The 60,948-nt window shown below is 42.3% G+C and overlaps 3 protein-coding genes across 22 annotated transcripts; 2 read left to right on the forward strand and 1 right to left on the reverse strand.

The window, feature by feature from the left end:
* Positions 1–13,347: 13,347 nt before the first annotated feature.
* LOC109895763 (phosphatidylinositol 4-phosphate 5-kinase-like protein 1) lies at positions 13,348–50,023 on the forward strand. Of its 15 annotated transcripts, none has more exons than XM_031830227.1 (21): positions 13,562–13,666; positions 29,318–29,545; positions 29,730–29,780; positions 29,910–30,064; positions 30,182–30,306; positions 30,826–30,860; positions 30,946–30,998; positions 31,082–31,194; positions 31,338–31,500; positions 31,706–32,217; positions 33,559–33,700; positions 34,473–34,601; positions 38,606–38,739; positions 38,869–38,957; positions 42,041–42,103; positions 43,401–43,424; positions 47,352–47,441; positions 47,630–47,730; positions 47,837–47,902; positions 48,041–48,263; positions 48,440–50,023. In XM_031830227.1, the coding sequence occupies exons 2-10, from the start codon at positions 29,318–29,320 to the stop codon at positions 32,142–32,144; spliced, it is 1,362 nt and encodes a 453-aa protein (XP_031686087.1). In that variant the 5' UTR covers positions 13,562–13,666; the 3' UTR covers positions 32,145–32,217; positions 33,559–33,700; positions 34,473–34,601; positions 38,606–38,739; positions 38,869–38,957; positions 42,041–42,103; positions 43,401–43,424; positions 47,352–47,441; positions 47,630–47,730; positions 47,837–47,902; positions 48,041–48,263; positions 48,440–50,023. The 15 variants fall into 15 exon arrangements, with proteins under 15 accessions (XP_031686084.1, XP_031686083.1, XP_031686087.1 ...); XM_020489723.2 differs by lacking the exon at positions 47,837–47,902 and adding an exon at positions 28,699–28,764 and having other exon boundaries at positions 13,634–13,666; positions 30,943–30,998; positions 38,865–38,957; XM_031830223.1 differs by adding an exon at positions 28,716–28,764 and having other exon boundaries at positions 13,415–13,666; positions 30,943–30,998; positions 31,706–32,634; positions 47,630–48,263.
* LOC109895765 (endophilin-B2-like) lies at positions 32,108–50,028 on the forward strand. Of its 6 annotated transcripts, none has more exons than XM_020489730.2 (13): positions 32,494–32,634; positions 33,559–33,700; positions 34,473–34,601; positions 38,606–38,739; positions 38,865–38,957; positions 39,080–39,091; positions 42,041–42,103; positions 43,401–43,424; positions 47,352–47,441; positions 47,630–47,730; positions 47,837–47,902; positions 48,041–48,263; positions 48,440–50,028. In XM_020489730.2, the coding sequence occupies exons 1-13, from the start codon at positions 32,572–32,574 to the stop codon at positions 48,545–48,547; spliced, it is 1,248 nt and encodes a 415-aa protein (XP_020345319.1). In that variant the 5' UTR covers positions 32,494–32,571; the 3' UTR covers positions 48,548–50,028. The 6 variants fall into 6 exon arrangements, with proteins under 6 accessions (XP_031686091.1, XP_020345326.1, XP_020345319.1 ...); XM_020489735.2 differs by having other exon boundaries at positions 47,888–47,902; XM_020489736.2 differs by lacking the exon at positions 47,837–47,902 and adding an exon at positions 33,915–33,926 and having other exon boundaries at positions 32,521–32,634.
* Positions 50,029–53,357: 3,329 nt separating this feature from the next.
* Positions 53,358–57,054, reverse strand: prrt1b (proline rich transmembrane protein 1B). The gene is made up of 4 exons (XM_020488731.2): positions 56,896–57,054; positions 54,550–55,067; positions 54,048–54,176; positions 53,358–53,729 (listed from the first exon to the last, which is right to left on the reverse strand). Exons 1-4 carry the CDS (start codon positions 56,903–56,905, stop codon positions 53,583–53,585), a joined length of 804 nt encoding a protein of 267 aa, XP_020344320.1. The 5' UTR covers positions 56,906–57,054; the 3' UTR covers positions 53,358–53,582.
* Between the last annotated feature and the right edge of the window lie 3,894 nt (positions 57,055–60,948).

Genomic DNA, 60,948 nt, shown 5'->3' on the forward strand with positions numbered 1-60,948 from the left:
AACTGAGTCAGACTAGTAGGCCTCTGTTCTCACACACGCTTTTTCAGTTCTGCCACAAATTTTCAATGGGTTTGAGGTCAGGGCTTTGTGATGGCCACTCCAATACCTTGAATTTGTTGTCCTTAAGCCATTTTGCCACAACTTTGGAAGTATGCTTGGGGTCATTGTCCATTTGGAAGACACATTTGTGACCAAGCTTTAACTGATGTCTTGAGATGTTGCTTCAATATATCCACATAATTTTCCTCCCCCATGAAGCCATCTATTTTGTGAAGTGCACCAGGCCCTCCTGCAGCAAAGCAACCCCACAACATGATGCTGCTACCCCTGTGCTTCACGGCTGGGATGGTGTTCTTCGGCTTGCAAGCGTCCCCCTTTTCCCTCCAAACATAACGATGGTCATTATGGCCAAACGGTTCTATTTTTGGTTCATCATGACAGATTACATTTCTCCTAAAGGTACGATCTTTGTCCCCAAGTGCAGTTGCAAACCAGAGTTTTGGAGCAGTGGCTTCTTCCTTGCTGAGCAGCCTTTCAGGTTATGTTGATATAGGACTCGTTTTACTGTGAATATAGATACATTTGTACCTGTTTCCTCCAGCATCTTCACAAGGTCCTTTGCTGTTGTTCTGGGATTGATTTGCATCCCTGACTCCTCCATCAATGCCTCTGGTCCCAAGAGCTACCTTAAACAAGCTCCCACCAACGTTATGTATGTATTTTATAATTTGGGCACATTGAATATTACTCTCAAAATAAAGTGAATATCCAACGGAAATGGATAATAAATATAATATTGTTAGTGTAGACTAAAATACAAACAATGCCTTCCAATAAGGGGAAAGTGGCATCCCAGTGAACAGAAGTTATCATATTTGTTTTGCAGAACATTGTTTGAGAGTGATCCGTGTGTATTAGTAGTAGTGATTGAGAGGGTTTTCCTATTGGCAAGAGTAGAAGGGTCCTAGTTGAAGGAAACATACATGGAGACTAATGAAAGTAAAGACAATGATAATGGAAAGATTCATGGTACTCATGGTCTATCAAATGTAATGAGTGTTGACAGTATGGTGAATGGTAATATGTTATTAGTAGCTTTCAGATAGCACTCCATTAATGCAATATTTTAGTAATTTGAAGAGCTAAGGTTTCACTACAAGGTCACATGAAAAATATGAGTGTGAACAGCATTTGGTTGCCATTGCGAACAGAGGGATTGAGCCTTAGGACTGATATTGAATTAGAGGCTGCCATCTGGTGTTTGGGATAAACATAAGCTTCCTGTGGCCGATAGATAAGCAGCCAGTAACAGTGAGTGAACTCGAACAGGATGTAAGGGACACAGTGGAAAAATTTGGAACAGAGGTATGAATAATAGAATAGGATACATTATTTCTCAATTCGATAGTTTGAATAAATAAGTAAGAAGGAAACGTCATCTAAAAACAATCTGTATTACGTGGAACACTGTCCAAAATTGAAGTGAGTAGATACAAATACATGTTTTAGTATGAAAGAGCTGATAAACCAGCACCAACTTTTTGAAGGCCCTAGCAGATTTGTTAAACAACAGGTTTCATATTTTGACTAGTTGATGTCCCAGGGACAGAAAGTACAGAACACAAGCCATACGTCAATTCAACCGGTCTAGACGATAAGATTACAAGAAAGGGGCTCTGAGATTGTTTACTTTAGAAGGTGCCTATTTGGCTTAATGGGACCCTGTATCATCTGGGTCTCCAGTATGATTATATGTATGCATGTTTTTATCGAGGCTTCCTCGCCAAAATGCAGTGAGCTCGATTGAAAATGAGAGGGAGGTAGATGGGCATAGTAGTACCAAAAATAGCATTTTTAGGATTGATTAAGATGTAGAATAGTGAAAATGAATTACATGTTTATTTTCTCTTTCTGGACTGATGGAATGTCCACTACCAAGTTTTCTGATGAGTTTAAAAATGATTCTGTATTTCTTCCTTTGAAGTGTTTCCTGAGGCAGGTGCCTTGGGAAAGTAGTTGGTGAAATTCTGCAGTACTATAAAGTATAAAGGTACCTGGATCTGGCTGTTAAGGGAGCTCCCAAATTAAATAAGGCCTGGCCATTTGTTTGTTTTTGCCCTATGTTCTACCGCACACACACACCTGCATACACACACAACCCAACCGTCTATACTTATGAATATTTGTTAGTGCTGTTAATACTGTGTCTGATTTATTGTGTGGGGTTTTCTATTTGGTTTTAGTAGGTTCTTCACGGGTTAGAAAAGATGCACCTTTCTAACCCGATATGCAAAACATGTACTTAGTCATTCTATATTATGTTTTGTGTGGACCCCAGGAAGAGTAGCTGCTGCTTTTGCAACAGCTAATGGGGATCCTAATAAAATACCAAAATACCTTAAAGGGCACACAAATGACATTTTCTGAAGTATCTAATGTCTGAATTTTGGTTGCACACTTAAGTTGAGAAATGTACTGAAACACCCAATGTAAACCTGGTATAGATCATATTTAGCATGTTTTAAAACAAGTCTGAAGTACAGGGAAAGAAAAGGGAAAGAACAGACTCACTTTAAGGTTTTGAATGACCTCTGTTCTGACGAGGTGTTATCACCCTCCCTAGAAAGATCAGTGACATTGGTTTATATTTAAATATAATATGTAAATGCTGATAGGTATGACAAAGTGTATTGTTGTTGAAACAAATCACCTTTTTTCCCTTTACCATTTATAATTCATTGATAGTTCTGATTTGGACGAGCGAGAAGGAGAGAGACAGAGCGCTGCCCCTGAACTGTGCAGAAGGCACACAGGGAGGGGGCGGGTGAGCTACTCACACACAAGTACACAGTGTGAGTCAAGTGTCCAAAGGGGCAATGATGGTGGCTGTAGAAAAGAATGTGTCCAATGTTTAATTTGTCAAGATCACAACGCAGGAAAGGAAGCACCAACCTATTTGTCAAGACTACCAGTCCCCAGGGGCCCTTTGGTAAATATGCAAATTGATTTTGTTCACTAGCCTGCCTTTAAAATAAAAAAAGAGATATTGGTAATGGTTGACAGCCACTTAAAATAGATTGCAGCCTTCCCCACATCTAATGAGGAAGCAAAGACTGTGGCTAAATGCCTGTTACATATTGTTGTACAAATTGGTGTACAATAAAGTTTAGATAGCGATTGGGGGTAACATTTCAAGTCGAAGATAAAGAAAGAACTGTGAGACCTGACGCAAGTTAAGATATTTTTATGGACTGTTTCACCCGGAAAGTTCTGGACTTGTGGAAGGGTAATATGGTGTTCTGAAAAATAAACTGGCAAAAATATGTGCCCAAACAGGACTTACCTGTGTGAATGCCCTACTCATAGTTTTCAATGCGTTCCACCCCAGTCAGGAAAGGTTTCTGATGGCCCGTCCCATGAAAACCCCTGTGTCACCACCAGCTGCAGTCCCAGATCTGCATCTGTTGGATGACACTATGATGAAGTACTGTATAACTGACTAACTGTATTCGAGCTGTTCACTCACAGGTCTCTGCTGCCCAACTCCCCAAGACGACCGTCCCCATCACAATCTCCAACATGGAGATTGGGTAATGGTCAGGAGAAACAACAGAGGTAAAGAACCATTGAAAGCTAGGTGGAAAAGACCACATCGGATCACCCTCACCACCCCAACGGCAGTAAAAAAGCTTATGGAAACACCTGGATCCACGCCTCCCACTGTAAGCATGTAGCAAAGCCGGAAGAAGATGTTACTCCTACAACCCAGTAGGGGCACTCTGCTTACCCTGGGACCTCCTACAACCCAGTAGGGGCACTCTGCTTACCCTGGGACCTCGTACAACCCAGTAGGGGCACTCTGCTTACCCTGGGAGCTCCTACAACCCAGTAGGGGCACTCTGCTTACCCTGGGACTCGCAGCCATTGTGGCTGTTGGCATCCTCTCAGTGGTAGCAGATTTTGAGCCAGAGGCGGGTTAACTTCCTTTAACCTCTCCGCTCCAAAGAGGCCCGGCTTCCACAGGGTTAAACCCAGAAGAAGATGACCCTGCTGACTTGGACCTGGACTCTGATGACCCTGCAGACCTGAAGAGAAGAAAAAGAGGACATGAACATTTTGGGGTTTCCCCCGGGTCAAACACTTTCTTACAATTAGCTAGTAATGTCTCTGTACTACAGAATGTATCAGATTGTTGTGGATGGTTACCAGACAGTGCTGAGACTATGCCATTACTAGCTATACCCCTCGGTGTTTATTAAATATTAATGTGGACCAAAGCAGTTACCTTACATACCGAGAGCTTGATTCGGTGGAGGATAAGGTGTTTTACATGAGAAGGTTTTAATAATCCCACCTCTGCCCAAACAACCCATCACCCTGTCCTACTCTTCCCCAGGTTATTTGTGTTATATAGCAACTGGAACCGGTCTCCAGTTGGGGGAAAGTATAACCTTTCTGTCTACAATAACATAATCCTGCCCTTACTGTTGAGAAATGGATCGGAGCCCTAACATGTCATTGGGAACGCTAAACCTACTTCCTCAGTAAGTGGAACTACTGTATGTGTGTGTGTGGGGGGAAAGCCTACTATTATCTGCCTACAAACTGGTCAGGATCCTGCTATGCTGCCTATGTTGTTCCTGTTGTGTGTGCTATCCCAGTATCCCCAAATCACCCTTTTCTCTGCATTAATTCCCAATTATGGCATGACAACCGTGCTTGATTCCTTTAGAGAACTAGCAAATGTAGAAAGAATGGGTAATGCTACTGCTATTGAATAATTAACTGTTGAACTTGTATAAGGGAGGGGTTGGTGGGTCAAGAATGCTGAGTCAGTTGCCACTATCAGACGTGGTGGTTTCTATTGCAAACAAGCAAGATAAGTTGGGTTGGGATATGTTTGCACGGGTGAAAACTAGCCTGTGGAATTTTTGTTGCAATGTCTCCTGGTACTAGTTGGAGTCCTTTTTGCTATCTTTTCTCAAGCCGGATGACCTTGGTGAGGAGATTGTGTGAAACAGCAGTATCTCCTCCCCACCAGATCGTCATGACCACAGAAGTTAACGTAAATGACTTGACAGACCTCATCACCGTTTCACACTTCGTTAGTTATCCAGATGGCCCTATTGGGGACAATAAAGCCTACTGTCATTGAAATGACCCCGATCCCTATGAACCTTCCTTTCCACCAGATTATTATTATTATTTAGTTACCGTTCAAGAGTTCCATTCAGACCACCCCTTTCCGTGTAAAATACCAATTTCCCAGAAACCAGAAGGATTTTAAGTAATGTCTGACAACAGCTCAGGTATATAATGTTGGGTGATGCTTATGTTTCCCGTAGCATCAAAGGGGGAATTGTTGTGGCAGAATTGGGGTGAGATCTGTTCTGTGTTGGACTTTGTTGCTATGCATTTCATAGACTCCTGTTATGTCTGCACCCTAACACAAGGCCATAGTGTTCTGGAACTGTTGTTTCTATAAAATAACTGTTGTGTAACAATAATATGATTGTTTTATCACCTCTCACTATATAAGGGCATGTAACTATCTACTCTTCCAGCTCCTTCCCTGACTGAGATCAGAGGGGAATCTACCTATCAGCTGCTTGTATTAAAGATTCACCATTATAGAACTAAATTAGTCTCTAATCTTTGGATCAAATCAACCACAACCATTTGAACAGAAAGTGAGATTAAGTGGCATTCACAAAGGTAAAAATCTGTCACGTATTAACAGATCAGCAGCGGTCCTGGCTTGTAGCTTACATTGAACTAGACTGTGCCTCCCTCCCGTAGCCTCAATGTGCTTGACTACAGTATCCTGCTGGCCCATCAACCCTTGCACCAAGACATGCTGGACAGGAAGCACTCAGACTGTCAAATGAATAATCAAATGGCATTTTGTTCTATTTGTGTCAGTGAACATACTGTCTGTATAATTACTTTATAAAACGCCTACATTCGCTGTAAAACAAGATTGATTAAGAACAGTAGGTGGCATCACATATAGCTTCTGCTGCAGTGGTAGCCTATAGATATTTACTGTACATACACTTTTTGTCATTTAACTGTTATTCCATTTGTTCACAACATGGCATTTTATGTGTTTTATGATTTAATAAATATTCTCAGGAATTTGACTGAAGAGACATTTAACCTGAAAATAATCTGGCATAGTTCTCAAAAAAATAAATCACGCATGAATGCTTTTTTGAGGGGGAATAACTTGTTATTAGAGAATCCATAATAAAACCAATCACAGAGTGAGTGTGGTGGGTATTGAAAACACAGCTGGGACAGGGACTGGGTAGAGAAAGTATTCAACACACTGGAAATAGATTATGAAAATAATAGTGCAAAAGACGGACTTCTTTGTTCATCTTTAGTTGTGTAGTTTAGGTTCATAAATCCTGTAAGAGATCAATGGCAAACAGTATAATTTTAGTCTGTATACAAATCAATTTGTCAGTGTCATGAAGGAGGAACCTTCTATTGATGTTTTATATTGCCAGAAAGATTACATTCTCAACTTTCAGCAAAAAATATGAATTTCTGTCTGTGTATCGATAAACTTTTCAGTGTATTCTGACACACATACAAAAACACACACATGACACACACCCACTGATTGGCAGGGTTGTTAACTGATATCTGCATCGGGAGTGTTAGCTAGCTGAGAGTCTGAAGGTTTGGAGCCGCTCTGATTGCTCCCTCCGTAATCTATGGAAGAGTATTAGGGCCAAGTGAAGAGAAAAAAATGCAACAGGTGGTGGTACTTTGAACGTTGAGCATGTTTGGGATGCTCTGGATTAACATGTACAACAGCATGATCCAGTTTCTGCCAATATCCAGCAATTTCGTACCGCCATTGATGAGGAGTGAGACAACATTCCACAGGCCACAATCAACAACCTGATCAACTGAAAAGGGATAAGTCAAGTTGCATGAGGCAAATAGAGGTCACACCAGATACTGACTGGTTTTCTGATCCAAGGCTCTACCTTATTTTTTTAAAAGGTATCTGTGACCAACAGATGCATATCTGTATTCCCAGTCATGTGAAATTGGTCCCCCTTTGAGGCTAAAACAGCCTCCACTCTTCTGGGAAGGCTTTCCACTAGATGTTGGAACATTGCTGCGGGGACTTGCTTCAATTCAGCCACAAAAACATTAGTGAGGTCGGGCACTGATGTTGGGCAATTAGGCCTGGCTCGCAGTCGGCGTTCCAATTCATCCCTAAGGTGATCGATGGGGTTAAAACCAGGGCTCTGTGCAGACCAGTCAAGTTCCTCCACACCGATCTCGACAAACCATTTCTGTATGGACCTCGCTTTGCTGAAACAAAAAAGGGCCTTCCCCGAACAGTTGCCAGAAAGTTGGAAGTCATTGCATGCTGTAGTGTTAAGATTTCCCTTCACTGGAACTAAGGGACCTAGCCCGAACCATGAAAAACAGCCCCACATCATTATTCCTCCTCCACCAAACTTTATAGTTGGCACTATGCATTCAGGTAGGTAGCGTTCTCCTGACATCCTCCAAACCCAGATTAGTCCGTCGGACTGCCAGATGGTGAAGCGTGATTCATCACTCTAGAGAACACGTTTCCACTGCTCCAGAGTCCAATGGCGTCGATCTTTACACCACTCTAGCCAACGTTTGGCATTGCTCATGGTGATCTTAGGCTTGTGGGCGGCTGCTCAGCCATGGAAACCCATTTCATGAAACTCCAGACTAACAGTTATTGTGCTGACGTTGTTTCTAGAGGCAGTTTGGAACTTGGTACTGAGTGTTGCAACCGATGCTTCAGCCCTTGGTGGTCCTGTTCTGTGAGCTTGTGTGGTCTACCACTTCGCGGCTGAGCAATTGTTGCTCCTAGAGGTTTCCACTTTACAATAACAGCACTTACAATTGACCGGGGTAGCTCCCACAGGGCAGAAATTTGATGAATTGACTTGTTGGAAAAAGAGGCATCTTATGAAGGTGCAACATTGAACGTCACTGAGCTCTTCAAATGTATTTATATAGCCCTTCGTACATCAGCTGATATCTCAAAGTGCTGTACAGAAACCCAGCCTAAAACCACAAACAGCAAGCAATGCAGATGTTGATGTACGTTGGCTAGGAAAAACTCACTAGAAAGGCCAAAACCTAGGAAGAAACCTAGAGAGGAACCAGGCTATGAGGGGTGGCCAGTCCTCTTCTGGCTGTGCCGGGTGGAGATTATAACAGAACAAGGCCAAGATGTTCAAATGTTCATAAATGACCAGCATGGTCAAATAATAGGTCTGGGACAGGTATCACGTCCGGTGAACAGGTCAGGATTCCATAGCCGCAGGCAGAACAGTTGAAACTGGAGCAGCAACACGGCCAGGTGGACTGGGGACAGCAAGGAGTCATCATGCCAGGTAGTCCTGAGTCATGGTCCTACGGCTCAGGTCAACCGAGAGAGAGAGAGAGAGAGAGAGAAAGAAAGAGAGAATTAGAGAGAGCATACTTAAATTCACACAGGACACCGGATAAGACAGGAGAAGTACTCCAGATAAAGCAAACTGACCATAGCCCCCCGACACAAACTACTGCAGCATAAATACTGGAGGCTGAGACAGGAGGGGTCAGGAGACACTGTGGCCCCATCCGATGATACCCCCGGACAGGGCCAAACAGGAAGGATATAACCCCACCCACTTTGCCAAAGCACAGCCCCCACACCACTAGAGGGATATCTTCAACCACCAACTTACCATCCTGAGACAAGGCCGAGTATAGCCCACAAAGATCTCCGCCACGGCACAACCCAAGGGGGAGGCGCCAACCCAGACAGGAAGATCACATCAGTGACTCAACCCACTCAAGTGACACACCCCTCGTAGGGACGGCATGAAAGAGCACCCGTAAGCCAGTGACTCAGCCCCTGTAATAGGGTTAGAGGCAGAGAATCCCAGTGGAAAGAGGGGAAACGGCCGGGCAGTGACAGCAAGGGCGGTTCGTTGCTCCAGAGCCTTTCCATTCACCTTCACACTCCTGGGCCAGACTACACTCAATCATATGACCCACTGAAGAGATGAGTCTTCAGTAAAGACTTAAAGGTTGAGACCGAGTTTGCGTCTCTCACATGGGTAGGCAGACCATTCCATAAAAATAGAGCTCTATAGGAGAAAGCCCTGCCTCCAGCTGTTTGCTTAGAAATTCTAGGGACAATTAGGAGGCCTGCGTCTTGTGACCGTAGCGTGCGTGTAGGTATGTACAGCAGGACAAAATCAGAAAGATAGGTAGGAGCAAGCCCATGTAATGCTTTGTAGGTTAGCAGTAAAACCTTGAAATCAGCCCTTGCCTTGACAGGAAGCCAGTGTATGGAGGCTAGCACCGGAGTAATATGATCAAATCTTTTGGTTCTAGTCAGGATTCTAGCAGCCGTATTTAGCACTAACTAATGTTTATTTAGTGCTTTATCCGGGTAGCCGGAAAGTAGAGCAGTGCAGTAGTCTAATCTAGAAGTAACAAAAGCATGGATTAATTTTTCTGCATCCTTTTTGGACAGAAAGTTTCAGATTTTTGCAATGTTATGTAGATGGAAAAAAGCTGTACTGGTTAAGGGCGCTGTACTGCAGCGCAGGCTGTGCCATCAGAGTCCCTGGTTTCGCGCCCAGGCTCTGTTGTAACCGGCCGCGACCGGGAGGTCCGTGGGGCGACGCACAATTGGCCTAGCGTTGTCCGGGTTAGGGAGGGATTGGTCGGTAGGGATGTCCTTGTCTCATCACGCACCAGCGACTTGGCCAGGCGCAGTGCGCGCTAACCAAGGTTGCCAGGTGCACGGTGTTTCCTCCGACACATTGGTGCGGCTGGCTTCCGGGTTGGATGCACGCTGTGTTAAGAAGCAGTGCGGCTTGGTTGGGTTGTGTATCGGAGGACGCATGACTTTCAACTTTCGTCTCTCCCGAGCCCGTATGGGAGTTGTAGCGATGAGACAAGATAGTAGCTACTACAACAATTGGATACCACAAAATTGGGGAGAAAAAAAAATAAAAAATAAAAAGAGAGATCAGGGTCCAGAGTAACGCCGAGGTCCTTCAGTTTTATTTGAGATGTCCTCCGTACAACCATTAAGATTAATTGTCAGATTCAACAGAAGATCTCTTTGTTTTTTGGGACCTAGAACAAGCATCTCTGTTTTGTCCGAGTTTAAAAGTAGAAAGTTTGTAGCCATCCACTTCCTTATGTCTGAAACACAGGCTTCTAGCAAGGGCAATTTTGGGGCTTCACCGTGTTTCATTGAAATGTACAGCTGTGTGTCATCTGCATAGCAGTGAAAGTTAACATTATGTTTTCGAATGACATCCCCAAGAGGTACAATATATAGTGAAAACAATAGTGGTCCTAAAACAGAACCTTGAGGAACCGAAATTTACAGTTGATTTGTCAGAGGACAAACTATTCACAGAGACAAACTGATATCTTTCCGACAGATAAGATCTAAACCAGGCCAGAACTTGGACGTGTAGACCAATTTGGGTTTCCAATCTCTCCAAAAGAATGTGGTGATCGATGGTATCAAAAGCAGCACTAAGGTCTAGGAGCACGAGGACAGATGCAGAGCCTCGGTCTGATGCCATTAAAAGGACATTTACCACCTTCACAAGTGCAGTCTCAGTGCTATGATGGGGTCTAAAACCAGACTGAAGTATATCAGTTCTTCTACTGCCAATGTTAGTCTATGGAGATTGTATGGCTGTGTACTCGATTTTATACACCTATCAGCAACGGGGGTAGCTGAAATAGCTGAATCCACTATTTTTAAGGCGTGTCCACATACGTTTGTATATATAGTGTATATTGACTATTGGTTGAGACGCAGGGCCCGTTCTAGCTTTCTCGTGTGGGAAATTGGAAATGTGAACTGGGCCAAGTTGGGGGTAATGATGCATTTAGGTTAAAGTTTATTGAGATGCATGAATATACCACACTAAAAGCTTGATTTTATGGCTGTTTTAAAATAAATTTCCATCAATTCTACATAGTAATGATTTATGTTCACTACTTGGTCAATTGATTTGATGATTAAATCTATGCAAATAAATTTGGCTGTATAAATTGATAGTTCACCCCTCTGTTTTATTTTATTCTATAGGGTATATTGTAACCATGTGTTCAAGCCAATCAAATCAAAGTTTATTCAGGGCTGTCCTTTTAGAACTACGAAAGGCGCTCCAATTGTTTAAAAGAACACATCAAGATCTGTTGCCTATGCCCAGTGGCAACCCGTCATTCAGGGCAGTTCAGAGCCCCACCTGTTTAGCAAAAAAAAAAAAAAAACATTTGTTTTTTTGTTGCCTGTTTTGCATGTTATTTTGACATTAATACGTGTCACAAATCAGTTTGCAAACAATGTAATAAAAAAAACATGTTTTATTGAGTTAATAAAGCCGCATACAAACATGGTCTCTTTTTTGCTTTCTTGAGTAAGGCAGCTCCAAAATGCAGGTGTTTCAGCCTTTCTGTGGTGGTGGGGCAGCCAATGGAAAATACGGAGCATAGGGGTTTGTGTTCGGTCACTCATGTGGACACTACTACACCACAAAATATACAGGGAGAGCTCAAAAATTCAAGCCCTTTGGGTGCTGCCAGAGAGTTACATTAGAAGTGCCAATCCAAGAAGGTTCATGGTCATTGGCCACAGATAAAGTTACATCAAATCACGTTATATCTACCTTAGCTTTGATTGGACTGAGCACATCAACATCATACTTTCAAAATCTTAGCTAGCAAGCTAGCAGTCATCATCATGCATCATGTCGACAATCTACCTTCAAATCATTTTCCATCCTTGTCATATGAAGAGAAATTACAGATGAAATGTATTGGTGCTCATCAGCCATTGGTCATAAACACTACGCAACAAGTTGGAAGTCGCAAATTGACCAATGAGGGGTTTGGAAGTGATCAGTGGCTAACTGTAAGCTTTGCAAAGCAATCACTAGCCTGCTATTCAGTGGGTGTGGGGTCCAAGTCTGGGTTTAAGGGTCTGTTTTCCCAGCATAAAAGGATAAACATTCAACACCATGGGCCAGAAAAGGTTGAATACATTGGCCATGCTGTCAATCCAGCATAACTTCTGCATCGTTCAAAACAACTGGAAATCTCCAACTTCAGTGAGTTCAAGACAACTGGGAACTCTGAAGAAAACAAGCTCAGACTGGAAAAATACATTTTGACTGGTCATCCAACTCGGAATTCCAAGTCGGGAACTCAGGCCTCTTTTTGGAGCTCCGACCTGAAGATCACTGATGTCATGATTCAACCTTGTTTTTCCCGAGTTCCCAGTTGTCTTGAAAGCACCATAAATCCAGAGAATGCCAGACTTTGATGACAAAGTTGGATGAAATCATTTGCCCACTGTCACGTTCGTCGAATGGAGGAGACCAAGGCGCAGCGTGATATGAATACATGTTCTATATTTAATGAAGAAAGAATACTAAAACAAACTTACAAAACAGCAAACGACTGTGACGCTATACTACAAACAGTGCATACACAGGCAACTAAACATAGACAATAACCTACGAAATACCCAAAGAAGATGGCTGCCTAAATATGGTTCCCAATCAGAGACAACGATAAACAGCTGCCTCTAATTGAGAACCAATCTAGGCAACCACAGACATAAATAAACACCTAGATGGGCCTAGATACTTATTTTCCACCATAATTTGCAAATAAATTCATTAAAAAATCCTACAATGTGATTTTCCTGATTTTTTTCTAATTTTGTCTGTCATAGTTGAAGTGTACCTATGAAAATTACAGGCCTCTCATCTTTTTAAGTGGGAGAACTTGCACAATTGGTGGCTGACTAAATACTTTTTTCCCCACTGTATATAGCCTTGTTATTGTTATTTTATTGTTGCACTTTTATTTTTTTTACTTTAGTTATTTAGTAAATATTTTCTTAACTCTTATTTTTCTTAACTGCATTGTCGGTTAAGGGCTTGGAAGTAAGCATTTCACAGTTGTATTCAGTGCAAGTGACAAATACATTTTTATTTGATTTGATATGCCCCCTTTGTTTATCTTACGATTCTGACTTGGTGTACAACGGTGTTGGCTCCTCTGAGGAGGAAGGGGAGGACTATCCTTCAGTGGATTTCAGTATTTTTTTTTTATTGTAAAACATTTAGAAAGATATACTTTTAGATAAAACTACACTAAATATAATCATGTCACCAAATAACTGATTAAAACACACTATTATGCAAAGAAGGTCAACAGCAATGTAGGGTAGCATTATGGTGTAGCCTATCAGAGCTCATGCAGCATGAACTGACATTTTGTCCACCCAATCAAAGGATCAGAAAATTAATCTAGTACTGAAAGCATAAACTACAGCTATCTTCTAGCACTGCAGTGTATAAAATGTGGTCAGTAATTGACTCAGAGAGAGAAAGAATAGTTTAACAGTTTTGAACAAATTCATTTCTTCCAAAATGAAGGAGAAGCAAGAGACAAATAGAGAGAGAGACAAAAAAAATTGTCACTTTCAGTTTCACTTACTTAGCTAGCAAATGCAACTAGCTAGTTTAGCCTACTGAAACACCCTGCTCAAACAGAGGGATGCTATTTTTGCTAGCTATGACTTTCCAACACAACACTGGAACTCTTCCAAGTCAAGGTAAGCTTTTGGTATTACTAATTTATTGCCACCGGGACCCACCGGTGTAACTGCTTACTGACTATGCACTGATGTTACTGCATGATTGTAGCGGTTTACTGAAGTGTTAACGTTAGTTCTATTAGTTACTCTGACTATGAAGTTACTTTAGCTAAAATGGTGACAATGCTGTAGGCTGTGTGTGGCAGTTTGGTTTGGAAAGGTTATTTCGCCTGGTCACATACAGCTGATGTGTTGAGCATTGAAGACCACAATCGAAGGGAAGAGTTGAGAGGAGGAGAGTTTATGGATGCGAGAAGGAATACAATGTGGCTGCTATGAAAGTGAGCTGTGTTTACGCGTGATCAGGGGTGCGATTCTGTTGAAATAGTTTCTTAAAAGGAAGCCAACGGGAACAAAACGTGGATAAACATACCTGAATTTGTCCAATAGAAACTCCTGTTTGCAACTGTTGGACTAATGATTCCCCCCTATATCTGCTAGATGCAGGCAAGAGTGTGCAAGGCCATACTGAATGTCGTTGTCTTTCACCTCAAATTTGTCTCTCGACCTGTGTGCACTTATGTTGTAAACTTTCATTCAGAGGCTAGGTTGTAGCCTAAACCTATCGCTGTTACATTGAATTGGGTGAATGGAATAAGAATAAGAGTCATCCAACATGCTGTAATAGAAATAGGGCCATGATCATGATGATATACCGGTATTGAAGCAGGGACCGGTTTGCGTTTTTACTTTACCATCTATACCGGTATTTGAATGTTTGGTTTGTTACATGTGATATGACATGTGTAATGTCAATTTTTTAAGTTGACTTCGCTACTTGAGTCATGTCTCTCCGCGCCACTTGCCACATAGATCTAGCCACGCCCCCTGTCACCCAAGGAGCGCATTTGATGTTCCTCAACCATGAGACCCTTTCGTTCGGTCTCCATGGTCAATGCAGCACATGGAACAATGTTGATAACAATGCTGTTTTCACTTTGCTTCTTAATATATATCCACTAACGTTCTATAATGACACTATTAGTTTGTGTTTCTTACATCAGCAAACAGCTAGTTTGTGTTTTCTTAGCAAGTTGCCCTAAATCTTGTGAGATGCTAATTGTTAGCCGCTAATACTAGCTAGCTAATGAATGTACTGGGTACGCGCAAACGTTGCTAGCTAATGCAGCCTGATAATACCAGTGATGGTGTAGACCTAAATCAGCATCTTGTTTGTGCAACAGTATCTTTCAAAGAGGAAAATACAAAGCAAGAATATGTTAGCTATGAAGTAGCCAAAGCTTATAGGGTCCCCTAGGAAACACTTATCAATACTTCAGTTCCTATCCTGTCACAATAACTCCTCCCTGGCATTTTAATTCGTTGTCATCTCAAACAACACTGTATTCAAAGTGCTCACTATTATAGATCTGGATGACTCTAAATACAAATGCTTTGTTTGTAAATTATGTCTGAGTGTTGGAGTGGAGTGTGCCCCTGGCTATCCGTAAATAAACAAGAAAATGGTGCCATCTGGTTTGCTTAATATTCACAATTTGAAATTATTTACTTTTGATACTTAAGTACATTTTATCAATTACATTTACTTTGATACTTAAGTATACTTAAAAACAAATATTTTTTGACTTTTACTCAAGTAGTATTTTACTGGGTGACATATAAAGTCCAAAGAAGAATCCTGAAGGAGGAGACATTACTAGAAACAAACTCAGTTTACCCTTTTATCTGTGGATTAATTGTTGGAGTAGTGAACCTTGTGCATTTCAGGTAAAATAACAACCCAAAGTTTATAACCCAGGACAAATTAGCTTGCAATAGCAAGCCAGCTAGCTAAAAAAAAAAAAAAAAAAAAATATATATATATATATATTCTGGTTTTCGCATTCAAAATCACACTTTCTTAACATCAACAAGTCCACAACAATACTTAAACACATCAAGAGACCCTTTTGAGGTCTGGGAAAAATCTAAGAAATTTAGATTTTGAGTGTAGTTACCCTTTAATTCAACTGTGCAGGCACTGTTGATTGGTCAGCTGTGTTTCTGCAGTGCACATGAGGTGGAGTTTGCAAAACAATTGGCCACTGGATAGATGCAAATAATCATGATATCTGTCTTCCAGGTAGGCGTAGGCTACTTTGTATCATTACCATTTAATTGAGAAAGGCTTTCTAAAAAAAAACCTACCAGAAGATGGTTAGGGCTATTAGTATCGCTATATTTTTCCTGTTGCTTAATTGTTTGAAACCATACAATGAAGCATGTCTAAGCTTGCTTCAAAGCACCCTATAGCCAAAATACCACCGTAGAAATGTGGAGGCAATTATTTTATAAAGACTCATATAGCCCTCCTGTTCTATTGGTTTTCAAATCAACTTTATTTCATTGTCTAAATGATAATGGGATTGGGGTAGGTGAGAGAGAAAAAACATGGGATATTTAAATGCAGTGCCTTCGGAAATTATTCAAACCCCTTAACCTTTTCCACATTTTGTTAGGTTAAAGCCTTATTCTAAAATTGATAAAAGAACCCTCCCCCCCCCCCCATCAATATACACACACTACCCCATAATGACAAAGCAAAAACTTGATTTGACATTTTTGCTCAGTTTAGCCCGGATCGCCAGCTCTAGGAAGAGTCTTGGTGGTTCCAAACATCTTCCATTAAAAAATTCTGGAAGCCACTGTGTTCTTGGGGACTTTCAATGCTGCAGAAATACTTGAGTACCCTTCCCCAGATCTGTGCCTCGACACAATCCTGTCTCAGAGCTTTACGAACAATTCCTTCGACCTCATGGCTTCGTTTTTGCTCTGACATGCACTATCACTTGTGGGACCTTATATAGACAGGTGTGTGCCTTTCCAAATCATGTCCAATTAATTGAATTGACCACAAGTGGACTCCAAGTTCTAGAAACATCTCAAGGATGATCAATGGAAACACCAGTGTCAGCAAAGGGTCTGAATACTTATGTAAAAATGGTATTTCTGTTTTTTGGTTTTTAATACATTTGCAAAAATGTCTAAACTTGCTTTTTTTCTTTGTCATTTTGGGGTATTGTGTGTATATTGTTGAGGAAATTGTTTTATTTAATCCATTTTAGAATAAGGCTAACGTAGCAAAATGTGGAAAAAGTCAAGGGGTTTGAATACTTTCCGAAGGCACTGTATGGTCCCAATTCTGCATTCAAGTCGGGTCTCTCGCTCTCTCTCTCCCTCCTCTCTTCTCTCCCCCTTGTGGTGGAGATCAAGTGATCTGGATTAATAATTTTCCACTTATATTATCTGTTAGTTTACCATTCTAAACTTGGCGAAAAGAGAATGGGAACAATATCAAATAAGGATCATGGCATTCTCTCGCCCTTGGTTCGAAGACCTGCTCCTGCCCATGTCAAACACGTAGGCGTACTAACCTACTAGTCTACGCCGCCCAGCGAGTGGCGCTTTCCACCCACTAGTGAACGATGGATCGCATAGCTGTCCATTTGTGCTCAGTTTTAATAGATACAATCTTAGTTACAACACCACTTTATCTCTCTCTCTCTGACAGACACACCCTTTGTGATTATGCAGTACAAATAAATGTTCACTCTGTTCACAACGCTCTATTCCTAGGCAGCGAGCGAGTTTCAAGTTTGTGAGTTTCAAGTTGGGAGAAGCTTACAATTTATCCAACCATTTAACTACCGATCTGCGTGCCAGTTTTGATTTTCACGTGCACATTTTCGTGGAACAGTTTAAATTCAATAAAAACATTTTAATTTCTTAGAATTATTGTCATGTGGTCATATAACACAATTTGGATTTTAAAATGATAATAGTCTAAAAGTCAAAATTCCACTAATGCGAGAGGAACAGCCATTTCCGCATGGACACATTGATTCACTGTAAGCCATTGGCGGCTAAATACATAAAGCCGACAAATATATATATATATATATCCTGATGAAAATGCTGGTTCTTTCAATTGCATTCATCTCTACTCCATCTGCCTGCCTCCCTTTCTATTTGTCTCGACTTGAGCTATCTCTAGTGAAGTGCAACATTGTATCAAATCAATCAACTCTGTCCACCCAATGACTGTATATATGAAGGTCTGGCCGGAAGCTTTTGCTAGCAAACTTACCACATTGTATCAACTAGCCTATTCCGGGCCCCCAGAGTTTCCTGCACCTGTGAGCTCGGGACAGACACAGCTGTTTTTGTGCAAAGGGAAATGTGTTCAGGTATTTTATGACGTTTCCACTGGATATATAGTATCCCAAGAGCATGACAGTTTGCTCTTTCACATCGAGGCCTGGTGATAATCAGGATTTTTCAAATAATATGAGGAACTATTATCATCCACAATGGATGTCATAAAAAAAGACTTGACTTACTGTGTGAGGTATAAAAAATGAATGAGAAGCTCCGCTGATTAGTGGTGGTGAGTTAATTAAGACAATCAGAAATCAGACATCCCCAAATGGGCACTTTCCTACTTTTGCGCACAGCAGGCCAGTTGGTCTACTTCTGTGCCTGCTCAGGTGCGCGAGCTCCCTTCGGGTTAAGAGGACAGAGAAACCAGACACATGCTCATTGCTCACGTGGAGCGCTCCAAACAAAATACAATGTCAAAATTGAAAAAGCTCGTAAATGATGGTATGAAATAAATCACTAACTGTTTCCCACAAGAACGAGTAGCAGGTTGTGAACTCTGCAAACAATGTTTCCACTCTGAGAATAAGAACGGTAAATGACCTAATTAATCCATGCATTAACAGAAATGAATGTAACCAAATTAATGGTACATGTTTTACTAGTGACATATGCAATTGGGAAATGATCAAAATAAACAGAGGACAAACAACACAATAAAACAATGCATGCGCAAGAATTGGTGTGAGACAGTTTAGCGCATTCTGGAGAGAGACACGGTAATATCTTCGCCACTGTCTTGCCCGACTCAAGCCTCTCCTTGAGATTAATGAGCTAGCGTAAATTATTCCTGCTTCATGTTTATTACCAACGGGTGTTGGCGTTCCAGCCCAGTCCTGATCCTAGAGACCTGCTGATACCAACCGCGGCACCGGCTTCCAACTCGGCTGCCGACGGCTGGGGTGGTAGTAACCTTTATTAAAAACCACTCAGCGACACGTCTAGATCAGGGGTTAGGTGACCCATAGTTCATCAGGCTCTCCTAGGAATATAATACCAGGAGAATTCGAGTGGTGAGTATACTTTCTCAGCTCGGCAATTTACATTAAATAAATATTAGTTTTACACCCACGGGTGGCGTCACAAACCCTTCACTTGTGGACCTGGAGTTACTCACCGTAAGAGGTATAGTCACCAATACGAAGAGGTATAGCCATTTCTATACACACACACCAAGCATGGACCCCATCAGTAGCAAGAAAGAGGAGACTCAGGTCTATTTCGGGTCAGTGGCCCCAGTCTTTCCATTAAAGGAAAGCCCTTTCCAATTACTCTAATTATCCCCAAAAATATCATGTCTCTCATTTATTTTACATGACCTAAAACATTAACCTATTAAAAACAGTACTGTAGTAATGAAGTTTGTGTAGTAGGCTATAGGCCCAAAACATTATCACAGCATATTGACTTTGCTTGAATTGCCCTCCCAATGCATTGTTGTTCTTCTCAGACCATAAAAAAATTATCAGGATTTGAGGTAGGCTATATGATCACACTGGCAATAGATCAGTTGTTGTATTACTTGTGAGGCACAGCTGAGTGAGAATATATTTGAAAAATTTGTTTTTTGTTTTTTTACTTTACTGGGCTGGTGGAGCCTGCATCTGATGGTCAGTCTCAGCGGAGGGAGAGGGCAGCAGACTGGTTCCACCTCTCTCTCTCTCTCTGCTCTCCCTTCCCTCCGCTGACACTGACCAAAAAGGGACACCGGCCTCCAGCTGCTGGCGAAACTCGAGTTGCACTGCATTAGTTCTACCTCATGCACAAATTCATGTTACGCCTATGACCAGAGAAAGTGAAATATTCCTAGATATTAAAAAAAATACTCAAGCCGCTAATAATACCAACACAAGCCTATGGATACACTTTCCTACTCATTCATTGCAGCTGCAGTGCTGATTGTAGCGTGTGTGGAAGTAGGGAGAACGCTCATTTTGAATAGAAAGTGTTGACAGTGCTGAGTAAAAACTTAAACATGAACTCACTCATAAAAACAGCAGCTCTTTGCTGTTTTCAATGACAATCTCTGGTTTTAAAACCTCACAATGTCAACTTTGCTGAAGGTTTCTTTTACGCCTGCTGCGTTACTGCAGACGCGGTAATATGAGTCATCTGATAGGTCAGTGGTAGGCCTATAGTGCACTTGATTTGCTCCTGCCGGGAAGGCAGTTGTACCTTCAGACATATGAAATGGTTGAAAATGGGAACACGGCGCCTACCCCGTGCGCAAAGCATTTGAATCGGGTGCACCTACCTCCAACAGAGCGAGACTCATTTAAAAAAATAGGTATGCAAGGTTTATCATTGTTTTTTTGCAGAAATGTTTGGCAATCGACTAGGAATGCCTTGGCGATTGACCGGTTGGTGAATACTGCCTTAAACCATGACTGACATACTGTCATATTCTCCTGACACAACTCCTCCTTCAAAACTGGTTACATCAGATTCATTACAATACTATAATTTCCCCTTATTCAATCACTCCCTTAAAACCGGTTACATCTGGTCCATACTGGACTCCTCCTCCCCAAACTCCCAGCCCTTGTTACTTGTCATCTACCAGAAGGACGTCAAAGAAGGGGTTTGTGGAAGTTCATGTTTCATCACACTTCCCTCTGCCTCTCGTTCTGGTAATTCCCCCGGCTCTACCTTTGGCTCGGCTGATGCTGGCCTAATTGGCAAAGTTGCTGATGACGACAGTAAGCATGCTGACTCGGCCTTGCCCTTCCTGTTGTGAACTTGTTGTGAAAAGAAGAACGTCTTTTTAGCCTCCTGTTCCCTCCGACCCCAAATGAGCTGTATTGAAGGCAGGAGGGAGACCTACATCCAACCCCCAGGTCACGACACCCGCTCCATGGATTAACTCTCTCTTCTGGTAGAAAACCTTTCCATCTGCCAAGTGAATGGTACGGATTCTGCCTCCATCTGGCCTTTACCATCCCCTCATGAATATATCCCAACCTTACCCCTCGAGCTCCCTCAGGGACCGGGAGGTAGGCTCCTCTCCACAGCACATTCCATCCTTGCGTGACGTTCCTACTATGCCCTGTTGCTGCACATTATTGTTGCCCATATTCACACACACACCAACAAGTATAGTCCTAAGTGCACCCCTACCCCCGCAGGAGGTCTTTTGCCTTTTGGTAGGCTGTCATTGTAAATAAGAATTTGTTCTTAACTGACTTTTCCTAGTTAGATAAAGTTTCACAGGTAGCATTAGTGTAAATCCTGTTAGAAACAACCCAGTCCAGCCTTTCCAGCACCCTACCGTCACATAGTTCCTGTCTCCACTGGTGAACTCTGTGGCCATGGAGCAGGGGGTTTGCAACGTGTAAAGCCGGGTGATTATACCTCCATTTTTGCCTAACCTCCCAGACCCAGCTATTCAGCCACTCATTCATCCATTCCTGTGTGAACGTCTGACCAGTCAGACCTCCACTCACATAGTGGTGGCTGAAAGTTTCCTTATTACCATTCAAACCCTACCTCCACCGGCTAATCTCTTCCACCTGGTTTCCTCGGGTGCCTTTTTTTGTTGCTTTTGTTTTTGTGTCTCCTGTTGAATAAACCATGGCCAGATACTGGTATCTATCCAGTAATTGTTTTTCCAATCCAATTTAATCAGGCATGGTTTCACATAGATCAGCACCTCCCTGGTTTGCAGACCGCACCATATGCAAGCCTTATCAATGGCAAACACCTGGGTATACGATTTCAGCACACCGTGCCCGATCCTCGTTGCCTTGTGCAATTATATCGCCATAATCCCTTCTCCCAGGCTGCACCTGGTGTAAAGAGCACCTAGACGTTCCCCAGGACTTCCTGTCTCCATCCAAGGTGAAGTCCTTGCCTTACTCACACACTTATCCAGTTCTGCAAAGTGAGTTCGGTTCACCCCCTCCAAATCCCCGGAGGTAGGTTGGGACTGTACGCACATTTCTATTCCCACCTCTCCAGGGGGTCGCTCACACCTAATGTGTACAGTGTAACAGGCCTCTTCCATACCCAAGGCAAGGTTTCATTAATCTCTCTATCGACCCCTACCTCAGTTATACTGCAGCAGGGACATTTTACACATGAGCCACTACCCGAGTCATAACTTTGGACATGACCTCCCATCCACGCATGAGCCTGGGTCCATGTCCAGTATCTACGTCACACACTGTTCATAGTATCTATAGAGCCTGAGGTATTTACTAACCTGCCTATGGGCCTGTGATCTTGGGTCTCCCTCAGGCCTTACAGCCGAGGTGGCCTCTCTTGACCCGGGGCATGTCGACTCTAGTTCTCCCCAGAACCGGCTATCTTGGTGTATGCTCACAATGCATTCCGACCTCCACCCTGATCCACTGTTTCCACACACTCTTTCCCAGAGCGGTGTGTCGGGATCTCCCCTGGGGTTCTTAATACACCAGTCAGCATACTGACGAGGTGGTCCTCCCATTTCTCTAATCCAGTTCACCCGAATAGATCTGTCCTCCAGTTCGGACCATGACACGTGACCAAATACAAATATCTACGGTCCCAGTTCACATCCAAAATTCGGAAGCCAGTCTTATGATTCAGGTTGCCATCAGTGACCTAATTATCCAGCCCTGGGTACAGTTGTCAACCGTTCTGTTCAACTCCTTCCCCACTACTTTGTTGAACCCACTCCACTTTTTGCTCACATTCCAGTGTCTGAATAAACAGCTACCATCTCCGGGGCCCCGGCCTTGTCCCCACCCACATACTGTGTCATTGGTAGTGTGTATGTTTCAAACACAAGTTTATACTCCGTTCCATTAAATAGTCTACAGTAGCTGGCCTTATTCCTCCCCTAAAATGTGTGCATTCCCAACCATGCGCCCCTATGATGTACAGGGTTACCATGAGCAGAGCCCTGAACAGCATGATCATGCTCATTTTGTACTCTCATTTACACCACTTCCTGCTTGGCTTTCCTCCAGATGGTAGGGAAGCTCCATCTTCCCTTTACCTCCATTCTTGCCATTTCTGAGTGTCCACCCGGCGGCGTCCTTTTTTACCAGATCACTTCCAGCTCCTGGCCCTACCAATCTCACTTCTATCAAAAGAGAGCAGAGACTCGTTAACGCCACATAGACCATCCTAAGCTTCTCCCATAGCTGCGCAGGCTCTTTTTCTGCCAGTGGACCAGGCGCTCTGTCCGCCTGACTCCCAGGGACCTGCAGCACACCCTGTCTTGTTTCCTTGGCGACTGCCGTCAGAATCGCTTCCTTGCACCTTATTCGGGTTTCTCTACTCCCTCAACCATCTAATTTGGTAAGGACTTAGCGCAGCCTACTACTATTTTTCCCTTCCTCATCCGGAATTTGAATTCCCGTTTCCTTGGCGACTGCCGTCAGAATCGCTTCCTTGCACCTTATTCGGGTTTCTCTACTCCCTCAACCATCTAATTTGGTAAGGACTTAGCGCAGCCTACTACTATTTTTCCCTTCCTCATCCGGAATTTGAATTCCCGTTTCCTCCCACGAGATTCGAGAGTCCTTCATTATTTAATTTATCAGCTGGTTCCAATGGTATAATTTCTATAGGACTGTCCAACCCTTAGCCATATCCTTATTAGCCACGGGGAGCAGGCTAAACTCCTCCAAAGCACCTTCCGGCGGATACACGCTGAACTGGGTCTCGGGCCTTTCCCAACCCAAGAGGACCTGGTTTACGTTGAACACATTTCTCACTGCTGGCCAGTAGCCATCGATGGCCTCTATCCAGTCGGTTAATTGTGTGACCCATATTTAGGTGTCCCCTCCCTGGGCACAGGGGTTCAGGCACTCCGTTCTGACGAGGCCAGGCCCACTGAGATACACCTCTCATTGAATCACCCCCAAGCCTCCTCCTGTGCTCGGTAGGAGTCTGGTAAATTTCCTAATCTGGTAACCATCAGCCAACTCGGCTGACATTAGCAGGCCTGCCCCTTTTTAGATCACTGCATTCCTCACATCTCCCCAGCTGGGCCTCATCCCACTGACAGGAGCAGTCCTGGGGTCCTTTCTCCATTTCCACCCCGTCCTACCCACTGGGTGTACAACCTAAGCCGTAGAAGAAACTGGAGGCGGCAATAATGACAATATATGATCCATCACCTTTACCGGGCCTCATAAATTCCCGTCTAGATCATCAAATCAAATGTTATTTGTCACATGCGCCGAATACAACAGGTGTAGACCTTAACGTCAAATATTACTTACAAGCCCTTAATTAACCAACAATGCAGTTTTAAGAAAATAGAGTTAAGAAAATATTTACTAAATAAACTAAAGTGAAAAAATATACAGTACCAGTCAAAAGTTTGGCCACACCTACTAGTTCAAGGGTTTTTCTTTATTTTTACGATTTTCTACTTTGTAGAATAATAGTGAAAACATCAAAACTATGAAATAACACATATGGAATCATGTAGTAATCAAAAAAGTGTTATTAAATATATTTGATTTGTTTATTTGAGATTCTTCAAATAGCCACCCTTTGCCTTGATGACCGCTTTGCACACTCTTGGCATTCTCTCAACCAGCTTCATGAGAAACGACAGTCCATCATTACTTTAATACATGAAGGTCAGTCAATCTGGTAAATATCAAGAACTTTGAAAGTTTCTTCAAGTGCAGTCGCAAAAACCATCAAGTGCTATGATGAAACTGGCTCTCATGAGGACCGCCACAGGAAAGGAAGATCCAGAGTTACCTCTGCTGCAGAGGATAAGTTCATTAGAGTTAACTGCACCTCAGATTGCAGCCCAAATAAATGCTTCATAGAGTTCAAGTAACAGACACATCTCAACATCAACTGTTCAGAGAAGACTGCGTGAATCAGGCCTTCATGGTCAAATTGCTGCAAAGAAACCACAACTAAAGGACACCAATAAGAAGAAGAGACTTGCTTGGGCCAAAAAACACAAGCAATGGACATTAGACCGGTGGAAATCGGTCCTTTGGTCTGATGAGTCCAAATTTGCGATTTTTGGTTCCAACCGCCGTGGCTTTGTGAGACGCAGAGTAGGTGAACAGATGATCTACGCATGTGTGGTTCCCACCGTGAAGCATGGAGGACGAGGTGTGATTGGGCTTGGCTGGGGACACTGTCGGTAATTTTTTTAGAATTCAAGGCACACTTAACCAGCATGGCTACCATAGCATTCTGCAGCGATACGCAACCCATTATGTTTGCGCTTAGTGGGACTATCATTTGTTTTTCAACAGGACAATGATCCAACACACCTCTCGGCTGTGTAACGGCTATTTGACCAAGAAGGAGAGTGATGGAATAAAGTAACACAATAAAATAATAATAATGAGGCTATATACAGGTGGTACCGGTACTGAGTCAATGTGCGGGGGTACAGGTTAGTTGAGGTAATTTGTACATGTAGGCAATGTTAAAGTGACTATGCATAGATAATAAACAGTGAGTAGCAGCAGTGTAAAAAGTAAAAACCAAGGGGGGGTGTGCATTTGATTAATTGTTCAGCAGTCTAGTCTGACCTCCCTATAGGCTGTCTCATCATTGTCGGTGATCAGGCCAAACACTGTTGTGTCATCAGAAACGTAATGATGGTGTTGGAGTCGTGCTTGGCCACTCAGTCGTGGGTGAACAGGGAGTACACAAGGGGACTAAGCATGCACCCCTGAGGATCCAGTTGCAGAGAGAGGTGTTTCGTCCCAGGGTCCTTAGCTTAGAGGTGAGCTTTGTAGGCACTATGGTGTTGAACATTGAGCTGTAGTCAATGAACAGCATACTCACAACCTAAGCCCTAGAAGAAACTGGAGGTGGCAATAATGACAGAATATGTGATCCATCACCTTTATTGGGCCTCATAAATTCCTGTCTATCCCATAGGCCACGTCCCTTTCTACACCAATCATGACTGCAGGCCTTTTATTTCCTGGTCCTTCACATACCCTGGGCAGGGCATATCCCAGGCAAACTGAGCATACTCCACCAGCAAAAGGACCCCACCTAATTACTTATTTCTCCCTGGATATCAATCCTTTATTTGCCCTGTTCAGAAACACCAACCCGATCTATGCTTGGGTATACCCTCATATACTCAACGCTATGATCCCCTGTACAGTGGCCACCCCGGCCCAGGGGGGGTAGTGCTACAGTTTTCGCTGCCATATGCAGGGCCATTGCCAGAACAAATCTCCTATGTGGATATATATATATATATATATATATATATACACTGCTCAAATAAATAAAGGGAACACTAAAATAACACATCCTAGATCTGAATGAATGAAATATTCTTATTAAATAGTTTTTTCTTTACATAGTTGAATGGGCTGACAACAAAATCACATAAAAATTATCAATGGAAATCAAATGTATCAACCCATGGAGGTCTGGATTTGGAGTCACACTCTAAATTCAAGTGGAAAACCACACTACAGGCTGATCCAACTTTGATGTAATGTCCTTAAAACAAGTCAAAATGAGGCCCAGTAGTGTGTGTGGCCTTCACGTGCCTGTATGACCTCCCTACAATGCCTGGGCATGCTCCTGATGAGGTGGCGGCCAACTCCTGGACAGTCTGTGGTGCAACGTGGCGTTGGTGGATGGAGCGAGACATGATGTCCCAGATGTGCTCAATTGGTATTTTTTTGTGAAGAATCAACAAGTGGGACAAGTGGGGCTCTCTGCGCTTTTAACGGACCTCTGAGACTATCACAGTGCAGGTGCATTTATACGGAGACTTGATTACACACAGGTGGATTGTATTTATCATCATTAGTCATTTAGGTCAACATTGGATCATTCAGAGATCCTCACTGAACTTCTGGAGAGAGTTTGCTGCACTGAAAGTAAAGGGGCTGAATAATTTTGCACACCCGATTTTTCAGTTTTTGATTTGTTAAAAAAGTTTGAAATATCCAATAAATGTCGTTCCACTTCATGATTGTGTCCCACTTGTTGTTGATTCTTCACAAAAAAATACAGTTTTATATCTTTATGTTTGAAGCCTGAAATGTGGCAAAAGGTCGCAAAGTTCAAGGGGGCCGAATACTTTCGCAAGGCACTGTATATATATTAGGCTTAATCACTATCAGAAACGGGGCCCTGAATTATTAGCAAGAAAGCATTTTATTGTAGGCCTACAGTGTGCACTTGATCAATAAACTTTGGTTTGATTAGAATACTAATTAGTTAGATCTCAATGAGGACATACCATAGAGATAGATAGAGGACTCATGGATATAACCTGTTTATGGATGGACATTGCCATTGAGGTCTTCCACCATTTTAAAGTAGTCAACTGGGTGGGGAATCCTATTGGTTGGGAGCAATCAGCTAATGATCAGAGCATTGTCTTCTTCTTCAAATTGGGTGTTATGGTTTGTAAATGGCTTTAACCTATATAACCCCCATCGATTTGCCACAATAAATGACACAAGATTTGGTTCAGGACTCCAGCACTACAGGTGGCAGCAAATAACCAATATTAGCTTTACACTTTTTTTAAACACAAAAGAAGAAAACTGACTACTTTAAAATTGAGGTAGCCTAAATACCTATGACTGTATATATGAATAGACAAAGCCATCGATCACGTGACAACATTAATTCCTATGTGAATACTCAATAGCAGCCAAATTAAGTCGGTTAAGATGGCATCTCAAGGAGACATTGTAACCGAATCGAATCCCTGAGCTGACAAGGTAAAAATTTGTCGTTCTGCCCCTGAACAAGGCAATTAACCCACTGTTTCTAGGCTGTCGTTGAAAATAAGAATTTGTTCTTAACTGACTTGCCTAGTTAAATAAAGGTAAAATAAAAATAAACATACACAGTTTGAGAAGTCATGTTGCAGTCTTGGTCAGTGCTGCCCCATCTCATTGAGTAACTCAAATTGAAGGGAAACCGGCTGCAATTAGTAACTAAATTATCCTTACCTTCTTCTGTGTGCGATTTTAAAATAATCTGTTTAAGGACATACATCTGGTGTATTAGAAGCAATTATTGGTACCATGACTGTCTTCTAAAAACATTTTTATTTACACAAAGATTGTTCCATTCACTATAATGAGGGATCCTGTTTTACACTAACAATGCTTGCAGTATCGCGGTAGGCCTTGAACTTCCATTGCTTCAATGAGAGGGGGCACTCATTCCCCCTGGGCGCTGCCCAAGCGGTCACAGACGTCAGTAGCCTATAATTGCTCTGATACAAGTCCTCTATCTATCTCTGGGACAAGCGCCGAAGAATGGACAGCGTTCCCGAGATTCCAATCTTTACGGAGCAATTTTTTTGACAGAAATCATACATTCATAAGTCAAATAAATAACATAGTAAAATCACAACCAGTACAGTTTTAGTTCCCGAATCCGGGCCTTTGTCATGATGACGATAACGTAGCACTCTACTACTTAACTGCAGTGGCAGATTCAAAAACCACAAGTAATTACGACACACGTTTTACGCCTGTAGGGGTGTAATCATTAGTGCACACCTGAGTAAACAGTTGCCAATATAAAACGTTTTCCATAGAAAATAAGAGTTTCTATTGGGCAAATGTAGGTAGGTCACTACCAATGATGTGCGTCATTGGTCAGTTCCGTTCGCTTTTGTTGGCTGTTTGGTTTCCAGCTTGTAAATACAGCCCAGGTGTAACACACCCTGAATATATTGCCCAACCCGTTTACCATGGTATGCGGCACTTGGCCTACTCTTGGCTGAAAAAGGAGGCCGACCGCTGTCATGAAAATGTGTTTGTTTTTATCTTTACGGTCCAAAATGCTATCCACATGCATATGAAAATGGTAAAAGCATAGGCTTAAAATATATCTCCAATGATTTTCACTGAATTCAGATACTTCCCTTGTACAGCAAGGCATCAAAGCATAAAGGACAACACGAGGAAAGTAGGCTGGTAAAGGTAAGAACGACGTGGTTGTCAGCTTTCATGACAGTTACAGCAAATAACAATGTCTTGAGTAGCTTCTCACATTCGATCAATGAATGTAATTATGTTGGTCAACTGTTATTTTAATGTTATGTTGTCTCAGACATGATATGTCATTCCCATTTCTTTAAAAAAAAAAATTAAGCGGAAATCTGCAGTTGCTAGAACCATTTTTGGACTTGACTGTCACAACTCTATCAGAACCCAAAATATAAGCTAAACAAACTAAACAAACACTGTATAGCCTCAACATGGTTAAAACTATCATTTAGAAATCATGGAAGGTAAATCCTTGCATCTATAGCTCTGTCTATGAATTTGAGTGGTTACATTTCTCCAACCCCACCTGTCAGCTTCTTATGGAAACAGTGGCTTGTGTGTTCTTTGTTTATTGTTTTAACTGCACATTTTTAGCTATACACACCTCTGGATCTACATTGTGTGTGTCTGTGTACAGTCTGTGTGTGGTACCCTCCTGGTGAGCCTCTGGTGACTGTGAGTTGTTTGTGGTGTGTGTGATTGTCAGATGGATAAGAGGAGCGGTCTGCGCCTGTGTCACTTTGGGACAGCCAGGCGAAGGCGATGGTGGGGTCTGAGGAGAAGATGGATTTACATTTACATCACATTTACATTTACATGGAGGATGCTAGGGGTGTTTAAGACCAACCAGGAACATGACTTATACAGCCTCACCTGTCTTATGAAAGAGGGCCTGCATGCTGTCCTACAGACCAGCAACAACACAACAGTACCTGTGAGCAAACCTATAGACTGCACAACAATATACACACTATTTCAACTGTCACATAGAATACAGTTTTATACCATTGGAACTTACGACATTGACCCACCTCTGAGAAAATGACTGTACATACAGTACTTGCATTGTACATAGCTTTCATTGTGGTTTTATAATGAGTTGATCTTGTTTCAATCAGGGTAAACTTTCTGCTGAACATTACAAATCGGCGGAGACTCAAGTCCACAAGGTGCTATTTAATCACTATTCAAACAAATATGTTAAACCAATCCCAACAGCATACTGCCTATTTGAGTAAATGTTTTTTGGGACACGTTTCCGTTTCGAACCCATGGTCCTCTGTTGCCTCCCCCTGCAGGACTTGGAGATGCAGACGTTTGCAGGGCCTGTGTTTGCCGTCCTGCGGCGGTCCCTGGATATAACAGAGGAGGAGTACCAGAGGTCCCTCTCTTCAGACGGCTGCTATCTACAGTTCATCAGCAACTCCAAGAGCAAGGCTGACTTCTTCCTCACGTGAGTCCTGCTGGAGGACATCATAAACCTCATACATGTACACACAACACATCTAATCTATGTCAACTCTACATAAAAGCACATGTAGTAAATGTAATTTCCCCCCCCCCTCCTTAGGAATGACAAGAGGTTCTTCCTAAAGACACAGAATACGCGGGAGGTTATGTTTTTCCTATCCAACCTGAAGGCATATATGGATCATTTGGAGAAATTCCCCCATTCCCTGATGGTCAGGTTCCTGGGTGAGAGAGAAGTCTAACAGCTTAAGATCAAAATATTAAATGACAGGGCCTCCCGAGTGGTGCAGCTAGAGGCGTCACTACAGACCCAGGTTCAATCTTTGGCTGTATCACAACCCGGCCGTGATCTTTAGTCCCATAGGGCGGCGCACAATTGGCCCAGCGTCGTCTGGGTTAGGGGAGGGTTTGGGTGGGGGGATTTATTTGGCTCATCGCGCTCTAGCGACTCCTCTTGGCGGGCCGGACGCCTGCAGGCGGACCTCAGTCATCAGTTGAACAGTGTTTCCTCCGACACATTGGTGCGGCTGGCTTCCGGGTTAAGCAGGTGGGTGTTAAGAAGCGAGGTTTGGCTGTGTTGTTTCGGAGAACGCATGACTCAATTGCCTCTTGAGCCTGTTGGGGAGTTGCAGCGACGAGACAAGATCAAAATTGGGGAGAAAAAGGGGTTAAAAAATACTTAATATCATGAGAGATTGACTGCCACCTTTGTCAGATGTTCATATTCTTATTTTCTTATTCCAGGGCTCTATAGCATTCAAATTCCAAATAAAACAAAGGTAATTTTAATGAAACACAAAATTTCACAATCACAGTTGTTTTTTTATTACTCTAAGTAACTTTTCTCTCATTCTCCCTCAGAAGTATTTCATTGTGATGCAGAATGTGTTTTACCCGGACGAGAGGATTAATACCAGGTAAACATTGTTTGTATTGTAGTTATGAAAGATGATAAAAAATTAAATTAAAAAATGTTGTCAATTTTGGCTTTGCCTCTTAGATATGACATCAAGGGATGTGAGGTGGGTAGGTGGACTGACCCTGCATCTACGGGAAACCCAGTTACTAAGATTCTGAAGGATAACAACTTTGAAGGAAAGCACATCATTCTGGGTAAGAGTCTGGTATGTCCTATATCTGTCAGTACCTGGGGATGGATAAAATAATATTGTGTTCTTTCCTTGTGTCTATTATCAATTGAAAAATAAAACCCCATATGTTCCCCTAAGAAGTCAACATTTATCATGTGTTGACAGATAAGCAGCGCTCCTGGCTTGTGGATCAGGTTGAAATAGACTCGGCCTTCCTCCGTAGCCTCAATGTGCTTGACTACAGTATCCTGCTGGCCCATCAACCCTTGCACCAAGATGAGCTGGACAGGAATCACTCCTTTAGTAACCTGACTATGCGCACTGTAAAGTAAGTGTTCAGTGGAGAACAATAATCTGCTCTATGACAAAGTATGAAAAAAAAAGTAACGCACTAGTTTTCTTTTGTGGACCTTCCAGACATGCAGCTAATGTAAAGTAACACAGTGAGAAGATAATTGCAAATCAGGTATTTTACTCTTAAGCTGATTGTTATCTCTTTGTTATTCAGTTCTTGAATGGTCTTTCCTCTGCAGGTCAATGGACCAAGACAGTCCCGCAGAGGAAGATCCCCCCACTATTCCGTTGTTGGAGGGGTACTCTGCTCGACTGGCATCAGATACAATAGACAGTGGGTCAGACCACATCCAGAACACAGGGGAACACTCTGGCCATGGAATCCCCCTCCAGGAGATAAACCTACACTCTGTAAACTGTACAGAAGCAGAACTCCTGGAGTTCCAAGCTCATCACCGTAGGCTGCTGCCTAATTTAAAAAACTCTGTGCATGTCATAGACGGACCAAAGCTGCGCTACTTTGTGGGTATTGTAGACTTTTTCACTGTGTACGGTGTGAAGAAAAGGCAGGAGAACCTGTGGAAGAGTCTGCGCTTCCCTGGCAGAGCCTTCTCCACTGTCAGCCCAGCTACCTACTCCCAGAGGTTCTGCCAGTGGGTGAAGGACCACACCAAGTAAAACGGGGACACTGAAGCCCATTGAAAGACACAGAAGAGACTGTCAAGTGAATAATCAACTTGTTTTATGAACAGTAGGTGGCACCAAATAGCTTCTGTTGCAGTGGTAGCCTGTTTATATATATATATATCTAGAGGAATTTTACATTAGTGATATGTCCCCCAAACAATTATGTGGCAGGTTTCTCAAAAATCATGTATGAATGTGTATAAAATGTATTGGAATAAGTCGTGATTAGAGAATCAATAATAAAACCTGTCACTGCATAAGAAACCACAAACTCCATAAAATGGGTAGAAGATCACTGATAGAATAATGATTTCAGGATGATGTGTAGATACCAGAGACGGTGACAGATACCGCTGACTGAATATCGTCTCCCTGGACATAGCTCTAGATGTGTGTTTAGCCAGATACTTCCAACATAATGGATTTCAACGTGAAGAAATTAGCTTCGGATGCTGGAGTGTTTTTCACACGAGCTGTACAGGTAGGGTAATTTATGTCGTGTCTCCTATAAATTGATTAACGTTAAATGCTAGCTAGCTAATGTTCGCGAAATAGCTAGTAACGTCTGGCTTAAATAAAAACGGGAAACTGCATGAGTTGGCATCATTGCCAAATCCTTCAGCTTACGTTACTGACATAATACCCTCTATATCCTACACAAAACATTGGTTCAGCTGACGTTATCCTCCCGTCATAGTAGCCATCGTACGACACTGCTAGCTTTTTTCCTGGCTTGTAACATAGATATATTGAAGGAAGGTTTCTATGCCGTTTGTGATAGCCACTGCTAGCTTGATGCTATAGCTGACGTTCGCTACTTTGCTTTTCAGGTACGGTGTAGCTGTGGGGTCAGAGGTGACCTTTCGTGCCCCCTTTGCCCAACCCCCAAACATTACAAAGCCAGACACGTTTTTCATTATTGTGACAGTGTAACAGGTCATGATGAAAATGACAGTGGGACTGATTTCTCAATGTCTACAGTAACGTTGCAAGGAAGCAATGGATGTCTGTTCAGCCCATAGAAGTTCCATTCGGTTTTATTTCTCAGACTTTGTATCTAAACCCCTTGCCAGAGGATACTGGCAATGGGAAAAGACTGGTGAATCATTAATTAGACAGGGACTGGGAGACTAGCAGGTGTAGTGTTTCATGGTGTATGAGGGTGTGGTATTTAGTTAATGGTTTCCAGTAGCCTATGAGGAGTCGCATGGCGTGAAGAGCATCCCTACACCAGTGATAATGTTGACGATTCAAGTGACATGTCATAGGGCAGCTCCACGGACACTATAGAAAAGTTCCATGATACACAGAAACAGTGGAAATGCACAATTGATGTTGAGTCACTGCAATAGGCCTTGTTCACAGAGAAGTGAAAGTGATTCTTTCATTGTGTATTTTGCCAAAGTTCACAGGGGAAAAGTTCGGACAGGTAGAGAAGACTGAGCTGGATGCCCATTTTGAGAATCTGCTCAGCCGTGCCGATTCCACAAAAAACTGGACAGAGAAAATCTTCAGGCAGACAGAGGTTCTGCTGCAGCCCAACCCAAGTAAGGCCCGGCATACACACTGAACTGATCAGGACAGAGGCCTCCACAACTCCCAACCCTACTTATAATGCAGACACACACACACACAGGATAGAAGGACCAGAAACACATTCAATGAAAACCAATGAGTTTATTTTATGTGAAACATGGCGGTAGCATGGTGATAGAGAGCATTGTGCTCTAACCTGTGACTCTCTGATTCTCCATGCTACAGTTGACCACACTGGTGAGTATCCCTCCCTCCCATAGTGCCCTGTTGTGGAATCTTTTCATCCTACTGGTCTGTAGTGCAGCAGACAAATGCTCTATGCAGTATTGGCTGTTTTCAAGCACCAGTCTGTTCTAGCGCTTGTTCTGTGGTTATGAAAACCTGTTGATTATCCTCTATTGCAAGCGGTAGCCTACTTATCAGTGAACAGCTCTGTGTGTTAAGCACACCAGACACTGACTCAGGCATATGGGTAACATGCAGCAATTAATTCCTCAGAAACTTGCATTTACCGTGTGTGGGATGAATATGTTAATCTCTCTACAAAACCATTAAATGTTATTTCACTCATATCTCCACGACATCTTCATTCTACACCTCATTCCCACCATGTTGAATTACAATACTCTACATTGTCATATTGGGCATTTTCTTACCTTTCTTTGGCAATCTTCTCTCCCATGAATTTCCATTCTCAGACTAGGTTTCATAGTGTCCATCTGTGACAACTATTTTTTTCAAGTCCTCTCTTGAAGCAGGACATCCCCCTCTTTGTATTGGCAGGTGCCAGGATTGAGGAGTTCCTGTATGAGAAGCTTGACAGAACGGTTCCATCCAGACCAAATAATGGAGAACTACTGGGTCATTACATGCAGGATGCGGCTAAAGATTTTGGACCTGGAACTCCATATGGTGTGTACTCAGGCGTTGTGTATACTTATTCTTCCCAGGTGGTCTAAATCTGGTTTGTTTTGAGAGGATTGGCCAGTGATCATTTCATTTTTGAGAGAGGAGACTGTGCCTTGAGCCCCAGTCAAATCCATGAGTGGCATTTTCTGGAAAATGCATTTTCTCACTTACCCAATACATCTTCACCCTGTGCCCTCACCCTTGTGCTATAAGAAGGGCTCAAAACATTTGTGGTATATCCCTGTGAGAAATGATCTCCATAGTTGATACAGGATATTGATTTTAAATGACATTAGACGTTTAATGTACAGGGTTGCAGGTGTAATTACAGGGTACATTGAACATCAAATCAAATCAAATTTATTTATATAGCCCTTCGTACATCAGCTGATATCTCAAAGTGCTGTACAGAAACCCAGCCTAAAAACCCAAACAGCAAGCAATGCAGGTGTAGAAGCACGGTGGCTAGGAAAAACTCCCTAGAAAGGCCAAAACTTAGGAAGAAACCTAGAGAGGAACCAGGCTATGTGGGGTGGCCAGTCCTCTTCTGGCTGTGCCGGGTGGAGATTATAACAGAACATGGCCAAGATGTTCAAATGTTCATAAATGACCAGCATGGTCGATTAATAATAAGGCAGAACAGTTGAAACTGGAGCAGCAGCACAGTCAGGTGGAAGTTGAAACTGGAACAGCAGCATGGCCAGGTGGACTGGGGACAGCAAGGAGTCATGTCAGGTAGTCCTGGGGCATGGTCCTAGGGCTCAGGTCAGTTGCAACTGGAACAGCAGCATGGCCAGGTGGACTGGGGACAGCAAGGAGTCATCATGTCAGGTAGTCCTGGGACATGGTCCTAGGGCTCAGGTCCTCCGAGAGAGAGAAAGAAAGAGAGAAGGAGAGAATTAGAGAACGCACACTTAGATTCACACAGGACACCGAATAGGACAGGAGAAGTACTCCAGATATAATAAACTGACCCCAGCCCCCCGACACAAACTACTGCAGCATAAATACTGGAGGCTGAGACAGGAGGGGTCAGGAGACACTGTGGCCCCATCCGAGGACACCCCCGGACAGGGCCAAACAGGAAGGATATAACCCCACCCACTTTGCCAAAGCACAGCCCCCACACCACTAGAGGGATATCTTCAACCACCAACTTACCATCCTGAGACAAGGCTGAGTATAGCCCACAAAGATCTCCGCTACGGCACAACCCAAGGGGGGGGCACCAACCCAGACAGGATGACCACAACAGTGAATCAACCCACTCAGGTGACGCACCCCCTCCAGGGACGGCATGAGAGAGCCCCAGCAAGCCAGTGACTCAGCCCCTATAATAGGGTTAGAGGCAGAGAATCCCAGTGGAAAGAGGGGAACCGGCCAGGCAGAGACAGCAAGGGCGGTTCGTTGCTCCAGAGCCTTTCCGTTCACCTTCCCACTCCTGGGCCAGACTACACTCAATCATATGACCCACTGAAGAGATGAGTCTTCAGTAAAGACTTAAAGGTTGAGACCGAGTTTGCGTCTCTGACATGGGTAGGCAGACCGTTCCATAAAAATGGAGCTCTATAGGAGAAAGCCCTGCCTCCAGCTGTTTGCTTAGAAATTCTAGGGACAATTAGGAGGCCTGCGTCTTGTGACCGTAGCGTACGTGTAGGTATGTACGGCAGGACCAAATCAGAGAGATAGGTAGGAGCAAGCCCATGTAATGCTTTATAGGTTAGCAGTAAAACCTTGAAATCAGCCCTTGCTTTGACAGGAAGCCAGTGTAGAGAGGTTAGCACTGGAATAATATGATCACATTTTTTGGTTGTAGTCAGGATTCTAGCAGCCATATTTAGCACTAACTGAAGTTTATTTAGTGCTTTATCACCTTAGGGTGAAATCATGATCATTTTCCAGTAGTTTAGTGTAGAACTCTTCCCAAAGCCTTTTGTTTCTACTGATGATTTCACCCTAAGGTGAGTGAGCAGTGAGATTGGTGACGATAGCTGTTGTTAGTGAATTGGTCTCCTCCCGCCCCTGCCCTCCAGGCTGTCTCATGTCTGTCAGGCCAATAAATAGGCCTCTCTCCTTCACTGGCAGCCCTGAGGATCAATAGTTTGCGCTCGCTCTCTCTCTCCTATGTGAATGTTGTTGAGAGCTTCAGGCTTGGCTCATATACGCAGAATGTTTATGCAGAAATTAGTTTATTAGGCTGCCTGTCTGGTGCTTTTCTCCTTCAGTTGAAATGGAGCTCAGTAACAGAGATCTGAGTGCTGGGCCATGTACAGCTTAATGAACAGCTCTGCAGTACTCCTGCTTAGCAATGATTTGTTTTATACATTAAGCTGATGCCAATAAGTCTCTTTTTTTTGTTTTTTCCAATAATAAAAATGCACACACAGTAACCTATACTATGCAAGAACAGGCATGTTTTAGTGATTTAAATCATTAGATTTCTAATGAATTAATTTGTACACCATGTCACAAAGCAGACAGCTGTGTGGAGCAGTGGAAACCCCTTATTGGCATACAGATCGATCAGTCATCAATCCCATTATTTCCTCTCCTGCAATAGTAACTAGATGGACACTCAGCTGCTCTAATCAGGTCATTAGTGGTCTGTTTCTCAGTTGTAGGTTTTAGTGATGCAACCTTCTGTGTGTGGGTGTAGAAACTCTGTTGTAGTAGTGTCTCCTCACAGCAATGACATGTCGAAAAACATGATTTCTTCAGTATACCAATGCGGTCTGTCCATGCCTTCCAACAAGTAACCCACACAGATATGCATACTTCAAATTCCGCAAGTTGTAGGCCTGTTTGATGATATAATCCTTGCTGTGTGGTGTTATCCATCAGGTATTCCTGTACTCCTTTTGTCTGTTTTTACATCTGGAGAAACCCCTACATTCAAAGGGGAAATTTGAGTTTCTGCCATGTCAAGAATGTTGCTACTCTAGAGGTTCCCCTCTGTTTCCGTTCTTCTTCCTTCACGGGTATAAAGTAGTTGGGCACATAAAAAAGATACAAAAATGAAACTTAAGAACGGAAAGCAGAGAAATATTGCACATATTTAGATCTACCGCTTCTTAGACTTGCTTTCAATGAGAGTGACAGACTAATAACTCACATGTCTATGTGAATTTGGTTGGGTCACCCAAAAAGTTACATACTGCAGCTTTAATGTTTGAGATCCTAAACCGGTTGTGTTGCACTACCAAGTCCTATTGGTCTCGACTTTTGTCTGTCTGTGTTCTTATGATAAGCATTAAGTCATTCCTAAGTAATAAGTTAGACTCTTATACCTACAATGGGTTCCAAAATTACTGTCACTCCTGACTGGCAATGCACAAACAATACTTAAACTTATAAACAATCTCATTATAGAGAGCAACTCAAAATACCAACATGTGAGAAATACTGTACTTTATTCATGTTTCAATGGAACCCAACAAAATCATTTATTGATTTCATTAAAAATCAATGTCCCTAAAAATCAAGGTTTCACAATTAATGGCACCCTTAAAGATTATTGAAAATAACATCAACCAAAATTAAACTAGGAATTAAATTCCACTTATTTATGTTTATCTTTATGCAGTTGATAAGCGCAAACCCAAGAATGTGAATGCTCTAGAAAGGATCTGCATAGAGGAATGGTCCAAAATCCCTCCAAATGTGTTCCTTGTCAAACATTACAGGAAAAGACTCCATGCTGTCTGTTATCCTGGCCAGAGGTGGTTGTACTAAATGAGGAGTGCCAATAATTATGAAACCTTGATTTTGGGGAAATGTATTTTGTTTTAAATAATTGCATCATTTTGGTTGGTTGATTTGAAACGTGAGAAATACTGTACTTTATTCATATGTTGTTATTTTGAGTTTATCTCTATAATTATATTGTTCATTTTTTAAAGTAGTGTTTGTGCATTGCCAGTCAGGGGTGCCAGTAATTTTGGAGCCCACTGTATATTTCACATATTGTGTGTGGGTTCATCATATTCTCGTGTGTGTGTGTTCTGTAGGTAGCACCCTGATCAAGGTAGGTGACTGTGAGAGGAGACTAGGCGGTGCACAGAGAGAGTTCCTACAGACCTCCGCTATCAGCTTCCTTGCCCCACTCAGGAACTTTCTGGAAGGAGACTGGAGGACCATCTCAGTGAGTCTGGCTTTCTGGCCTCAGAGGGACATCATGAGATTGCATGCAGACCCGTGTATAGACCAGGATTTATGTGTGGGGTCATGCCGTACAGAGAGGTGCTGATCTTCTCCTCTCTGCCTCAGAAAGAGAGGCGTCTCCTGGAGAACCGCAGACTGGACCTGGACTCCAGTAAAGCACGACTGAAGAAAGCCAAACTAGCCGAGTCCAAGGCCGCGGTGAGTCTACCCTCCACCACCTCTCCCTGTGCACCTTCAGCTGCATCATGTAACCAGGCTCCAGTTCAGAGCGAACTGCTTCTGCTAACTAACATCTGTCTCTGTTCTAATTATGTTCACAGTGTGAGGGAGAAGTGAGTATTAGTGTAAAATATTGTCCACTTTTAGTTATTTTATTTTCCCTTTTTCTTTCTGACATGCTCATTGCCACCATGAAATCCAGTTAAGTGCATGTTTGTCTTCAGAGAGAGAGAGGGACTAGAGTTCTCTTGAAAGTGAGTGAAATGAACTTGTGGCATGGTAAGGCCTTGTAAGAATTTTAAGCTTGTAAGTAAGCATTTAACGGTAAGGTCTACACCTGTTGTATTCGGCACATGTGACAAAAACTTTGATTTGATTTGCACTGGAGCAAACCCGTATATGACCCTAGAGTCAACAAAACTGAGTAGTACACAAGTATTTGGAAAATGGTGAAACAAAAGTGTATTTCAAATTAGACTAATTTGAGTCCGTGACAAACTGCATCCAATTACCAAATGTATCCCCTCATAAAATCACGAAGGCCTATTTGATAGCAGTAGTGAGAGGAGAGGCCGTGTCCCATGTGAGTGCAGATGACTGGAGTTGAGAGTCCTGATTGCTAACCTGCTTGCCCTATTATACCATGACCAAGGTCTAGCTTCACTTCATATTCCCTGCTCCCATTCTGTCAGAGCATTTCAAATGTTTAGATTTTTGGCTGAGTTTTTCCTTCAGGGCAAAGATCTGATTTGATTAGCCATTGTATTAGCCATTGTATTAGCCATTTGATTAGATTTTTTTCTGTAATAACATGAGTAAATAAACAGATGTACGGAGAAAATATGTTCTTTCAGTTGTAGACTAATATCAAATCAGATATTTGAAACCTGTATGCATGGTGATTGCCACATGAAGGCATGCTAATTTGTATGTATTAGTTTAGCCAACCTACACTATATATTATATATTATATAATATATTTATATATATATATATATTATATATTATATAATATATTTATATATATTATATATATAATATATTTATATATATTATATATATACACACACACAAAAGTATGTGGACACGCCTTCAAATTAGTAGATTTGGCTAGATCAGCTACACCCGTTGCCTACACGTGTATAAAATCGAGCACACAGCCATGCCATAGAACATTGGCAGTAGAATGGCCTTACTGAAGAGCTCAGTGACATATAACATGACGCCGTTATAGGATGCCACCTTAACAAGTCAGTTCGTCAAATTTCTGTCCTGCTAGAGCTGACCCGGTCAAATATAAGTCCTGTTATTGTGAAGTAAAAATGTCTAGGAGCATCAACGGCTGAGCCACAAAGTGGTCGGCCACACAAGCTCACAGAACGGGACCACGGAATGCCGAAGCGCATAGCATGTAAAAATCGTCTCTCCTTAGTTGCAACAATCACTACCAAGTTTCAAACTGCCTCTGGAGCAACTTTGGCACAATAACTGTTCACTGGGAGCTTCATGAAATGTGTTTCCGTGGCCGAGCAGCTGCACACAAGCCTACGATCACCATGCACACAAGCCTAAGATCACCATGCACAATGCCAAGTGTCGGCTTGAGTGGTGTAAAGCTCACTGCCATTGGACTTTGGAGCAGTGGAAACCACGCTTCACCATCTGGCAGCCCGATGGCCAAATCTGTGTTTGGCGGATGTCAGGAGAACGCTACCTGCCCAAATGCTAGTGCCAACTGTAAAGTTTGGTAGAGGGGGAATAATGGTCTGGGGCTGATTTTCATTGTTCGGGCTAGGCCCCTTAGTTCCAGTGAAGGGAAATCTTAACGCTGCAGCATACAATGACATTCTAGATGATTCTGTGCTTCCAACTTTGTGGCAACAGTTTGGTTGGCCCTTTCTTGTTTGTTTGGCCCTTTCTTGTTTCAGCATAACACCGCCTCTGTGCACAAAGCAAGGTCCCTACAGAAATGGTTTGTCGATCAGTGTGGAAGAACTTGACTGGCCTGCACAGAGTCCTGACCTCAAGCCCATCAAATACCTTTGGGATGAATTAGGACGCCGACTGCGAGCTAGGCCTAATCGCCCAACCTCACTAATGCTCTTGTGCTGCGGGGACTTGCTTCCTTTCAGCCAATGTTCCAACATCTAGTGGAAAGCCTTCCCAGAAGAGTGGAGGCTGTTATGGCAGCAAAGGGGGGACCAACTCCATATTAATGCCCATGATTTTGGAATGAGATGTTCGACTACCAGGTGTCCACATACTTTGGTCATGTACTGTATTTCCTAAAGTACAGCACTTTAATTACTTTGGGATTTGGCCAGTCCAATGTAATGATTTAAGAACTCATTTGAGAGTAATTTTATTATATTAGATCAGTGTGTCCCAAACTCAGTCCTGGGGACCCCAAGTGGTGCAAGTTGAGTTTTTTTCCCCTAGCCCTGCACAACTGTTTCCAATAATCAATTCATCTTTGATTATTAGAATTAGCTGAATTAGCTAAACGAGTTCGGGAAACACTTTATTCGATATATTGTCCTCAGAATAATAAATTATTTTCCACGTGCTCATACATTTACATAAAATATACATTAAAGATCAAACCAACAACTCATCACCTAGTATATAACATTCTAGTTACTCCATTATATTATAGCTTAGCCTCTGACCGGAAGACAGGAACTATTGTCTAGGTATACTTTGCAGGCTACACATAGTATGAGCTAGAATGGTGTAATAGTTGAAGGTCTGCTTCCTGTACAGGCTGTGTACACAGAATGATCTCACATCCTGCTGTGTTTATTTACACATGCTGTATAGTCATTAACCTTCTAGTCTAACGCGGCTTGGGAATCACCAGGAGATATGCAGGTGTAGAAAGATATTTGGACCGGTCTCAGAATTGTCTCTGTATATCAGCAAGTAAAGAACGAAGGGTTTCGTTTTTGCTGTGTGCTTTCCTGTCACATGACTTTATTATACTTTTTTGTTTTGTTTGATTTTGTTTCTTTGGTTTGGTGCACACCATACTGTACGTGTAAACTGCTCTGCCATGTCTGTAGGCTGTGCCTGATTTTCAGGAGACCAGACCCAGGAATTATGTCCTCTCTGCCAGTGCATCTGCGGTAAGTAGCTTAAACAGCCAGTCCACGCTACACTAACACTACATGTAGCCTACTCTCGCTGACATCAGTGTGCTCATAACCTCGAGCAGCCTCTCCATACACAGTGTCCACATGCGTCATGTTGCAGGCAGGTAGAGACTACAGCCAAGTGTTGAGTGCCCCGCTCCACCTAGAGGTCCTAGAGCAGTGTTTCCCAATCCTGGTCCTGCGGCTGCCTCGCGAGCCACCCTGATCTCACCAGACATTCATGTAAGCTTGTGAGATATTCTCTACACAGATGTAGATATATGTGTAGCGAACCATTTATGTAAGCTGACTGAGATCAGGGTGGCTGGTGAGGCTAGTCCTGGGGGGTCCAAAGGGGTGCACACTGTTTTGCCCTAACACACTTGATTCAGCTGATCAACTCATCGTCAGGATAGATTATTTGAGTCCGGTGAGTTAGTGCTAGGGCAAAGAACAATATGCACTGTCCCAGAGAGACTATTAACAATTAACTTCATAGCCATTGAATATTGCTGTGCATTATAGGGAAATAATGCCTGCTCTAGAATGTTCTTCCAGCCAATCAGAATTGAGTATTCAACAATTCCATGGTATAATCCCAGTTAAATAAATAAAACGTTGTGGCCCCACCAACAACACAAATGGACTATACATCTACAACATGACGTGAATATCGACTTGGAGTATAAGACACTATAATGTTAATCATGTCTCTTTGTGTTGTCACCCATGACAACCAGGGTTGTATACAAGACACAATAGGAGACATATATTTTTTTATTCTAGACAATTATGTGCTTCGACATCTGTAGCAACAGTTTATTTATTTAACTAGACAAGTCAGTTAAGATCAAATTCTTATTTACAATGATGACCTATCGGGGAACAGTGGGTTAACTGCCTTATTCAAGGGCAGAATGACAGATTTTTACCATGACAGGGTTTCGATCCAGCAACCTTTCGGTTACTGGCCCAACGCTCTAACCACTTTATCACCAGATTGCTTTCGGCATAAAGTCCATTATCTATGTGACACTTTTCGGACACACCCACAAAAGTAGTGTAAAGATCTTCACAGGTGTTTCACTTCAAATGATCCAGATAAAATTTACTCTGAGCACAGTACCAGAATCTGGCAAATCTGCTGTCTTGAATGCACCCCTGGGTTGAAAACGTATGTTTCTTAACTGTCATGTCATCAGTCTCAATCTAAGAATGTGTGTGTCTCCCCTGTGATGTCATCAGAATGTGTGTCTCTCTCCCCCTCTCTTGTTGTCCTGCGGCTTTTCAGCTCTGGAGTGAGGAAGTGGACAAAGTGAGTACGACATGTTTGTATACCGTCCTCACATACTGTCTAAATAAATTATATCTTTACTCTTTATCTTTTGTTTCTAGATTGTCTCTTTCCGCACACACTGGTGGACACAAACAAAACAGCTGATAAAGGACATGTAGCTATTACCGCCACACCAGCGTTCACGATTCATGAATGCAGTCAAATTCTATGTGACTGTTTTAGTCATGGTAACTAGGCTTCTCCAAGCTCTGCTGCTGCTGGTCATTAGTAGCCTACCAACCTTCTAATTGCCTGGTACTCCACACTCTATTGTCCCTCTAATCACTCTGACATCAATGCAAATGTAATTGAAAATCTAATCAAATACTTAATGAGAGCTCGTGTTGCACAACATTTCTATAGGCTATGCAATTACGTGAGAAAACAGAGTGATGGCCTCTATTAAAAAGAGGAGGTTCCCATCAGCTTTCTATAGGCTAGGCCTACTATATTTATTTCTCAACTTTCCTAATATTAAGCACATGACTTATCTTTACAAAAGGAGTATAGCCTACCTGGGTTGCATGAACATGAACCTTAGGAAAAGTAACCCCCAATCGCTATTTAAATGCATAGATGACATGTATTTTTTCTCGCTGTCCCTTTTTCGGGACAGGTGCATGATAATGGTCCATTCTAATTCAAAGCAAATTTCACACACACAATATTTAATATATAGTACCAGTCAAAAGTTTGGACACACCTACTCTATTAAAGTTTTTTTTATTTTTTTATTATTGTAATTAAAAATAATATTTGTGAAGACATCAAAACAATGAAATAACACAGATGGAATCATGTAGTAACCAGAAAAGGGTTAAACAAATCAAAATATATTTGATATATTCTTCAAAGTAGCCACCATTTGCCTTGATGACCGCTTTGCACACACTTGGCATTCTCTCAACCAGCTTCATGATGTAGTCACCCGAAATGCATTTAAATTAATTTGTGTGCCTTGTTAATTTGTAGAATTTCTTTCATTAATGTGTCATGTGTTGTGACATGGTAGGGGTGGTATACAGAAATGGACCTATTTGGTAAAAGACCAAGTCCATATTATGTCAAGAACAGCTCAAATAAGCAGAGAGAAATGACAGTCCATCATTACTTTAAGACATGAAGGTCAGTCAACCCAGAAAATGTCAAGAACATTTTAACGTTTCTTCAAGTGCAGTCGCAAAAACCACCAAGTGCTATGATGAAACTGACTCTCATGAGGACCGCCGCAGGAAACGAAGACCCAGAGTTACCTCTGCTGCAGAGGATAAGTTCATTAGAATTAACTGCACCTCAGATTGCAGCCCAATTAAATGCTTCACACAGTTCAAGTAACAAACACATCTCAACATCAACTGTTCAGAGGAGACTCCGTTAATCAGGCCTTCATGGTCGAATTGCTGCAAAGAAACCACGGCTAAAGGACACTAATAATAAGAAGAGACTTGCTTGGGCCAAGAAGCACAAGCAATGGACATTAGACCGGTGGAAATCGGTCCTTTGGCCTGATGAGTCCAAATTTGAGATTTTTGGTTCCAACCGCCGTGTCTTTGTGAGACGCAGAGTAGGTGAACAGATGATCTACGCATGCGTGGTTCCCACCGTGAAGCATGGAGGACGAGGTGTGATTGTGCTTGGCTGGTGACATGGTCAGCGATTTCTTTTTAAATATATATATATATATATATTTTTTTCTTCTTCCGAATTCAAGGCACACTTAACCAGCACGGCTACCATAGCATTCTGCAGCGATACACCAACCCATTATGTTTGCGCTTAGTGGGACTATAATTTGTTTTTCAACAGGACAATGACCCAACACACCTCCAGGCTGTGTAAGGGCTATTTGACCAAGAAGGAGAGTGACGGAGTGCTGCATCAGATGACCTGGCCTCCACAATCCCCCAACCTCAACCCAATTGAGATTGTTTGGAAAAAGTTGGACCGCCGAGTGAAGGAAAAGCAGCCAACAAGTGCTCAGCAGATTGAGAGAATGTCAAGAGAGTGCAAATCTGTCATCAAGGCAAAGGGTGGCTATTTGAATATTCTAAACATATACTTTTTTGGTTACTACATGATTCCATGTGCATTAGTTCATAGTTTTGATGTCTTCTGTTATTCTACAATGTAGAAAATAGTAAAAATAAAGGAAAACCCTTGAATGAGTAGGTGTGTCCAAACTTTTGACAGTACTGTATGTAAAGACAATATTAATTCAATAATAGTGTAATATTGTCACCCATCAGTCTATCACTTATGAATTATAGATAATCACTTGTGAATGATGCCCAGCATAAGGCAAGAAATAATATAACATTTTGGCAACGTTGTCTAATCATAGTCACACACCTCATGTAGCCTGGCCTGTATGTTTTGATAAGATTTGTATCACAACTAAAGTGGCCAAATTACTTCTTAAAGTTAAGCACATTCATCCACTTTACAAGGGGTGTAGAGCCTAACTTGCCTACATAATCAGCGTGTGAGTTTCAGGTTTGGGGAAGATCATTTTCACAATTAAAATGCACCTTTTATAGAAGCATTACATGCATAATCACATTTGCGGTCACTTTTGACAATGGTGTGATGTGTGCTTCAAGCCTACTGCCGTGTGCGCATTGCTGCACTTATAACGTGAAGCCTAATAGTTTATCAACATTTCAAGCTAAACGTTCTGATCTGTTACGTCAGCCACATTGCGTAAAAACGTTTATTTGATGCTATTGGTTGTATTATTTTGGGATATATCACATCCGTCAACTGTCCCAGACTATTTGGAATATTTATTTCTCGCACAGATAAGAATAGGTCATCTTTTGTACTATGGGGGTAGTAAATTGACGTAGGCTAGTGCTTTTGCTGTTCGTTAGACATACTCATCTTGTTGGCTGACAAAGTACATGTGAACAGTTCTTCCAGTATCTTCAATATGCACCTTGGAATTGTGCGAGTTGCGTCCCCGATGTGTCTGTCTTCACTTGTAGCCTGTGAGAAAGACCCGATAAAGTGATGGAGAGCCATGTGAGTGAGAGGTTCATTGGTGCGCTCAGCACTCGGGGAGAAGGGTACAACGTCCGCTGGCCACAAAAGGCCTGGATTTGTATTTAAGGGTGTATTTAAGGGCCACACACAGGGGACGCCACCATGAAATTCGAGGCATTATCAAGTGCTGTCAAATTATGAATGAGAGACTGATCGTGTGTACAGCCTGTCCCAAAAAAACAAAGCAGAGCTCAGGCTCTTCAAGCTAATTTTTTTCAAGTCATCATTAGTCGCATCATGCAGCCTTACAATGCATTCAAAATCAAAACGTATAGCCCAACGTTTGTAGAACAACTACATTTACATTAACTCTTAAGCATATAGGTGTACCTATTTCTTTGTTAACCGCTCAACACAGAATACCAACACTCCCTCAAATCATTTGGAGAAAATATCCTTTCTATTTTATTCAACTTGGTTCAATTGTATTCTTCAAACTATAAACTAATGCCACGGAATTCTAAGCAAATCTTGTCTGCTAAATTGGTGTAGCTCACAGCCATATGACAGTCAGATCAGAACTTAACAAGGACAATGCATAGTATGCTATTTTGATCTTTTGAAATAGACTACATTTTCTTCATATCTTGCTTCTTTAGACCTTTCTTTAATAAATTGTGAAGGTGTTGGCTATATTACATGGATTTATTAGACTTTAAAATGTAGATGTTCCAAAAGTCCTGCATCTGTGGCTTGTCGGTGATGTGTGGAAACCAGGAGATGCTAAATATGTTTGTTAATTAACGTCAATTACCATGAGACCGACAGTTATTTGCTTGACAGTCACCGGCTGACCTAATTTCGTGACCGCCACAGCCCTAATGACATGTTATCTCATTCTGTGTTGTTGTTGTTGTTCTGTAGGCAGCGCATGAACTTCGAGTGGCCCAGACAGAGTTTGACAGACAGGCAGAGGTCACACGACTCCTACTGGAGGGCATCAGCAGTACACACGTGAGTCATGAGGTCACACACATATAGAGAGGACAAACATGACCACTACACATAACCGTTCTCTTTAGCATATGTACTGTTTACTGTGTATTGTGCTGTTTTAACATGGTGGTAACGGGGTATGTTGAGGAGGAACAAGTATTTCTAACGGGGTTGTCTTGTCTGTGTTTTGGATATGTTGTCTGTAGGTGAACCACCTGCGCTGCCTGCATGAGTTTGTGGAGGCACAGACAGCCTACTACAAGCAGTGTTACCTGCACATGCAAGACCTGCAGAAAGAGCTGGGCAGGTGAGGACTGGCTCTGGGTAGATGCACACATGTATATTGGGCATACCTAGCTGGGTTGTCTATGCCTGGCTTTCATTTGCTGCAATGATTTGCTCTATTCAAATAGTGTGTGCTGTTTATCAATGACCATCTCCACTGTCATCTCTTATGCTCTCAGTTCCAATGGAGATGTGTAAGTAACATTTGATGACGATTACAGTAACATATTTATGTTAACCGCTTTTCTAAATCAAATATGGTGAAGTCTTATTATTCCTTAGGGAATGTGCTGTGTACCTTATGGCTGTCTTCTCTCCCTAAACCTCTGCAGGTTTCCCAATGCGTTTGCTGGTAACCCGGGTCTCTCCATGGCCTCCAGTGGCTCCTCTCCCCAGGGGAATGCCACCCTACCCCAGGACGCTGCCAGCGCTGTGGAGACAGACACACTGAAAATCGAAGAGGTACAGGCCCCCGCCACGGGCACACGCAAGGCCAAGGTCCTGTACGACTATGACGCGGCCGACACCAGTGAGCTCTCCCTACTTGCTGACGAGGTGAGCACACTCGCACACATTCCTTTCTTTGTGCACGCCAGTGATTCGTTTAGTCAGGTGTGTCCGTGCAAGGCTAGAATATGTGGACTGATTGCTGGCTCATGTACAGTTTAATTGTATTAACACTGCTGAATAACTATTAATACACTACTGTATGTTGTCTTGTCTTTTCCCAGCTAATCACAGTTTACACAGTGCCAGGCATGGACTCTGACTGGCTCGTTGGCGAGAGAGGGAACCAGAAAGGGAGAGTGCCTGTCACATACCTGGAGCTGCTCAGCTAAAGAAACTACACTCAAAGAAATACATGGACAAACACACACACACACACAATTGCACTCACATGCCTTCAAACATGCAGACGTTGACGAATTCAAACAAGCAAACACACCCACTGTACATTCTGTACGCACCAGGACTGCATGAAATCATTGGTAATTATGAAGGCAAATGCGCTACATTGAATATGGAGGAATGGTTACCATGACAACTTGGCTGAAAATTCTGAATTGTGAGATGTTTATAGATTTTAATTTCACCCTGCTTCTCACAGCAGGACAATAATCCTGCAGCTACAAGACATGTAAATGGTTATGTGGATTATAATTAAGGGACAAGTTTGTAGGGGCTGATACATTTTTTTCAATAGGGCAAATCAAGTCTGACATTTTTTAAGTGGAAATTACAAACTTTAGAAGCCTTTTTAAACCTTGAATACACTACAATTTGCATTTCCTGCTGCGCTGGAAAATTCTCTGCGACAACGGAGTGGCCAAATTTAAGATTGCAGATCTGTACATACTGAAATCCCCTGTTATTCAGGCTTTTTGGTTTTATTTTAGGTGACCTTTCACAACAGGTGTGAAGCTTCATACAACCTGCCCACTCACTGTCACCTGTTTAAACTATATGCACCAATGCACCAATCTTTTCCATTCCATACACCCTGTGCACCTATGGTTAGTCCACATTCCTATAATGTAATTTTCCTCTACCACTACCAGGAACTGAAACATTTCATGGCCGTATGCCCTGCTTAACGTACTGGGAATGTAATCACTCTTACAGCAAATATTTGAAGCACTCCTAGTCGTTTACTAGCTGCCTTACAATGATGCCAGAGAGCTGTTTCCATCTGCTATAGCTAATAGAATGTATTGTACACACCACAATGTTCACACACTCCTGTTTGCTTGGACACTTCCTTTGAAGAAGACAGGCCAGATCTGACACAGAACATACATTTTGGCATGCGAGACCAACTTATCATTTAAGTATCTGTGATTAGCTATATTCCCATTTGTCAATTTTTTTAGTTTGCTCTTTTGCTCTTCTGTTTCTTAAACATGTTACTGTTCCTTCAGTTGTCTTTTGTTTCTATTTAGTAAAATGTTTGTTTGATCTGATGTCTTTTCTGTGATCAAGTGTTTTCAGACAGGACCTAGGCTGCTGCATGTGCTACTGGCAGGAGTTGGACTATTCTGTCCACTGAAAAGCCTCTTTAAAAGAACAATTGTAATCCAAAGTTTTAATGGCTGTATGTATGTATCTTTATTTATTTTAGTATCAAAGGAAACAAGTATATGCATGCAATTCTGAATTGAGCCCAACCCTGGTTTGTACCATTTGCTGCTGTGGCATGTCTTGTTTTGACCCTTTTCTGCCTTTACTGTCAATGTATTTATTGCCTGTTTACAAGTCATGCTGAATGAATGAAAATATGTAGGATGTAATAAAAAAAAAAGTATGCTTTATTTGGACACAATCCAGTCATGTGGTTGTCAGCTCAAGTTGTTCTTAGGCTAATATTCTGGTGTAGCAGTCAGTCAGATGGAAAGTAATCATTCTCTTATAAATACATTTAATTTCAAATTCAAACCTTATGTCCAACATCCTGTAACACATCACATCAAAGTTTATTGGTCGATTTGCAGGTGTCCCTGCAGGTGCAGTGAAATGCATATTTTTCTAGCTCCTACAGTGCAGCATAATGTCTAGCAAATACACAAATAAGAAGATCTAAACAAATCAAATGTCAGAATGTGTCCAATTAACAATCGAACGTAGATTATATTAGTGAGCAGTGTCAGAATCCAGAATATAAATACGTGGTGTGTCTAGACTGTATAATTTGGAATGGTCTGGTATGTACAGTAGTAGGTATATTAGGATGAGCTATGTTGAGAATACAGTATACATACACAGTAAGTAAACAATATAATATATGCCACGCAGTCATGGGTGTATAGTTAGTACAGGAGGGGGCTGAACACACACCCCTGGAGGGCCCCCGTGTTGAGGATCAGTGTGGCAGAGGTGTTCTTGCCTACCCTCATCACCGAGGGTCAGCCCATCAGGAAGTCTAGTACCCAGTTGCAGAGGAAGGAGTTCAGACCCTTAGCTTAGTGCCCTCCTAGCTCATCACTATGGTGTTGAAACCTGAGCTGTCGTCAATGAACAGCATTCTCACATAGGTATTCCTCTTGTCCAGGTGGGATAGGGCAGTGTGCAGTGCGACGGCGATTGTGTCGTCTGTGGATCTGTTGGGGAGGTATGCAAATTGTAGTGGGTCTCAGGAGTCAGGTAAGTTGGAGGTGATATGATCCTTAACTAGCCTCTCAAAGCACTTAATGGTGACAGAGGTGAGTGCTATGGGGTGATAGTCATTTGAATCAGTTAGCTTTCTTGGGTACAGGAACAATGGTGGACATCTTGAAGCAAGTGGGGAAAACAGACTGGGATAGTGACGAGGTTGAATGGGTCTTTAAACACTGCTCTGAGGATGCTGCTTGGGATGCCGTCTAGGCCGGCATACTTGTAATACCTGTTTGACACAACATACTCTCCTATTTCTAATCGTTTCATGAGTACTGAATCAACATGTTCATGTATATAAAGTATTGCAAAATAATTGTAATGCTTAGCATTAAAAGTATGATTTAATTTCAGATAAACAAAGAAAAATAGCCTCAATCCACATTTCAAATAAGTGCTGTAGGTAATTTCTGGGAATATACAGTATGTACATGTTTATATTTTAAATGTCATTATAGTTATGTGTATCTATAGTGCCTGTACATTCTAGAGGGTCCACCATGTACTCTCCCTACTGGTGTCCCCCAGGGCTCGGTTCTAGGCCCTCTCCTCTCTATACAACAAGTCACTTGGCTCCGTCATATCCTTACATGGTCTCTCCTATCATTGCTATGCGGATGACCTTCAACTACTTTTCTCCTTCCTCCCTTCTGACACCCATTTAGTGACATGCATCTCTGTTAGCCTGGCAGATACCTCCGCTTTAATGCTAGCCTAACACCTCAAGCTCAATTTTGAAAAGACGGAGCTGCTCTTTCTCCTGGGGAAGGCATGCCTGCTCCAAGACCTCTCCATCATGGTTGACAAATCCATGGTCCCCCTCCCAGAGTGCAAAGAATCTTGGCGTGACCCTGGACAACACCCTGTCGTTCTCTGCAAACATCAGAGCAGTGACTCGCTCCAGCAGGTTCATGCTCCGTAGAGTCCCCACTTGTACCATCAATCCTTGGCAACTTATCCAGAACGCTGCAGCCCGCCTGGTGTTCAACCTTCCCAAGTTCTCCCATGTAACCCCGATCCTCCGCACGCTCCACTGGCTTCCAGTCGAAACTCATATACACTACAACACCATGGAACATGCCTATGGAGTAGCAAGAGGAACTGCCCTTCCCTACCTTCAGGCTATGCTCAAACTCTACACCGCAACCTGAGTACTCCGTTCTGCCACCTCTGGTCTCTTGGCCCAGCCACCCAGCTCCCGCTCAGCCCAGTCAAGGCTCTTCTCTGTCATGGCACCCCAATGGTGGAACCAGCTTTTGCATGAAGCTAGGACAACAGAGCCCCTGCCCATCTTCCAAAAACATCTGAATATCCTACCCATTCCTGAATATCTTAACCCTTCCCTGAATATCATACCCATTCCCTGAAAATCATACCCCTTCCCTGAATAACCTACCCCTTCCCTGAATAACCTACCCCTTCCCTGAATATCATACCCATTCCCTGAATATCCCCCCTACCCTTTCCCCCACCCCTTAGTAGTACTGAATTTGCTGATAGCAACTTTATTGAGGAAAAATATATTTATTATGACTGAGATACACTATACATACAAAGGTATGTGGACACCCCTTCAAAATAGTGGATATGGCTATTTCAGCCTCACCCGTTGTTGGCAGGTTTATAACATCGAACTCCCAGCCATGCAATCTCCATAGACAACCAGTGGCAGTAGAATGGCCTTACTGAAGAGCTCAGAGACTTTCAACGTGGCACCGCCATAGGATGCCACCTTTCCAACAAGTCAGTTCGTCAGATTTCTGCCCTGCTAGAGCTCTCCTCAGCAGGGGGGTGCCGCTCTAGCAAAAATCATCTGTCCTCAGTTGCAACACTCACTACCGAGTTCCAAACTGCCTCTGGAAGCAACGTCAGCACAAAAATTATTTGTTGGGCGCCAAGCAGCTGAACACAAGCCTAAGATCGCCCTGCTTAATGACAAGCGTCGGCTGGGGGGGTGTTAAGCTTACCGCCGTTGGACTCTTGAGCAGTGAAAGCGTGTTCTCTGGAGTGATGAACCCCGCTTCACCATCTGGCAGTCTGACGGACGAATCTGGGTTTGGAGGATGTCAGGCGAACGCTACCTGCCTCAATGCATAGTGCCAACTGTAAAGTTTGGTGGATGAGGGATAATGGTCTGCGGCTGTTTTTCATGTTTCGGGCTAGGCCCCTTATTTCCAGTGAAGAGAAGTCTTAACGCTACAGCATACAGTGACATTCTAGACGATTCTGTGCTTCGAAATTTGTGCAACAGTTTATTTATTTAACTAGGCAAGTCAGCTAAGAACAAATTCTTATTTACAATGACGGCCTACTGGGGAACAGTGGGTTAACTGCCTTGTTCAGGGGCAGAACGCCAGATTTTTACCTTGTCAGCTTGGAGATTTGATCCAGCAACCTTTTGGTTACTGGCCCAACGCTCTAACCACTGCCGTGCACAAAGCAAGGTCCACGCAGACTGCGAGCCGGGCCTAATCGCCCAACATCAGTGCCCAACCTCACTAATGCTCTTGTGGCTGAATGGAAGTCCCCGCAGCAATGTTCCAACATCTAGTGGAAAGCCTTCCCAGAATAGTGGAAGCTGTTATAGCAACAAAGGGGGGAGTGTATGTGGTTGTCAAAACTAGCTATCTTAAGATTAATGCAATAACTGTAAGTCACTCTGGATAAGAGCGTATACTAAATTACTCAAATGTAAATGAGTAGATGTTTATCAGGTGCAAATCGCTATGCACAGAGAGATATCACTACATATATGATCCATCCCACACAAACAAACACCCCAAACATCAGGCTGAACAACACCAGCAAACGGGCCTTCTGGGAAGCCCTCTCTGCCTCCCTCATGTCCCCTCTGGCCAGAGCAGCACGGGTCTAGAGCAGAGTGGAGAGACAACCAGCTCAGTCAGGACTTGGTCTGTAGCCAACAAGCATATGTATTGTTTGAAGATGTTTGATAGAGTACAATAAAAGTCAAATGAATTGAACTTTATGTAACTCTTCTTCTACTGTATCAGACATCTTGTTATGTCATCATTACCGTAAGGAAGGCCTCGGTAGTGTCACTGCATTCTTAGGATTCTACTACACCTACACTGAAACTCATGCCCACTCTCTGCCCTAATTCAATTCAGAGCCAGGCCTTTGTCAGTGCACTAAGGATGTAGTGCCTCATATGAGTGGGAAATTTACCTCATATGAGTACAAAAGGGCGATGAGGCCACTCATAAGGCAGCAGAAGATGGTGACCAGCAGGGACTCCACCATGTAGTCCTTGGGCAGGGGAGGCCGCTCGTCCCCCAGTGGAGGGCCGCTCATGTACTGAAACACAACAGAGGCAAACATGCAGGGACACAATAACCTATTAAAATAGTGGACATTCTTGTTTTTGAATAGAGATTTCAAATAGAAATGACACACTGTCGTTACGTCACAGGACAATAGTCAGATCTATTGTTAAATCCGGAAGTAGTCTCGCGTGGCCATAAGGGAATCGATTTTTGAACCGTACGGGAAACATGTGTGATTCAATAAAGCTATGAGGAGTAATTGAATGTACAAATCCGTTCTAAACTTAATGTGTGTCTAATAAATCTCCCCGTCCACCACCACCACATGAGAAAGTATGTGCGTTTGGCAGCACATTTACACTAGTTTTCTTTTGCTCTATACTGATACTCTGATACTCTCTTACTATGGTGTTGGGAGGGTAGCTGGGTGAAGGCATGAACTGGGCCTGGTAGAAGGCTGGCTGGTTGGGTCCTGGCTGGCAGGCTATGACAGGGGGTCCTGGGTAGTGAGGTGGTTGTGGGGGATAGATAATATAGGCCATCTTGGGGTCAGGTGGGCTGTAGGGTGGGGGCTCTTCTGATGGGGTGGATGCTGTCATGTCTGGTTGGACCAAGGAGATCTGTGGCTGACACACAGTCGAGGGTGTCCCTCCTGCCAGGTCTCTCTGGCTTAGCAGCTCCTCCCTGGTTAACCTCCCATCACTGTCACTGTGAGCTCTGTATGGCGGACAGGCAGCAAAAGTACTGTCTGCCTTAGGCACTGGAGGACAGACAGTGTGGACATTGTCACTGTTGGATGACAGATGAGTGGTTTGGACAGGTAAGCTTGGGTCAACAAGGTCTTGGGTTCCTGAGTTTCCCTCCTGCACTGCTGTCCTCCCACTGGACAGGGCCTGGCTCTCACGGCCGGGTGGTTGAATGACTAATGAAAGTGAAAGAGGAAGGATAGATATTATAATGGTTAGACTGCGATTCTTGGTCAACTGGCAATGAAAAAAAGTGTCTAAAACCTGTTTATCTACAGCAGTGATGTAGACATAACTACATGACCAACATTATTCATGAATGACATATTTTAGAGGAAGTGAAAGGCCCCTGTGATCTCTATTAAGTAAGCAGAGAAACGCTCAAGTTTCTCCAGGGCAGTTGACTGACCCACTTTGGTTTCTACAGTGGAAAACAGTGCATCTGATTAATGAAAGGCCCAGGCAAAATGAGCGTGGTTATACGGTGTCATTCTCCAGCTGCCGGTGTGGTTTGTCAAGGCTTATTGAGTTTCTGCTCTGGAAGGGGTGGAGTGTGCTGACTGACTGAGATCACAGCACAAACAGCAGGGCAGAGCCCGAGCCAAGGCATCCAGGCTGCTCTAGTGTTGCATGTCTGGGAAAGAGAGGTTTTAGACTTCGGCCTGCAAAGATAGGAAGCATGTAGATTTGAAACCAACTGAGATCCTGTAGAATACATTTTTACTTGTAGATTGTATAATGGACCTGTGCATCACTGAAAATCCTGCAGGATAAATAGAGCAGTAATAGCAACCTAATGTATCTTCATAGCACTATCATGTCCCATATATTTACACCTGTTGTGACATACATTGCATTATTTTCTGGCTGGTTGTGACACCTACATAAGAGGATCAAAACCTACAGTTATTCTAATTTGTTTTTTCCCTGCCAAGAAGTTTCCTTTCGCTTAAAATGTTGTTCATTAAATATTTTGTTGTTGTTGTTTTTCCATCATATTTTAAATCATTAAAATAAAATACACTTTATGACACAGTCAATAAGCATTATGACCATCATAATCATATTAGGTAGATAGGCCTATCTCGTTTATGCCCTTACATTAGATGTCAGTCAAAAAGTGGTTGTCTGGTCCTGCTCCCGAAATCTGCTCCTGCAATTATCCCAGTCATCAGCAACAGCGCGTTGGGCTAGGTGCATGTCTGACATCAATGTGTGTGGAATTACAATGATAATATGGTCAATTTAAAAAACAATTATACGACATAAACATACTGTTGACATGTAGGCTATGGTGTAATGAAATGTTTCGTGGGTTTTGACACTCTTATGTAGGTGTCATAACCAGCCATAAAATAACTACCGTGGTATATTTTGTGGGTTTTTACACTCTTATGTAGGTGTCATAACCAGCCATAAAATAACTACCGTGGTATATTTTGTGGGTTTTTACACTCTTATGTAGGTGTCATAACCAGCCATAAAATAACGCAATATATGTCACAACAGGTCTAAATATGTGTGTCATGACAGTGACGGGGCGGCAGGGTAGCCTAGTGGTTAGAGCGTTGGACTAGTAACCGGAAGGTTGCAAGCTCGAATCCCCGAGCTGACAAGGTACAAATCTGTCGTTCTGCCCCTGAACAGGCAATTAACCCACTGTTCCTAGGCCGTCATTGAAAATAAGAATTTGTTCTTAACTGACTTGCCTAGTAATAAAAAGTAAAAAAAGTGTTATGTTGCTTGGTGTCAAGTAAAGTGTTGCCGAATATTGATTGTTGTACAACCCCATCTTCTTTAGTTTTTCTTTAGTTTTACATCAACTTAATACACACAGCTTATGTAATATTGTAATGTTTGTTGTTTGTTTTTGTGTAATCCTAATCATTCAATTTAAATTCCCATTTCTCCCAAAGTCCACTGTTTCACACATTTTAGACAATAATAAACAATCAATTTGGTTGGTAGTACTAAACATGCATTAGGGCATGAACAGAGACTAACCTGGGTCCATTTTGGCAGGCAGCGTACAGTACAGGGCACTATACAGGTGAAGAACAGTAGAGAGGAGGATTCAGGTGGTCATCTGTAGAAAACGCATGATCCAGACAACAGAGACAGAACATGGGACAGTTTACAGCAGATATCCCATGGGCACCCACAAATGGCTGCAGATCTTGTGCCTCCCCTCCACAGGGTTGAAATAGTATCGTGTTTGTTTAATAATTGACAGGCTTGTGTGTGTGTGTGTGTGTGTGTGTGTGTGTGTGTGTGTGTGTGTGTGTGTGTGTGTGTGTGTGTGTGTGTGTGTGTGTGTGTGTGTGTGTGTGTGTGTGTGTGTGTGTGTGTGTGTGTGTGTGTGTGTGTGTGTGTGTGTGTGTGTGTGTGTGTGTATGTGGTGTGTGTGTGGTGGATGTGTGTGTGTGTTTTTTAGGATGTGACAGTAAACTCTAAAGGGGGGTTTACTGATGAAGGTGGAGCTTGAAACCTGGATTGGAAACATAACATGGAAACAGGAACATCACAGTGTCTTTGATCACGCCAAAACCAATGTGAAAATAAACAGCCATGTTTTAGAAATGGATGAGCTCATCATCATTAATGGGAACAGTGATAACATTCGATAAGAAATCATTCTAATGTATTGTTCAGACAAAAAAACAAATAACGTGAAAAACACTGGAAACCTGAGGGTGACTCAGTTATCAGATATCTAGAGAGCTGTACTTCCTCTTCTCATCCTCAACAAAGGTGTGCTACTTTCTTGTGTTCCTCAGAGTGATTCAACTGGCTGGTGACCCTTTCTTTTTGACAATCATTCTGCTCACAGTGCACCTTGCTTTCTTCAATGGTAGAATGCTAGGTTAGTTATTTGATATCAGATGCTATGTCACTTTTATGGTATTGTATTAACAGGGTATGATGAGTCTCTGTTTCCAGCGGTTCAACATGTCAGGTCTACTTATTGATTTCATGTATGTGTAGTGAAGTGTGTATGATTTTATAGTCACATCTATATTAGGTTTTGAGGCAGCAATGTATAATACAGATTTGGAAACCTTTGTACTGTAACTAGGTAGGAATCTAAAATGGTTATTTCAAGACCCACAGTAAATTGTAATACATTGGAGGGATGCATCATTTTATCATAGCATTAAGCATATGGTGCTACCTATGATAGTGTATAGTGAAAACTCTAATTAACATCTGTGGCTGGGAGAGAATGCTCCAAACAAAAGATTGTCAGTATTCTTTCTGGTGTTAAAATCTTTAATCCCTCTGTGTTTGGCACCTAATTATAGGCCGTCATTGTAAATAACAATTTGTTCTTCATTTGAACTGACTTGCCTAGTTAAATAAAGGTTAAATAAAAAATCAATACAAATTGTACACTAGGCTCATTTGCACTCTCTTGCACAGTCAGACTGTGGGGAAGGAAACAATCCCATGCTTAAGCCATGTGTATCTCATTCACACCCATCAGGGGATGGATGTTTGCTATCACACAATTATATTACTAAACTGTCCAATTAAAACGTTTCTCCACAAACGGTCACTAAAGATATTTGCAAAGTTGGGCAGTGGGAGATGGAGCTTTAAAGAGCTACATGCTGTAATACAAAGAAGGTCCACATTGGATTAAACTTTGACAATAGCTACAACATTACACAACACATCGCCTCTGACATAAACCCTAACACATATATGTGTATGCAGTATATTAATATGTTGTATGTGTATGCAGTATATTAATATGTTGTATGTGTATGCAGTATATTAATATGTTGTATGTGTATGCAGTATATTAATATGTTGTATGTGTATGCAGTATATTAATATGTTGTATGTGTATGCAGTATATTAATATGTTGTATGTGTATGCAGTATATTAATATGTTGTATGTGTATGCAGTATATTAATATGTTGTATGTGTATGCAGTATATTAATATGTTGTGTGTGTGTCGTGTGTCATGTTTTGTGTGGAGCCCAGAAAGTGTATCTGCTGCTTTTGTAACAGCTAATGGGGATCCTAATAAAATACCAACACAAAGCTGAGTAACAAAGGCCAAGAATCAACAACAAGAATCAAAGGCTTTCCTTGGAGTAATGTTAGTCCAATATCAAATGTGATATAGCGAAGCACCTGAGTGAGTTGGTTGCGCAATTACGCAGGTACTTTCCCGAAACGGATGACACGAACAACTGGATTCGTTATCCCTTTCATGCCCTGCAGTCCACTTAACGATATTTGAACAAAAGAGCCCCATCAAAATTGCAACAAGCGGTTCTGTGAAAAATTTATTTAATCAGAAGCCACTGACAGATTTTTGCAATGGGCTGCGCACAGAGTATCCTTGCCTTGACAAATCGCTCTGTTAAAACACTGATGCCCTTCACAACCACACACCTATCTGAGAGTGGATTCTCGGCCCTCTATAGCATGAAACTAAATACAGGCACAGAATGTGTGTGGGAAATGATTTAAGACTCTCTACAATACAACCCAACATTGCAGAGTTTTTTGCATCCTTTCAAGCACACCTTTCTCATTAATCTGTGCTAAATGATTCACAATTTTCGATGAACAAATAAAGTTTGATATGTAAGATAAAGAGCAAAAGTATTGATTATTATTAAATGACTTTTTGTGCCCTGGTCCTATAAGAGCTCTTTGTCACTTCCCACGAGTCGGGTTGTGACAAAAACTCACACTCATTCTTATGTTATTATAAATGTATCGTATAGTGTGTGTGGCAGGCTTACAATGATGGCGACAAAAGAAAACATTTGAGAGTGCGCTGACTCTGGTGCTATAGAGGGGGTATGCAGCTGGAGGTTGAATGTTTGAAGGGGTACGGGACAATAACATTTTGGGAACCTAAAATAACTGCCAGGATTCACAGAAAATGGCAGGTGCAGTTTCATCCCTTAGAAGGGATATTTATCATACCATTCACACCTTCTTAAAATCCAACCCACATGTTTATTGTTTTATTGTTTGTGTAGTCCATACAGGCTTCAGGTGTCTTACTACAGCTTCATTACGCATTCTGTTATTCCTTTTTAGGGTCACCATGCAAACCTATAATGTGATGAGTATCTTCTTTCATAAGAGGTGATGAATTATATCCAAAAGTTTCAAAGTCATTTATTCAAAGATTAATTTACAAGCAAACCCATAACATGATGCAGCCACCACTGTGCTTGAAAATATGTAGAGTGGTACTCAGTAATGTGTTGTGTTGGATTTGCCTAAAACATAACACTTTGTATTAGGGACAAAAGTGAATTGCTTTGCTACATTTAAAAAAAATATGACTTTAGTGCCCTGTTGTAAACAGGATGCATGTTTTGGAATATGTTTTATTCTGTACAGGCTTCTTATTTCCCACTCTTTCAATTAGGTTAGTATTGTGGAGTAACTACAATGTTGTTGATCTATCCTCAGTTTTCTCTTGTCACAGCCATTCAACTCTGTAACTGTTTTAAAGTTACCACTGGCCTCATAGTGAAATCCCTGAGCGGTTTCCTTTCTCTCCGGCTACTGAGTTAGGAAGAACACCTGTATCTTTGTAGTGACTGGGTGTACTGATACACCATCCAAAGTGTAATTAATAATTTCACCATGCTCAAAAGGGATATGCAATGTCTGCTTTCTTATTTAAACCCATCTACCAATAGGTGTCCTTCTTTGCGAGACATTGGAAAACCTCCCTGGTCTTTGTGGTTGAATTTGTGTTTGAAATTCACTGCTCGACTGAGGGACCTTACAGATAATTGTATGTGTGGGGCACAGAGATGAGGTAGTCATTAAATAATCACGTTAAAAACTATTATTGCACACAGAGTCCATGCAATGTTTAATGTGACTTATTAAGCACATGTTTACTACTGAACTTAAGTAAGCTTGTCATAACAAAGGGGTTGAATACTTATTGACACAAGACATTTGAGCTTTTCATTTTTTATTACTTTGTAAAAATGTCAAAAAACATAATTCCACTTTGACATGATGTGGTATTGCGTGTAGGCCAGTGACACACAAATCTCAATT

This window comes from Oncorhynchus kisutch, linkage group LG8 (assembly GCF_002021735.2).
Source record: "Oncorhynchus kisutch isolate 150728-3 linkage group LG8, Okis_V2, whole genome shotgun sequence".
Classification (NCBI taxonomy): Eukaryota; Metazoa; Chordata; class Actinopteri; order Salmoniformes; family Salmonidae; genus Oncorhynchus; species Oncorhynchus kisutch.

What these genes read in the sequence shown, in the direction of transcription:
- LOC109895763 (XM_031830224.1), top strand. Translation starts at nt 29,318, where the DNA reads ATGGATAAGAGGAGCGGTCTGCGCCTGTGTCACTTTGGGACAGCCAGG. An exon ending in GCAACAACACAACAGTACCT is followed by an intron (nt 29,546 to 29,729) that starts GTGAGCAAACCT and finishes TGTTTCAATCAG; the next exon opens with GGTAAACTTTCTGCTGAACA. An exon ending in AGGAAAGCACATCATTCTGG is followed by an intron (nt 31,195 to 31,337) that starts GTAAGAGTCTGG and finishes ATGTGTTGACAG; the next exon opens with ATAAGCAGCGCTCCTGGCTT.
- prrt1b (XM_020488731.2), bottom strand. An exon ending in GCTACCCTCCCAACACCATA is followed by an intron (nt 54,177 to 54,549) that starts GTAAGAGAGTAT and finishes GTTGTGTTTCAG; the next exon opens with TACATGAGCGGCCCTCCACT. An exon ending in CCCTTTTGTACTCATATGAG is followed by an intron (nt 53,730 to 54,047) that starts GTAAATTTCCCA and finishes ACTCTGCTCTAG; the next exon opens with ACCCGTGCTGCTCTGGCCAG.
- LOC109895765 (XM_020489730.2), top strand. Translation starts at nt 32,572, where the DNA reads ATGGATTTCAACGTGAAGAAATTAGCTTCGGATGCTGGAGTGTTTTTC. An exon ending in GGAGTGAGGAAGTGGACAAA is followed by an intron (nt 43,425 to 47,351) that starts GTGAGTACGACA and finishes GTTGTTCTGTAG; the next exon opens with GCAGCGCATGAACTTCGAGT. An exon ending in CTGCAGAAAGAGCTGGGCAG is followed by an intron (nt 47,731 to 47,836) that starts GTGAGGACTGGC and finishes CTATTCAAATAG; the next exon opens with TGTGTGCTGTTTATCAATGA.